Source organism: Cydia amplana, chromosome 8, assembly GCF_948474715.1.
Source record: "Cydia amplana chromosome 8, ilCydAmpl1.1, whole genome shotgun sequence".
Lineage (NCBI taxonomy): Eukaryota > Metazoa > Arthropoda > Insecta > Lepidoptera > Tortricidae > Cydia > Cydia amplana.
In genome coordinates, this window is record NC_086076.1 from 1,302,050 (window position 1) to 1,374,138 (window position 72,089).

A 72,089-nucleotide genomic window follows, 5' to 3' on the forward strand; every position below is an offset into this window, starting at 1 on the left:
CGTCCTTTGTATGCTTTAAGCTCTGATCCTTCCGAACCGCTCGCGCTTACTCCTTCTCATTTTTTGACCACGTCTCCGTTGGAATTTTTACCCGCGGCTGATTTATCTGATGAACGCCCCGATTTGCTGTCACGGTTTTCATTAATGGACTCACTAGTGCAGTCGTATTGGAAGCGATTCAAAACGGAGTATTTACATAATTTGCAACAACGTGAAAAGTGGAATACTCCTTCAAATCCAATTAAAATTGGTACCGTAGTAATATTAAGCGTTGATAACGCTCCGCCTTTACAATGGCCAATAGGAATTATAACCAACGTCTATCCTAATAGCCAAGACGGAGTCATACGCGTGGCGGAAGTAAAGACGAAGACTGGAACGTATAAACGTCCAGTCATACGGTTATGTCCGTTACCGACTCAATAGGAGTCTTATTTTAGTTAAGAATCTTAGGTTTAGCTCGCGTCTAATATAGACCAATTAAATATAATACTTAATTTAGCTTAGCTTATATGTACGTTGTACTTCTTAGTTTATTGGCACGATTGTTGTGCATTATTATTTTTTAACCTTTTTTTTTTCTTTGGTTGAGGTGTTAGGTTAATTTATTGTTTTGTACTTTTACTACGAACTTAGCAAGTAACTTGGCACAATGACCATATGCCGCGATTATATTTTTTATAGTTTGAGCACTTTGGCTCTTTACATCCTTTTCTTTGAAGGGTTCCTTCAAGGCCGGGGGGATGTTGAGTTTCAAATTTGATATTTTTATTTAAGGTAGTTTTTTCCTATTATTTTAAATGTAGGTACTTGTGAAACGTTCTATACCCTTCCAAGCTACCTATCCTTTGCCAACGCGCACAAAGCCGTATTACCGTCTCGCTTCACGGCAGTCCTATGAGACGCCATCTTGTCGAATCAGTTCCTGAATCGATGCGGACCTAAACGCATCTTCTAATTGAAATAAATCAAAATGTAATGTGAAATTAGCAAAAACTGTTACAAACGGAGTGAAAGTGGCACAGGTGTACTGACGCTGAAGTTTGGGAAAGGTTTTATAAAGTGCTGGCCAGCTGAAGAATCCTACAACGAGATCACCAGGTATGTGCGCAGGCATTTCTCCTAATCCTTAAATCTGGGCGTCAAACAAGTACTTTCTTATTTTAATTTCCTAACATACAGTCCACTTAAAATCCCTTCTGGTGTCTTGAGGGCTCCCATACATATTTCCCCGTGTATTTTTATTTCCGCATAAATATTGGTTTAAAGGCACTACCAGTAGGTAATGTAGGTAGGAGTTACAATCTCTTCTGATGTTACAATCCTGGCAACTCTCTCATACTGTTGAATCTGTTTAGTAACGTCGCACATGACCACAAGCGTAGCGAGTGGTTAAAAAAGTGGAATCTTGAGTGTTGCGAGGGTTTCAAGGTACGAGAGGAGAACAAACTTTTCTGCCCTGATGAAACTTTTCTGCACAAACGAGACGTTTTCATCACACTATACTACACCAGGCATTATACTAGCTGTAAAACATTACAAATCTAAATTAATGCTTTTAAAAATTGTCCGTTATAAACCATCATCCATCCATCCTTCCGGTTAATATGAGCAAACAACTAGAAATTTGCACTTTAGATAGAGGACTGTTTTCAAAGAATGAAGAGAGTCTTTTCAATTCGGATATTCTGAGTAATACTTTTTAATTCAGACTAGGTATTCACTATTCAGAGTACCTTTTATCGCAAAGTATTTGTATTTTTAAAAAGTATTTTGAAAATACCTATTTTGTATTTTGTATTTGAAATACAAATTCAAAAACTATTTTGTATTTTGCATTTGAAATAGTATATCAAGGAAGTATTTGTATTTTGTATTTAAATACTTTTTATAAAGTATTTTTCACATCTCTGGTCACGCGGCATTGTATTTCTATCGGAGCATCGTTAATAATAGCGTAAGCGCCATCGACAATAAGGTCCCTTTTCATAGATAACGTCACATATGACCTCCACAATATTACTAGCTGTGGTGTACCTATCTACTATCTAAAGCCACGCATACATCAGCGCAACATATGCGTTGCTGGCGTTAGTTGGGGACGCTGGGTTGCTGCCTATAGCTGCCTTATTATGCTGTATGCATTCTAATGGTCAGTCTTACTTGATTCTCTTATTGGCACTGGTTCAAATCATACAGTTAGCTTCAAATAGACAACACCTTTGAGAAGGTGTTAGGATATATTTTTTCAAGCCGTAGACGTCCACGACTATACTAATATAATAACAGTATCTCGAGGGCTATACCTACTCATATCATACTCCGGTATCTAATGGAGTGAATCGTACTTGTCATGAACTCTAAGCTCTATTTTACATGTCGACTTTTTATCTCCATAGTATACTTATACCCGTGTGCGTAACTCCATTTGTTCATTATTTCTACTTATACGATACAATACAAATACCTACTCTTTATTGCACTTCTCATTACATCAGGAAACAGTACAAAGAATACAGAAAAGAAGGGCCTACTTATACTTATTAAATATAAATAAATATAAATATTATAGGACATTCTAACACAGATTGACTAAGTCCCACAGTAAGCTCAAGAAGGCTTGTGTTGTGGGTACTCAGACAACGATATATATTATATACAAATACATAAATACATAGAAAACACCCAAGACTCGAGAACAAATATCTGTGCTCATCACACAAATAAATGCCCTTACTGGGATTCGAACCCAGGACCGCGGCTTCACAGGCAGGGTCACTACCAACTACGCTAGACCAGTCGTCAAACATCACGACACGACGACTTATTGACATAATTTATTTTGTTGCAGCCAAACAACGGGCCCGGTCAGCGCTGCTCCTATCTCGCGAACCGCCAGCCACCAGTAACATGTCCGCGCCGCCGACGTTGCTGTACGCTGAACCGCTCTACAGAACCTAAACTGTCAAGCCCTTTATGAGTTATCTGTGGTATAAATGAAGGTGGGATTTCAATGCCGTGCCTTTAACCTTTTGGACGCCAATGACCGATATATCCGCACCGTAGGTTCAACGCCAAAGACCGATTAATCGGTCACAGACCACAGAGCAACATGACCTACGTGCATATGCATAAAGTTTAATTTCAGTTTTGACACTTCGGTGACGTGGCGTCAGCGTGACAGCGTTTGTGTTTGACACGGCGTCGAAGAGTTTAATTAAGGACGCTAAGCCGATGAACTTCGTACATTGACCCGTCATTTCTTATCTCCATCGCGCTCCATGCCACTGTACTAGCGGGACAGCAATGTAATTATGCGCGTACAATAAGATAGGAAATGGCGTGTCAACAGTACCGTGTTTACCATAAGGGCACACGGGTCCCGTGCCCAAGGCCGCCATCCTCAGAGGACCCCGAAGGACAGACAGTAACAGTATATTTGATTACCCATAATAAATAGAAGATCATAGTAGAAAAATGTTAGTTAAATTAGCTTTCTAAAAGGGCCCCAAATTCTTATGTATGTGGCCAAACACAAAAGCTGTCACTCAGACGCCACATCATTGAAGTGTCAAAACTGAAGTTGAACTTTATGTAGGTATATGCACGTAGGTCGATGTTGCTCTGTAGTCTGTGACCGATTAATCGGTCTTTAGCGTTGAATCTACGGTGCGGATATATCGGTCATTGGCGTCCAAAAGGTTAAGACGACCCTGCGTGTCAATGCACGATATTCGTCGCGCTAAGCGTCCTTACTATACTTGCCATCAGAAACGTTAGTTCGCCCATATGAATTGGGTGGATTAACATTTTATTGTCATTGTCACGAATTGTGAAAGATTTCTTTGATATGTCACTCCACAGAACAAGTTAGAATGGCGATGCGAGCAGGGTACGTGTCGCCGCCGGTTTTGAGCAAACGCTCGCATGCTACTCGCCCGCGCTGACCCAAAAACGAAGTAAACATGCCTTTTGCGCCACAATAACCTTCAGATTAAGAAGCCAAACATCAAATCTGTCTAAAGGAGGCGTATCCATTCACCACGAACACAAGTCTTTACTACCGTTGCGCGAGTGTTAGTAAATGTGGAGAGGAACGAGCGGCGACACCGGTTCCGATACTAACTGCGCGCGATAGCCATTCTAACCTCTTTAATATGTTCTGTGTGTCACTTCTTAAACTCTCTTTTCTGTGCCTTAAACTTCTTTAATATGTTATTAAGCTTGCTATTGTTATTCTGCTGACGGGACAATAACAGGAGATAGTTGATTGACCCTAATACCTAATCGTCCTAAATGACGGATTATGATGACGAATCCAGTATCTAGAAATTTTCTTCAAATTAATTTTCTAGTTATAGCCCGAAAGTTTGCGCATAGATTCGATTGAATAAATTACAAAGTAAAGTAAAGTAAATTCTTTATTTGCATTAAATGTGGTTAACAGTAACCATTAACCATTGGAACGGATGTTTTGATATACCGTTACCGGTACCGTTACCGTTAACGGTAACGGTTACCGTTAACAGTAACGGTATATCAAAACATCGGGTATACCTATTCAATTTTACACGGGCATAATATCGTAGATATAAAGATATAAATTTTTAAGGTTGTGAGTTGGCTATAGGTACTATACAATTTTAACTCATGATCGCTTACATTTTTAATACTTATAGGTAGGTAAGTACCTATACCAATTAATACATTTTTGTATTCTGTCAGTTCCCGATAGACCCGATGTTTTGATGTACTTGTATATTATTTTGTAAAACAGATATTTACAAACAGAGATACTTATATTAGTAAAAACACCCCGTTTTATTACATTCATATATAAGAACACATCACTATTAAGAACACATCACTATAAATAAGTCTGAAAAATAACTTTATGGAACGTAAATATTTCTTTATCGGACGGTTGGTGGTAGTATAATACTTATTATCTGCGGGCTCAGCACGGTTCCATTTTTATCGACTATCACTATGCCCGTCACTTTCGCACTTACATACTTGTTAGAACGTGACAGGCATGGTGATAAACGATAAAAATGCGACCGTGCTACTAGGGCTGTTATGGTATTTTATCCATTCAGACAGGTTATTTTACAAATTGTAAATATTATTTAAGGATTTTATACATAAGCTCTATCATGTACAAACTTGTGTCATGAAACTTAAGATAAGTGTGATAGTAAATCATAAATAATATATAAATTATTAATATTTTTCTATGATTTTAAAGGTACCTAAATATTTAATAACCTGTATATAGAAAATAAATTATTTGTGTTTTTAAATGGTGTTTTATTATCAATTACAAATTGTCATTCATTTATTATGTCGGCTCTATAGCCCCTATGGGCTATTCATAAATTACGTCATTTCAAATTAGGGGGGGGGGTCTGGACATCGGATGATGGTAGCATGACGTAGGAGGAAACGGGGTCATTCGAAGCATGATTTTTGGATGATCTTAGGGGGGGGGGGGGGGGGGGTTTAAAATCGTCAAAATAGATGACGTAATTTATGAACAGCCCCATACACACTTGTCGAGAGCCCCTCGCCGAGTCTCGGCACCGCTCCGATCCAATTGAAGAAGCGCGAGACGAGAAGGGAGCAGCATGTACACACTCGTTCTCGGCCTGTCTCGTCTCGGGGACGACGAGTGTGTATTTTTGCTCGGAAAACATATAAAAACTCAAAAATGCGCGTTTTCCCAGAGATAAGACTTAGCTAGATCGATTTTTCGCCCCCAAAAACCCCCATATAGCAAATTTCATCGAAATCGTTAGAGCCGTTTCCGAGATTCCAAATATATACTTATATATAAAGAAATAAATAAATAAACAAGAATTGCTCGTTTAAAGGTGCAAAAAATAAATAAATAAATAAACAAGAATTGCTCGTTTAAAGGTATTAGATTATTGTATATTGCCACACACATACAAGAATACAAAGACGATAAAATCAAAACAAACAAAAAGACATGTTGAACTAGAACAGCAACTATTAAATTAACATAATTCCTTAAGTCTATCTATGTGATAAACAAACAATAGTGTGACAATAGGGATGGACTCAGCAATATTAAGTACTTAGTTATTTTTTATGCAAGGTAAGCCAACCTCGCAGTACAGTGTGTCCCAGAACTCCACGCTCTGCTTCTCAGCGAAGCTTCCCGCCGTCGACTGTACGTTGATGTCTAGGTATTCCTTGTTCTGACCCGTGTATACCGGCCATTCTGGACTTGGGTTGCTGGAAAATACAAACAGAGTGGAAGCATGATTTTAGGGCACTAAAATCATCCAAAAATCATGCTAAACCTGAGATAAAGAAACAGTGTGTTTTACGGTTTCTAATATTTTCTAAAATACTGTTTTAAACCTACACAGTACGTCGGTACACATACACACTACGCGCCTATCGAATTTGTAATAGCAAAAATAAATTTTAATTTCAAAATAAACTACCTATGATGAATACTAATAAATCTAATAATCAACGGTGGGACTATTTTGGCAATAGAAGTATAGTTTTATAATCCTTAACTAGCATTTAGAATCTTAGATGAGAGAACACTAACCTCGTTTTAGCAAAATCCGTCCACAATTTAGTCATCTTCGATACGTAATCCTTCAATTTTTCTTGCGATTCGTAAGCATCTTTAGTATAATTATTAGAAAACATATAAAATACGTCGTCTCCATGGCAGGCTCCTTTCAAATCCAAATCTAAATTACTTACTAGTAATATCTTTTCATAATTAAGTTCAGTGTCGAAACTGAACCTGTACATATAAATGGGACTGTTGTGTTTAGAATACAAGTAGGTAAATCTGTGCGTGTTATACACTAAATACAAGTCAGACAACATAGTGACAATCACCTTATAATCATCTTTTGTGTACTCTCTGTCACCAATATAGAATTTTCTAATCCTTTTACCCATATCATTCATTTTTTCTTGGGTTAGTTTCTCAGCGATTTCACTAGGCACGTCGTAGGAGGGATTGTTATTGTAAATGTCTAACTTTCCTAATCTATCTTGAATCACCAAAATGGCTTCAGCTGAGTTATATCCTAATATCAATGGAACTTTACGAATTCTTTTCGACTGAAGTATATCCAAAGGATATTCGCTTAGAAACGCTTCGACATTATCAAATTTCTTTTCGACAACTGGCAAAAATCGCGCAGGGAGTCCTCTATACAGCTCATCGTCCGTACTCGTAGCAATTGTCAAGTTAGTTAGGTTCGCTGCTGGTAGAGATCTTAAAAACTCGAGCAGCTCGGTGGTATTATTCGTGTCTCTTCCTAAATATTTTCCAACTCTGAATGCCCTGCTCTTGCTGCCTTCACCTATCGCCCCATCTTGGACACTAGTACCACTTTGCGCGATAACTTTATGAAATAGTCCTATAGTCATCGGCGACAAAATATGATGAGACACAGAGCAAGCCCCGGCACTCTCCCCAAAAATTGTAATATTATCGGGATCTCCTCCAAACTTTGCAATATTCTCCTTTATCCACTCCAAAGCAGCGACTTGGTCCTTCATACCCGCATTGCCAGGAACCTCAGGGGTTTCCACACATATGAATCCAAGCACTTCAAGTCTGTAGTTCAAAGTGACCAGGACAACATCCTGTTTAACGAGAAACTTTGGTCCGTACAGGACATCGTTTCCAGATCCAGTTATGTAGGATCCTCCGTGGATATAGACCATGACAGGTGTGCGACCATGGAGGGATTTCGTGAAGACGTTGAGGAACAAGCAGTCTTCGCTGCCTTGGAAGACGGAGTCAAATTGCGCGCATATGGAACCATATTCGGTCGCTTGGCGTATGCCTTCCCAGGATTGAGGCGGCAGGGGAGCCTGGAAAAATAACAAAACTAAATACAGTTCAGTTCTACAGCAACTCAATACTCAGGTCGACAAAAAATCATGTCGTGTCTCCCTACGATTTCTTAAAGGTCTATATTACAAGTTAATGCTTACATGAATATGGTGAACCTTATCAATGGCATATAGGTAGCCTTTTTTGTTTAGAATATATTAAGGAATATTTCTTGACACTTTTCAATATTCGAAAAACTTTCAACCGGGACATATTTCTTTGGTTACGTCCCCTCTTGGTTACGTCAGGGGCAGGGGAGGGAACGCTAGTGTGCGTAAAGCACCATACCCAAAGGTATCATACTAGGTACATTAGTTTCAAACCGGAATTAAATAGTTTGTCTTTCCCATACATTAGAACATAACTTGACCGAATCGCATACCCTGAACCGCAGCTGCCCCAGTGGTGGCTGGGCATACGGGATGCCCCTGAAACTGGAGTAAGTTGATCCATCATACAGCGTGTCTGTAGCACCCTGTAGATGCCCTTGCTTCACTGTCACTATCAGCTCATTCTGTAAATTAATATAATTAGGATTAGGTAGATTTTTAATGCCTTTCATCCCTTCGTATGTAGGATTGTTATCTACTATTTAATTTACTAATTAGGTAGGTATAATTAAGTAGGTATAAAAGCCGAAACACATTATTAAAACGTGACGTGACGCAACCCCACGCGACGCGTGTTGAGTCGAATAAAATTGTATTATCTACTTATTTTGTATGACCATTGAATACCCGACGCGACGTCACGTGGAGTATTCATAGTGTGACTGAGTTAATAACCCGCGTGTTTCGGCCTCCAGACACGGCAAATATCCAACTTCGTTTTAGTGTCGAAAAATGTGCGAGACATGCGATTAACACACCTAATCAAATAAGGATCCAAGTTCCGCTCTGTTAATCCAGCGTCCAGCTGTGTAAACTGCCTGGCTATAGAAAAGGATTTTGGCAAGCGTTGGAATACCGAGCACTAGTTAGGCTAGACCAAGAAAATTCTGCAGAGATTTTGACAGCACATGCACGTGCCAGTGTCATTTATAAGTACGTCATAAATTCATAGAAGTTTGACGTTTAAAATAACACCTGCACTGCATGTGCTGTCAAAATCTCTGCAGACTTTTCTTGGTTCAAGTTTAGGTACTTTATTAATAAATATCAGGGAGATCGAGCTTTGCTCGGAAAACTTATAAAAACTAAAAAATGCGCGTTTTCGCAGAGATAATACCTAGCTAGATGGATTTTTCGCCCCCGAAAACCTTACCTTTAGTATTAGATACACAATTTTTTTACAATGTGGGTCACTCTGTTCTCCATACATTTTTTATTCACCACAAGCGATCAAACTTGTTGAAAGTTTTAAGAAAACTTTGAAAAAATCGGTATAAAGCTCTAACACACGTCCATAAAAATTAATATTGAGCATAAACATGACGAGAAATCACTTAATTTGTGGCAATCACTTAATATTAAGTATATGTAATATTTTCCAATGCATCTTTTTTGTAATGACTGTTTGTGCCAAAATAAAGAGAAAAAAGAGAAAAAAAAATGTAGTCGGTCATTGAAGTGAAAGAAAGTACCAAGAAAAGTTCACTTTTCTTTTATCGCTTGTGGTGAATAAAAAAATTACGGAGGCCAGTGTGACCAATTTTCTAAAAATGTGATTAGAGTCTGTACGAAAAGAGAAGAGTCGTGAAATGTGTGGGATCCAATACATACTACGACTCTTCTCTTTCCGCGCAGACTCTACATAATAATAATGATTCTGACACATGCTATTTAAATCTTTACAAATAATGAAAAAAAAAAGAATGAAAACTTCGATTATCTCGAAAACCACAAAACTTTTACTAGACCTACATTAATTAAGTCAATTTTCTGGAGCAGCCTAATAACTAATAAGGTTAGAAGGTTTATCGGTGGTTAGAAGGTAGCCCATTAACTACCGACCCGGTATATGAAAATCGATTTTACAAAGGAATGCTTATTAATTGTAAATTGATTTACACTGACAAATAAATCAAGTCATAAAAATATAAATCTAAGTAAACCTGACCACTTTACCTCAGTTGTTCTCAGCCAGTGGTAAAAGGGGAGAAAAAATGTGGTAGGGTGCATTGGGGTAAATGCGAAGGCGGGGTAATTTCGAAACTGGCAAATATCTACTAAACTAGAAACACTTTCTACTGTAGCAAACAGTACGCAAAATGCCATGTAAGCGTTGCAGCGGCGTAAATGTTGCTAAAGTATGAAGTGTTTCTAGTTTAGTAGATATTTGCCAGTTTCGAAATAACCCCGCCTTCGCATTTATCCCAATGCACTATATTTAACAATTGGCGGAAACAGATGGGCATACACGTGAATACTATATTAGTCTAAATCAAATTTGCAAATAAATTGAAACATGTTCATCTTATAATTTCCAATATTATTTGAAATAAAGAAAGGATACCCATAGCTTACCTCTGCACAAACTGTGCATCTTAAATAAATCAAGTGAATACAGAAGAAAACTAGCAAATTACTATACATTTTCACAGGGCGAGAGCTCAACGCTCAACTACTAATGAGTTTGAAACACGTGCGATCAGACCTTTAAATACAGGTATTTTCGCGTAACGTTATGATTAACACTATAAAATAACGTTATTTTATCCGGTATTTTACCGGTATTATTTAAACGGTTAATGAACGAAAAAATAATGTTATATACTTAGCACCTTATACCTTTAAACGAGCAATTCTTTTATAAGTATATAGGGGAGATGTGTGCAAAATGATCCCCTTAAGGGACAAACTTTACTGTGTTCAAAGTTGACGAGAAAAACACTAGATTTATATATTTATGAATATCTATAGACTTATCTAAGCAACTGCATACTCAATTCTCATATTTGCATGTAGTTAATTAGTTATGTTTTCTAAAAGTCTAATAAAGTTAAAGGATCATTTTATACCGTTGTATGGATAATACGATCGCTAGGGTTAAAATGGTCAAGATGATTCCTTTGTGATATCATAATTTCTTCGTCTAAATCATTTAAGCCAGTCGATTCTAGTGTTTCTTTATTTCCAGAAGATGTATGCGGTCTTTTTTCTCGTTTGGCCTTCTTTTTAACGCCACCACAGGTAGGTACAGATTCTGCTTGCTATTTTAAAAGGCGATCGCGACGCACCTGCGTCGGTGTAAGATTGAAAGGGTTTTTCATGAGAGGTAAGATGAAAAGTGAAGCGTGTAACGAAGCATTACGTTACGGAAGGCTTTTTATCTTACCCCTTATGATAAACCCTTTCAAACTTACCCTAACGCACCTTACGTACACTTTCATACTTACTTCATTTGTAACATCATGTTACTAACATGAAAGATGACGGCCGACGACCAGTGAGTGACTAAAGACCAATAAAGACCCAATAATAGACATTGGCTACTGCCACAACACATTGCGACTATAATATATTATATTGGAACACTATTATAAAACTATATATTGTAATCTTTTAGTTATGACACTTAGAGACATTTACACCTCTAAATAATTTTAAATTATAGTTTTTGTATCTTTGTGTTTTTTTTTCAATACTATTATCATAGTTTTTTTTGTTGTTCGACATTTAGAGACTTTAAATACAGATCTATGTAATACTTTAGTTTGATTTGATATTTGCGGCTTAGTTGTATTTTATAAAGAAAAAAAGAAAAAAAGGCAGACAATACAAGAGATAGTCAGATGATTTAAAGAAAACTGCTGGTCCACTATGGAACCGACTAGCCAGAGACAGAGAAGCATGGAAGGCAATGGAGGAGGCCTTTGTGTCAAAAGGACACGTCGAGCCGACGGTTGTTGCAAACACATAAATAAATAAATAAATATTGTATAAAATATTATTAACTGTATGTTCGATAATAAAAGGCTTTGAAATTGAAATTGAAATTGTATTTTATAATTGTTGATGTGTTTTTTTATCGCTGTATGTAAATTCCATGTTGACATGTAAAAGTGCCCTTGTGGCCTATTTGCTGAATAAATGTTGATGTTTGATTGTACTACAGTCTTAATATAATATGTATTCATGACTTAGTTATTTTTTATGCAAGGCAAGCCAGTCTCGCAGTACAGTGTGTCCCAGAACTCTACGCTCTGCTTCTCAGCGAAGCTTCCCGCTGTCGATTGTACGTTGATGTCTAGGTATCCCTTGTTCTTCGTCGTGTATACCGGCCATCTTGGTGCAGCGCAGTAGTCTGGAGTTGGGTTGCTGAAAAATACAAACATAGAGTAGTTGAAACTATCAGGTAGACAAATACAATTAGTACCCAATGGTCCTACATAAACAGAAATACATAATAGGGTATATGGGGTAAAAGAATCCTCATACTGTTTCTTTTACCCCATCATCTGATCTTTATAAAAGGATTACCTAATTCTAGTTTGTAACGAATTCTTGAGCATTTATTTACATTTTTTTTGAAAAAGGCAAATTAATACCTATATCTCAGTTTTACCCAAATAGGTTTAATAAGTAGTTTTAATACATAATTAAGTGTATCAAATCTTTTACTACCACAACCTGTGAGCAAAGATTATTAAAATTAAGTGTCAATCCAAGTTCAAAAGAAGAGAACTGGCGACGCAGCGGCCGTGTATAATAAAACATGAAATTTGGTTAATTTATTAAGAGTCTTAAGGCTAACTAGAACCCCAATTTTCATGAATCTAGCTAAACCGGTTATTAAGATACAAACATCTAAAAATCAGGATTTTTCTCGCTGGCTGACTCACCTATCATCAAAAACCTAACCCACTTCCAGATGACCGAGAAAGTTGAAATTTGTCATCCAGAAACAGTTTTTATTTACCCAATAATGCGCCTATCGAATTTGTAATAGCAAAAAAAAAATTAGTTTCTAAATAAACTATGATGAATACTAATAATAACGGTGGGCCAAATTTTGGTAATAGAAGTAGTTTTATAATTTATCCTTAACTAGTAGAATTTAGAATCTTAGATGAGAGAACACTAACCTCGTTTTAGCAAAATCCGTCCATAATTTAGTCACCTTCGATACGTAATCCTTCAATTTTTGTTGCGATTCGTAAGCATCTTTAGTATAATTACTAGAAAACATATAAAATACGTCGTCTCCATGGCAGGCTCCTTTCAAATCCAAATCCAAATTACCTAGTATTAATTTCTTTACAAAATTAAGGTCAGTGTCGAAACTGAACCTGTACATATAAATGGGACTGTTGTGTTTAGAATACAAGTAGGTAAATCTGTGCGTGTTATACACTAAATGCAAGTCAGACAACATAGTGACAATCACCTTATAATCATCTTTTGTGTACTCTCTGTCACCAATATAGAACTTTCTAATCCTTTTACCCATATCATTCATTTTTTCTTGGGTTAGTTTCTCAGCGATTTCTCTAGGCACATCGTAGGAGGGATTGTTATTGTAAATGTCTAACTTTCCTAATCTATCTTTGATCGCCGTAATGGCTTCAGCGGAGTTATATCCTAACACCAATGGAAATTTACGAATTCTTTTCGACTGAAGTGTATTTAAAGGATAGTCACTTAGAAACGCTTCGACATTATCAAATTTCTTTTCGACAACTGGCAAAAATCGCCCAGGCAATCCTCTATACATCTCATCGTCCGTACTCGTAGCAATTGTCAAGTTAGTTAGGTTCGCTGCTGGTAGAGATCTTAAAAACTCAAGCAGCTCAGTGGTATTTTTCGTGTCTCTTCCTAAATATTTTCCAACTCTGAATGCCCTGCTCTTGCTGCCTTCACCTAACGCCCAATCATGGATACTAGTACCACTTTGTGCGATAACTTTATGAAATAGTCCTCTAGTCATCGGCGACGAAATATGATGTGTCACTGAGCAAGCCCCGACACTCTCCCCAAAAATCGTAATATTATCGGGATCTCCTCCAAACTTTGCAATATTTTCCTTTATCCACTTCAACGCAGCGACTTGGTCCTTCATACCCGCATTGCCAGGAACCTCAGGGGTTTCCACACTTAAGAATCCAAGCACTTCAAGTCTGTAGTTCAAAGTGACCAGGACAACATGTTGAACGAGAAACTTTGGTCCATATAGGTCATCGTTTCCAGATCCGGTTATGTAGGATCCTCCGTGGATGTAGATCATGACAGGTGTGCGACCATGGAGGGATTTCGTGAAGACGTTGAGGAACAAGCAGTTTTCGCTGCCTTTGAAGACGGAGTCTGTTTGCGCGCAAATGGAACCATATTCGGTCGCTTGGCGTGTGCCTTTCCAGGATTTTGGTGGCAGGGGAGCCTGGGGAAATAACAAAACTAAATACAGTTCAGTTCTACAGCAACTCAGTAATGTTAGGTCGACATAAGTCATGTCGTGTCTCCCTACGATTTCTTTAAGGTCTATATTACAAGTTAATACATGAATATGGTGAACCTTATCAATGGCATATAACCTGTTTTGATTAGAATATATTAAGGATTATTTCTTACATTGACACTTTTGAATACCTACTCAAAAAACTTTCAACCGGGACATATTTCGTTAAAGGGGGTTTCGTCAGGGGCAGGGGAGGGAACGCTAATTTGACCGAATCACACCCTTATAGCCAGGGTAGACACTAAGTTGTATAAAGAATGCATACCCTGAACCTCAGCTGCCCCAGTGGTGCCTGGGCATACGGGATAGCCTTGAAACTGTAGTAAGTTGATCCATCATACAGCGTGTCTGTAGCACCCTGTAGCTTCCCTTGCTTCACTGTTACTATCAGCTCATTCTGTAAATTAATATAATTAGGATTAGATTTTTTTTGTGCCCTTCGTTAACAATCTACTACCCTTAATTTACTACTTACGTATAAAGGCCGAATCACATTATTAAAACTTGACGCGACGCAAACCCACGCCACGAGTCGAATCAAATTGCATTACTTACTTTGTATGACCAGAATCACACTAGGGCTTATGAATAATAGAATACACATAGACATATGCGATTTACACCAAATCAAATAAGGACCCAACCGCTCTGTATTCCAGCGTCAAGCTGTGTACATAAATTGTCGGCCGGGCTATTAGTTATATTTAGAGCCGGATTGGCAAGCGTTGAAATGCCGAGCACTTACCTAATTTAGTTAACACTGGTAATATATAAGAAAAATAATTCCAGGTTACGAGAAAGGTATGAATGAATGTGGAGGGATGTACGAGGCAAGGAAAACCGAGGCAAAGGTGGATGGACTGTGTGAGCGAGAGGGACGAATGCAAGTGAATGATGATATTGATGGTTGATGAGCTGACGGGCGACAGAGATATGGAGGAAAAGCTGCAGGACATGCTGCGCCGACCCCAAGTGAATGGGACAAGGGCAATCGAATGATGAAGTTAGGTACCACAAACATATTTGAAATGTTAATACCAATTAGGGGGCATATTTTTAACCCTTTAACCATTTGACATTTTTTTCTAGTTCTTCGATTTCGAACCGTTACACTTATAGTAGAGATGGGTTTTTGTTTTAAAGAATTTGAGCGCTCTAAATTATCCCTTTAATGCGTAGCGGCAACATAAATACTTGCCATACTTTAAATTCTCGCCATAAAACTAAAATTGGTGAATAAATTGGAATGACTCCAATTTCTTCTCAGATCAAATCGGTCGATTTGATCAACCGCATCCTGTCTGGATTCCACTTATTGAATACTATAGTCATAGTCTATGATCTATGATTGAAACATTGTTCATCTTATAATGTCCGTATATAGATTTCCCAGTATTATTTGTAATAAAGAAAGAATAAGCATACCTTTGTACAAACTGTGCATCTTAAATAAAGCAAGTGTACACAGAAAAAAACTAACAAATTACAATACGTATACATTCTCACAGGGCGAGAGCTCAACTACTGAGTTTGAAACACGTACATCAGACCTTTAAGTAAATATTTTCGCGTAACGTTATGATTAACACTAGGTGTTGCCCTCGACTTCGTACGCGTGGATTTGTATATTAGTGGTTATATATTCTACATTAGCTTAGAACATTATGCAGCAAAAGATTGCAGTAGGACGGTTAATCATTTGTTAATTATTAATATTATACAACGCATGAGACTTGTCTTTCACAACCTACGAAGTTTCAAGCCCCTAACTGAATTAAAATTGCTCTCGATATAACACTTAGAAAAAACACTTATTGTAAATTCTTAAACACACTGTTATAATTCCCAAAGTCTTTTTAAGAGCCTATGTTGTGCCGTTATAAAATTTTACTCCCTTAACTCTGACGATAACAACACGTGTATAAGGGCTATTGTCCTTATTAATGCTTTTAATATGATTCTTATAAGTATATTAGCTTTTTAAGAGCACTTCCCTTTGCCATTATAAGTTTAACTTCCTTGTTGCGTGTCATAATAAAGAACGTACAAGATAAGAAAGCTCACAATAAAGCAACTACAAGGAGTATATAAGAAAATATTTTCCTTATAATTTGTGCCCAAATGCACCCTTATTAGCGATAATATGGATCATATACGAATATTATTTTTGGCAATATAAACCACAACAAGAGGATTTTTTTTTGGGTCGGTGGGCGAGTCCGACTTGCACACTTGTCCGGTTTTTTACCATAGGTTATTTACGCCACCCGTATAACGACGCATTACGTTACGGGAGGCTTTTTATCTTACCCCTCATGAAAAAAGTATCAACTTCCATACTCACTTCATTTGTAACATGAAAGATGACGGCCGACAACCAGTGAGTGACTAAAGACCAATAAAGACCCAATAATAGACATTGGCTACTGCCACAATACATTGCAACTATAATATATTATATTGGAACGCTATGGAATACAGTCTTAGTATAATATTGCTTAGTTATTTTTTATGCAAGGCAAGCCAGCCTCGCAGTACAGTGTGTCCCAGAACTCCACGCGCTTTTTCTCAGCGAAGCTTCCCGCCGTCGACTGTACGTTGATGTCTAGGTATCCCTTGTTCTTCGTCGTGTATACCGGCCATTTAGGTCCAGCGCAGGTGTCTGGAGTTGGGTTGCTGAAAACAAATAGAATAGACACTCAGTCGGACACATACAAATGGTCACACTCACACAGAAAAATAAATGCGTAGTAATAATAATTCTCGTTGTACCGTATTCTTGACTGAATTATAATTTTGACAAAGACAAATTAGAACTAGAATATTATGACTCAAATTGGTTTTGTACTGTACTTACATAAGTGTAGGTATCTAATCTTCTACTAAGTTACCACAACCCGTGAGAACAGATTATAATTACAATTTCCGTGAGTCATTAAAATCTCATTCAAATTTTAGAAGTAGGTACTTACCTACGACTTAGCGTTTGCAATTGGCATTTTCTATGGAAAGGAACACCAAAACAATAATCAAAATATCAAATATACCTACCCAAAAGGTCTTAGCATTTAAGAACTGTAATTGCAAGCACACTAACCTGGTTTTAGCAAAATCTGTCCATAATTTCGTCACCTTCGACACGTAATTCTTCAATTTCTCTGGCGATTCGTACGCATCTTTATTAAAACTATTAGAGAACATATAAAATAGTTCATCTGCATGGCATGCTCCTTTCAAATCCAAACCCATACTTGTAAAATTCTTGAAAACATTGAGGTCAGTGTCGAAACTGAACCTATACATATAAATGGGACTGTTTTGTTTAGAATACAAGTAGGTAAATCTGTGTGTGTCATACACGAAATGCACGTCAGATAACATAGTGACTATCTCCTTATAATCGTTCTTTGTATACTCTCTATCACCAATATAGAATTTTCTAATTCTTTTACCCATATCATTCATTTTATCTTGGGTCAGTTTCTCAGCGATCTCTCTAGGTACATCGTAGGAAGGATTGTTATTGTAAATGTCCAACTTTCCTAATCTATCTTGAATCATAATAATGGCTTCAGCGGAGTTATATCCTAACATCAATGGAACTTTACGAATTCTTTTCGACTGAAGTATATCCAAAGGATATTCGCTTAGAAACGCTTCGACATTATCAAATTTCTTTTCGACAACTGGCAAAAATCGCGCAGGGAGTCCTTTATACAGCTCATCGTCCGTACTTGTAGCAATTGTCAAGTTAGTTAGGTTCGCTGCTGGTAGAGATCTTAAAAACTCAAGCAGCTCAGTGGTATTATTCGTGTCTCTTCCTAAATATTTTCCAACTCTGAATGCCCTGCTCTTGCTTCCTTCACCTATCACCCCATCTTGGACACTAGTACCACTTTGGGCGATAACTTTATGAAATAGTCCTATAGTCATCGGCGACAAAATATGATGAGTCACAGAGCAAGCCCCGGCACTCTCCCCAAAAATTGTAATATTATCGGGATCTCCTCCAAACTTTGCAATATTTTCCTTTATCCACTCCAACGCAGCGACTTGGTCCTTCATACCCGCATTGCCGGGAATCTCAGGGGTTTCCACACTTATGAATCCAAGCACTTCTAAGCGGTAGTTCAAAGTGACCAGGACAACATTTTGTTGAGCGATAAACTTCGGTCCGTATATGTCATCGTTTCCAGAGCCAGATAAGTAGGACCCTCCGTGTATGAAGACCATGACAGGCGTACGGCCACGGAGGGATTTGGTGAAGACGTTGAGGAACAAGCAGTCTTCGCTGCCTTGGAAGACGGAGTCTGTTTGCGCGCATATGGAACCATATTCGGTCGCTTGGCGTATGCCTTTCCAGGATTGAGGTGGCAGGGGAGCCTGGGGAAATAACAAAACTAAATACAGTTCAGTTCTACAGCAACTCAATAATGTTATTTAGGTCGACATAAGTCATGTCGTGTCTCCCTACGATTTCTTTAAGGTCTATATTACAAGTTAATACATGAATATGGTGAACCTTATCAATGGCATATAACCTGTTTTGATTAGAATATATAAAGAGCCCATCAACGTGCACACTTGCGCCACTGCTAAATAATCGTGATTATATTTAAATTTAACGAAAGATATTTTAAAAAGGGGGCCGCTACGTACTGTATCTTGTATTAAAGTACCTTATGAATACATCAAACTAGTTTCTATATTGCTGGATTCGTCAATCTATGCGTCCAAAGTTAAAGCGGCCGTTTTTGTTTTGAGTTTATAAATTGACGAATCCAGCAACATAGAAACTAGTTTGATGTATTCAAAAGGTACTTTAATACAAGATACAGTACGTAACGGCACAGATTCGTATATTTTATGTCCGCCCTTGCTTCGGCAAACATGCCAGATACACTGCAGTGCTTCGGCAGGCCCAACAGCATCCTGAGGATTGGATTGGATTTATATATTTCGGGGATCTCGGAAGCGACTCTAACGACTTCGATACAATTTGCTATATGGGTGTTTTCGGGGACGAAAAATCAAGCTAGCTAGGTCTTTTCTCTGGGAAAACGAGCATTTTTGAGTTTTTATATGTTTTCCGAGCATAGTTTCGGTCTCCCAGGTACTTAAACGTTATAAACGATATTCCCCGATTTTGCCGAACGATATTCCTTGATCCTCCGCTCATGGCTTTATCACTCGAAAGTGCTCGAAAATCGGTTGAAAACATTGAAATGCTAGTTTTGAAATACGATCGACAGAAACTGAGAATCTAGTAATATTAATGTCTAGGAAAATAGTATAACCAATAACGTCATTTTCCCAAACAAACTGCTCCTATCAATCAATATATATTTATTTCAGACTATAACTTGTCAAACTAAATTTCTGCATTCTTGCTCTTATCAAGATGAGAACCGATATCTCAGGATCCGAATTGGAAAAAACCGGACAAGTGGGGGTCGAACCCTCGGTGGGCGAGTCCGACTTGCACACTTGTCCGGTTTTTTACCATAGGTTTTTTACGCCACCCGTATAACGACGCATTACGTTACGGGAGGCTTTTTATCTTACCCCTCATGAAAAAAGTATCAACTTCCATACTCACTTCATTTGTAACATGAAAGATGACGGCCGACAACCAGTGAGTGACTAAAGACCAATAAAGACCCAATAATAGACATTGGCTACTGCCACAACACATTGCAACTATAATATATTATATTGGAACGCTATGGAATACAGTCTTAATATAATATTGCTTAGTTATTTTTTATGCAAGGCAAGCCAGTCTCGCAGTACAGTGTGTCCCAGAACTCCACGCGCTTTTTCTCAGCGAAGCTACCCGCCGTCGACTGTACGTTGATGTCTAGGTATCCCTTGTTCTTCGTCGTGTATACCGGCCATTTAGGTCCAGCGCAGGTGTCTGGAGTTGGGTTGCTGAAAACAAATAGACACTCAGTCGGACACATACAAATGGTCACACTCACACAGAAAAATAAATGCGTAGTAATAATAATTCTCGTTGTACCGTATTCTTGACTGAATTATAATTTTGACAAAGACAAATTAGAACTAGAATATTATGACTCAAATTGGTTTTGTACTGTACTTACATAAGTGTAGGTATCTAATCTTCTACTAAGTTACCACAACCCGTGAGAACAGATTATAATTACAATTTCCGTGAGTCATTAAAATCTCATTCAAATTTTAGAAGTAGGTACTTACCTACGACTTAGCGTTTGCAATTGGCATTTTCTATGGAAAGGAACACCAAAACAATAATCAAAATATCAAATATACCTACCCAAAAGGTCTTAGCATTTAAGAACTGTATTAGCAAGTACACTAACCTGGTTTTAGCAAAATCTGTCCATAATTTCGTCACCTTCGACACGTAATTCTTCAATTTCTCTTGCGATTCGTACGCATCTTTATTATAACTATTAGAGAACATATAAAATAGTTCATCTGCATGGCATGCTCCTTTCAAATCCAAACCCATACTTGTAAAATTCTTGAAAACATTGAGGTCAGTGTCGAAACTGAATCTATACATATAAATGGGACTGTTGTGTTTAGAATACAAGTATGTAAATCTGTGCGTGTCATACACGAAATGCTCGTCAGACAACATAGTGACGATCTCCTTATAATCGTTCTTTGTATACTCTCTGTCACCAATATAGAATTTTCTAATTCTTTTACCCATATCATTCATTTTCTCTTGGGTTAGTTTCTCAGCGATCTCTCTAGGTACATCGTAGGAAGGATTGTTATTGTAAATGTCCAACTTTCCTAATCTATCTTGAATCATAATAATGGCTTCAGCGGAGTTATATCCTAACATCAATGGAACTTTACGAATTCTTTTCGACTGAAGTGTATCCAAAGGATATTCGCTTAGAAACGCTTCGACATTATCAAATTTCTTTTCGACAACTGGTAAAAATCGCTCAGGCAATCCTCTATATTTCTCATCATACGTACTCGTAGCAATTGTCAAGTTAGTTAGGTTCGCTGCTGGTAGAGATCTTAAAAACTCAATCAGCTCAGTAGTATTTCTGGTGTCTCTTCCTAAATATTTTCCAACTCTGAATGCCCTGCTCTTGCTGCCTTCACCTATCGCCCAATCATGGACACTAGTACCACTTTGCGCGATAACTTTATGAAATAAACCTCTAGTCATCGGCGACAAGATATGATGCGTCACAGAGCAAGCCCCAGAACTCTCGCCAAAAATCGTAATATTATCGGGATCTCCTCCAAACTTTGCTATATTCTCCTTTATCCACTTCAACGCAGCTACTTGGTCCTTCATACCCGCATTGCCGGGAACCTCAGGGGTTTCCACACTTATGAATCCAAGCACTTCTAAGCGGTAGTTCAAAGTGACCAGGATAACATCTTGGTGAACGAGGAACTTCGGTCCGTACAGGTCATCATTACCAGATCCAGCTAGATAGGATCCTCCGTGTATGAAGACCATGACAGGTGTACGACCATGGAGGTATTTGGTGAAGACGTTGAGGAACAAGCAGTCTTCGCTTCCTTGGAAGACGGAGTCTGGTTCACCGTCATTTTGTGCGCAGATGGAGCCATATTCGGTCGCTTGTCGTACGCCTTTCCAGGATTGAGGTGGCAGGGGAGCCTGGGGAAATAATAAATCTAAATACGCATTCTACCTACTTTTTGAAGACTGGAGTGTCCATCACTGGTGCTTGTAAGCATAGTGTTCAACACTGGTGGTTACCTGCTGGTAGCGTTCTGAAGTAAGACAAATACCTACTTAATGAGAGTGTACCCGTTTTAGTAGAAGTCATGTATACTTACCTTATTTAGTAAGGTCAATAGACTTAAAGTTTAATTGTTGTTGTTAGTAGGTAACGGGTTGGCTTAAAGTAAATAAAAATCGAAGATGCGGGACCTTTTGCAATATTATAATATTAAATTAAAACATAAAATACGATTGAGTTTACCATATTAAAATCCTTAAACCTATAGCAATTGAGTTTTTTATTGATGTTTTTGAAAATAAAAATTCTCATTACTTTAAGCCAACCCGTTATGTAGGTACTATTCCTTTTTCTGTGATAAAATGTGTTATTTTAATTCTAATATCTGGGAGACCAAGCTTTGCGCGTGCAAAAATGCGCGTTTTACCTATGGCTAGATCGATTTATCGCCCCGAAAACCCCCATATGTGACGTTCCACGACAAAAGGTACCTTATGGCAGTTGGCGCTTACGTCGCATAGCGCCGCAATAATAATAGCGCGCGGCGGCGGAGCGGCGTTAATAATAGCGTAAGCGCCAACGGCCATAAGGTACCTTTACCCGTGGGACGTCACATCTAACAACGTCACATATAACAAGAACATGCATTCATCTGGTAAATACACTTCGACCTCTTCCAAGGTTTCGAAGAAAAGGTCCGCTTGTATGTGTCTAGGTAGCTTTAAAGTCAACAGTGCCAGTTTGTAATTATTTACCTGAAATGTAAAAGAACTTACTTTAGCCTTAATTAATAATAACTTGCAAACGGATACATTGTATTAAAAATTTGTATACCTACACACTAATCTTCAAACTGCACTGGTACTTCTATCTGTACATATAATGCCAGTGACTACTTATTGGAGAATCGTTTTTTTGACATGAAGCACGAACATTTGTGCAAATATTTTCATATGTGTATGTAGTGGGAATTAGTGGCTACTCATGCATATTTTTTTTGGAGGTGTACCTCCACGAAAAGTAAAAAAAAAATTGGAAGGAAAAAAATATTTTTATTTTTTGCAATGAAGTTTAAGGACAGGATGCTGGCAAAAAATATGCATTTTGTAGTTTTTTTTTATTGTTATCAAATATAATTTTGTTTGGTTCATGTAACTTGAATCGTTTATAAAATATGACACTTTCAATGATACCCTAATTATTTACGTTATCCTGAATAAATCGCAAACAAAAGAATTCTCTTTTGTCTGTCGAGGTCTGATGTTAAGCGGAGGGTCCTTAGGACCTAACAGTACACTACCAGAAATATCGTCAAAATCCGTCGTTGGGGGCACTTCTTGTTCGCTTAGCCTGCTAGACCCTTTTATTGTCAATGCGAGTGTTTTATATGAAGCAAATATTATTTCGTTAATGGCTTAACATTTGAATAAATAGGTACCTAGTAATGAAAAACATTTGTATTTTTTAACTACTTTACTTACCGTTTATTTTCGTTAAAAAAATCTCAACTTCACTCTTGAACTTTATGCATAATGCACCTAGGTCTATGTTGCTCTGTTGTCTATGACCGATTAATACGTATTTGGCGTTGGACCTGCGGTGCGTATATATCGGTCATTGGCGTCCAAAACGTTAAACAAAACTGTTACAGGTTACAGGGGCCCTGTATCTACCCTCGTCCCTTGCTTGACTGTCACTATTGGCTAGTGACCATGTCTATCTGAGTTATCTGACACCTCTACCAACTGAACCGATTTAGATGAAATTTATGTAGTTAGTCCCGGGGAGTCCCAAAAATAGCCCTAATGATAGCCAACTTCCGACAGGAGACGGCAACATAAGAAGGACTAGACAGGATATATTATTATAGTTTTTATCACGGAAATCATCATATTACGAGGACGAAGTGGAGGGCAACAGCTAGTCAGGAATATAGTCTGCCATCTTGTGTCTTGTCTGCAAACTGTAGGTAAGTATATTTCCGTACACGGCGGGAAGAAGTTGATAACTCGCGGGAAAAAATTGAAGAAATTTGAACCTTATGCAATTTAATTTTAAGTTCAAATTTCTTCAATAAAATATCTCGAGTTATCAACTTCTTCCCGCCGTGTACCGATTTACACTTCGCGCCATTAAAAAGGTAGCTCCTGTGCTGTTCACGCACGTTCCCTATATAAGGCAGAGTTTATAACTATATATAGGTAATAGTAAGTATACATACCCTGAATCGCAGCTGCCCCAATGGTGGCTTGGCATATGGGATGCCCCTGAAACTGTAGTATGTTGAACCATCATACAACGTGTCTGTAGCACCCTGTAGCTTCCCCTGTTTCACGCTCACTATCGGCTCGTCCTGTAAACCATAGGAAGATTGGAAATGTAAGCTAATTTGAAACATGAAATACTTAATTCCTTCTTTTATAATGAAAAACATCCCATAGACATTTTTTAGGTACCTATGTATGGTATGTTCCATCCTAGACTGCATCGGCACTTACCATCAGGCCCCAATTTCACCATGGTGACAGGTGTGACAATTGTATAACATCACTGTTGCTGACGTCACAGGCATCCATGGGGCTTTTAAATCTTGTGACAATTGTCAGAAACTTGGTAAGAGAAACGTCTGTTTTTTTCCCATATAATAAAGTTTTTTTTTAATAATACACTGATGGTGGCAAACAGGAATACGGCCCGCCCGATGGTAAGCGGTAACCGTAGCCCATGGATGCCTGTGACGTCAGCAACAGTGATGTTTTACAATTGTCGCACCTGTCACCGTGGTGAAATTGGGGCCGGTGACATTGTAGTCAAATGCTTACCATTATCCAATAAAATAAAATAAAAATTCTACAATGAAAGTTTTGAAGCGCTGGTGGCCTAGCGGTAAGAGCGTGCGACTTGCAATCTGGAGGTCGCGGGTTCAAACCCCGGCTCGTACCAATGAGTTTTTCGGAACTTATGTACGAAATATCATTTGATATTTACCAGTTGCTTTTCGGTGAAGGAAAACATCGTGAGGAAACCGGACTAATCCCAATACGGGCCTAGTTTACCCTCTGGGTTGGAAGGTCAGATGGCAGTCGCTTTCGTAAAAACTAGTGCCTACGCCAATTCCTGGGATTAGTTGCCAAGCGGACCCTAGGCTCCCATGAGCCGTGGCCAAAATGCCGGGACAACGCGAGGAAGAAGAAGAAGAAAGTTTTAGAAATTTCTCCCCAAGTGTATGCTGTAGCATAATTTCTAAAATCAAAAATCCTAACTACGAAATTCCTAAAAACAGAACATCGAAAAACAATTGTCTAATGTACGAAATTCCTAAAGATGAATGTCCTACGGTTAATTAACCTATGTTTTAAATGTCTAAAGTACAATACTGCTAGTGCACGAAAATACTAACGATCTTTTTTCCTACGTCCAGTTGACCTAAGTTTAAAATGTATAAATTGCGAAATTTCTAACGACATGTGTCCTACACACTTTTGACACTGACATATACTATCCATACAAGTGTAGTATATCCGATCCATATCGTTTCTATATCTAATATTTGACGTATCTTAAAGTTCGAATAAGGCTGTAAATCAATAGGTAGGTTAGGTTCGTTAGGTAGCTTCAGATGCCCGAAGGGCAAACCGCCCAGAAAAAGGAGCCCCGCGACTCAGGGTAAGAAAGATATGTTCTCGGAAATATTGAGTTTCAAAGTACTGCATTGATATAGTATAAAGAACTAGATACCCAATCAGCCGCCAAAAATGGCCCCACAAAAGTAATGTCAAAACAGATCACGCATCACTTTTTCGTTTAGTCTTGTTTGAAACGCTCAAATGTAAAGTTGTCAACAATTACGAAATGTGCCGTTAAAATATGTAAAAATAACAATGATAAAACAAGGAAAAGGGATGGAATGTATATCTTTCGGTTAGTTCTTTGGATAGCATTACATAATTTATGTAATCTGGTGGTAATTTTATGGTTTTGAATAAATTAATTTGTTAGTACCAAAGAAGGGATGTCAAAGAACAAAAATCTAATGAGTCGATGTGAGGTCAATATTTTTTTATATTTTTATATGGAATTCATAAGGAATAATTATTATGTTTAAATTCAAGATTTCCAAGAAAACCTATGCGACGTGCAAAGTGGACTGCTATTTAATTATAGCAAGAGATAGGGATGATGCAGTTTTAAACAAGGCGAAACGGCACTTGTGTGTTCGGCCCATTTCCCTGTTTCCGACATATACACCACCAATAAGGGCTTATATCGACTAACTGTAAATGCTAAACCTGTCTGAGCACAGTGACAACCACAGAATTTTTTTTATAAAGTATAGGTAGACTTTATAAAAAAAATCCAATCAATACCTAAATGTCCCCGTGCACCCGTGCTATGAGTAAATGTAGATCTTAAATACACAGTTATTTAATAAGTAGAATTTATTTCAAGGAAATTAGTATTTAAAGACGTATACGAATTAAAAATTTAATTTGTTTGAATTTGAACCACGAATTAATTTTATTTGAGCTCCCGATTAAATTAAATTTGTTTTGTTTATTACTTCAATTGGTTTTCCTGTACAGTAATACATATTAAAGCGTACCAAAGTGACTCCATTCGTTCATTATTCTCGTTTGACGTTGTTTGACGTAAATACGTTACGTTTAGTGCCATCGGACTAAATTTTTTAACAGTGTTGGTACTTATGTTTGCAAATTTGGCACTTAATGCTTACGACATTAAGCTCTTTTCTGTACGAAACATTTATCTTGACTCAAAATTTACGTAAGAGTTTTTATCATCAATGCAAATGGTGCGAAACGTCATTGGGATCCACATTTGTTGACGTTTTTGTTCTGCTTTGTGTGTCTATTTCTTTTATAGTGAAGTACTGTCATTAAGTTTTCTATACGTAGAGCTATTTTGAGCACTAGACATATTGACTTTCGAAGTATTGTCATTAGGCATCTTGTACAAAGGAATTTTGATTTACGAAAATGAGATCGTTCGATTAAAAATGTATTAGGGCATGCATCTTTAGGAATTTCGTACATTAGACAATTTGATTTTCGATGTTCTGTCTTTAGGAATTTCGTATTTAGGATATTTGGTTTTCGAAATTATGCTACATAACCGTTTAACTTGAGTTAAGTGGGAAACTTTAATAAATCTAGTAAAGACTATTTTATTAATCTAGGTATACCTATGCCTTTCAGAGGTGGAAAACCGAAAGATAATACCTAAATAATTTATATGAAGAATGTGTACTTAAAATTAAAAATGAGATTATTGAGACTTCATTTGTAGACAAAATTGTAGGTATTAAAAAGTATTAAAATTATTTCCTTTATTTATTTCTCTTCTTAGGTTGATTTTTAGGGTTCCGTAGCCAAATGGCAAAAAACGGAACCCTTATGGATTCGTCATGTCTGTCTGTCTGTCTGTCCGTCTGTCTGTCCGTCCGTATGTCACAGCCACTTTTTTCCGAAACTATAAGAACTATACTGTTGAAACTTGGTAAGTCGATGTATTCTCTAAACCGTGTGGGGTGTCTATGGATACGTCTTCAAAAATGATATTGAGGTTTCTAATATAATTTTTTCCTAAACTGAATAGTTTGCGCGAGAGACACTTCCAAAGTGGTAAAATGTGTGTCCCGCCCCCCTGTAACTTCTAAAATAAGAGAATGATAAAACTAAAAAATATATGATGTACATTACCATGCAAACTTCCACCGAAAATTGGTTTGAACGAGATCTAGTAGGTAGTTTTTTTTAATACGTCATAAATCCCCTAAATACGGAACCCTCCATGGGCGAGTCCGACTCGCACTTGACCGCTTTTTTTACAATATGGATATAAAATTAAAATATAAAAAAACTATAAAAAAAATTATTATCACGATATAAAAAACACCTAGGGTGCCGCCAGCCAATTATAATTATTATTTTTTATTTTTATTCTTTCCCTAAGCTGATTAAATGGGTAGGCCTACTATTCCGTCTCTGAATTTCTATCCGAAGTAAGTTAAAATAACTTCTTTAGATACCTATGTATAATTGTGTGTTGTGTCCCATAATGCAGATTTTTTATTATAGTTTAAATTATAATATTAGAATTTTCAATGTTTAAATACCTATATTGATAAAAATTAATTAATTTCACTATCTGTACATATTACTGTTAAGTTATCTGTTTGACAATGTATAATCAATACTGAATAAAGGAATATGAATATATTGAAATTATACCAATATAAAATTATATGCGGACGAAGGGACAACAACTAATGTTTAAAAAAATCTTACTAATCCTTATACTAAATGTGCAAACACGGGATATGTCTACATACCTATATAAATTAGATTTTGGCACGTAAATGTAGCTGATCTAAATTTTACCGAATCCCTGATTTACACAGAACTAGCTTTAGATTGAAGAATTAAGACAAAAACATAAGTAGCTTACCTTTGTACAAACTGTACATCCTAAATAAAGTAAATGTACACAAAACATAAACAACAAATTATAATACGTATACATTCTTGAAGGGCGAAAGTGCGACTGCTAATGAAACATATACGAGGTATTATGTAGGTATCATCGTCTAGATTTAAATGTCAATTCGTGAACCTTATTGCCAAGACATTAAGGTTCAAAGATGGTCAATACGTACCTATATTTTAGGTAGGTATAAACAATATTATCAGTCTAAGTTTTCCTCATTGAGTCATTTTGTGTTATTCGCTACAGCATACGCTGTGTAAACCTAGTAGTACATTAAAGGCTGGAAAAATAAGGGATTGCGGGCCGAGTGTGATTAGCGGACGAGCAGCGAGGTCTGTTAGTAACACTAGGCAGGGATCCCTGTTATGGTATAGTTAGATTCAGTGCATTTCTCAGAAAATGCATTTATGTAACTTTTAATGCGAAGGTATCTAATACTGTCAAATTTATAACAAATTTCAAATAATCACACTTTTACAATTGATATAAAATATATTTATTTAATCTATATTGCACATAAAAAAGTAGGCTCATATATGAGCCAGAACGCTTATGGTGACGTCATATCGTGGGATTCGACAGGTTAAAACAGTGGTATTTAAAATATGTTTATATAAGTATTTTATACCTACACTTATACTCGTAGGTACATCTGTGTACCTATATAAAAATATAATTGTTCGTTAATTGTACATTAACTGTATTTGTGTAATTTCAGTCTTATTAATTAGATATAAAATAAAATAGACATTTACTAATCCAATGAATAAATATATAGTAACGGCACCAGTCATGGGACATTTAAGAGGAAATTTGGAGTATTTGTGATATTTCCCTGATACATGTAAAAGTACTACCGCTTAGCTTGTTAATAGATGAATATCCTATCCTTCTTTCATGTTCAAGATGTGTTGTATCAAAGATACTGCAATTAGTTTCCACATAATTAAAAAAATAAAAGTATGTTTTTTTTCTCCAGTCATGGACAGCAAAGCTCCAGTAATGGAACCCCGGTAATGGACGTGGATCCAGTAATGGGCCCCCCATAATGGACATACCCTATCAGTATAAGATATTGGAATAGGGAATAAGTTTTTGGCAAAAAACTAATTATTAGTCATTTTTGGTATAAGCTTTTATGTAAGAATGTATTTTTCTTTCCACAGCCAACTAATACTCATCGAGACAATTCTAACAAACCCAAACACAATTAGGTTGCGTTTATCACAGAGTTCCCATGGCCACCTCCTGTCTCCATCATAAGTTCTGGTCCATGTTATCATATTATTGCATTGTCATCCGATTTACACACGTATCCAAAATTTCAACTCAATCGGAAATCCGAAAGTGGCTCAAATGCCATTTCCAAGATTTGAACCACACTAACTAACATACGAGTACAAACTAACAGAGCAAGTTAAATAAAATGTTGTAAAAACGATATTATATTTAACGAAGTCCGAGGAGACCTCCTGACATAGTTCGTAACTACATTATACTTCTGTATTGTTTAAACATGAAATTACGCCACGGCAAGCACCATTATGTAATTGTCCCATCATAGAAGGTATGCAGTTTTACAGCTCCTGTAATGAGATTGAGCAAAATACCACTATTTTGTATACATATCTAGAGTCACAACATAGTGTGTTGTATACCTTATCTACTGGTAAATGCAATTAACAAAACACATTCTAGTTTACACCAAGTAATAATTAATTACAATTTAATATATGAAGTCAACTCTCTTAGCGAAGTTGTTAAGAATTCTTACTGGCTATTTTTTCCAGTGGCACGACAATCTTTGGGTTGTCGCCAATTTCTTAAAAAGTAACCGAAATTAATAAAAAGTCAAACTTAAACAGCTCTAGAGTAAGACCAAAGAATGTCTGCAGCGCTAGATTAAAAGTAGTTTTTAAAAATCAGTATGCGACAACACACCACAGAAAATGGATTAAATAGTCTTGATACTTGTGAAATTTCTACCATATTTACCGTCTATGAAGAAATTTAGCTGTATGCACAGCTTAATTTTTATGGTAAAATAAATTTCATTCCAACAATAAAGTGTCATTCAATAGAACTTGCTATGTAAACAAAAGTTACTAGTAAATTGTTTACATAGTTAGCAAGTTCTATAGAATGACACTTTAGATGTAACTATTAATATGTAGACATATGCTAATATTGATAAATAATATTGGGAGAATGTGACATTTGGCTTCATCAAAATTAATAAGCTTTTGTAATATCCGCGACGGCGGTAAATAGTTACAGAGGGCCTACCGCGAACACCGAAGTTCTCAATATGCGAGCATCTTTCTCTTTTACTCCCATTAAGGCGTAATTAGATTGACAGAGAAATTGCCCGCAATTTGCGAACTAAAGTTTTCGGAAAAACGAAATAAACCATTAAAACAATACCTAAACATATATTAAAAATAAATTTTAGCTTTAACTAGTAGGTACCCATGCCGTGAGCATAAGCATGGAGGTTGTGGGTTCGAGCTCAAAACCCGGCTAGTACCAACGAGTTTCTCGAAATGTTAGAGGAAGTTCATAAGTATGCCTATACCTATTAGGTGTGTTCAATTTGCTGTGAAACCTTAGTCTAAACCAATATTATATTATCTAAGTAGGTACATATGGTGAAGTATTAAGATGTTTCATTCCACTTACCCGTCATCAACTCCAAATTTTGTAAACATTGTCGTTTTTCAGCTTGAATCGCCTCGTGCTGACTTTTTACAAGTGTAAAATTATTCGTCATGCGGCAAAGTAACTCCCGCACGCCGGTTTTGTAAGGTTTCACCATGTTTATTCCGTTCATCACAAAACACAACGAATATTTAAACGATTTTGACAAACACATACCATAGTGCATGACGTTTACTGACTGCTAAAAACATTGCCATATGTAGTTTTTTAATTCGATGTCAAATTATTGCGCTGCAGACTTTCTTTGGTTTGACTCTATAACTCTTATTTATGGTAAAATATAGCCAGTGTTTATAAACTACTTTTACATACTTTATTTTAGAGGATTTGTGGTTTTATGTCCCATTACTGGTTCAACGTCCATTATAGGGTCTATTACTATATACTTTTTAAATATACTATACAGGAAAATATTACCTAAGTACAAATAAAAATACAACCTTTAAAAAAACGACAACTATATGTACAAACAAATTTCTGAAGTATGTATCTAGACGTATTTTTCTTTTATTCATATTGTTACTTTACTTATACCTACTGGTGTTACTGTTATATTCACATCCTATAACTATTATTAACAAGTTTACTTTCGTCCAGAATCTCTTACTATGTCTTTTTAGGGTTCCGTAGGCAAATGCCAAAAAACGGAACCCTTATGGATTCGTCATGTCTGTCTGTCTGTCTGTACGTATGTCACAGCCACTTTTTTCCGAAAATATAAGAACTATACTGTTGACATGTATTGATTTGTCTTTTTATGTTTGTTATTTGATGTATATTATTTATTTCTTTTGACGATCATAAATCATAAGTATTCTTGTAAATTGACATACATACTTTAACAATTTATAATGTAATGCTATTATGAAAATAAATCTAATCTAATAATGTATGCTAAGGATTTTTTGATTAAAATTACCGTACAAAAACATTTCAGGTACAACTTCACAAGTTGCTCTTGCTAATGCAAGGCAAGCCTGCCTCGCAGTACAGCTTATTCCAGAACTCGACGCTCTCTCGGTCGGCAAACTTGCTCTCGGTGAATTTGTCGTCTATTTTAAGGTACTCCTTGTTGGCAAAGGTGTATTTCGGCCATTTTACTCCTAGAGCATTGTCTGGTGTTGGATTGCTGTAACAATAGTAAGTTACATATGTAGGGTAATTCGCCAGTAACTGGGCGCCCTAAACTAAAAAACCGGCAAAGTGCGAGTCGGACTCGCGCACGGAGGGTTCCGCACCATCAACAAAAAATAGAGCAAAACAAGCAAAAAAACGGTCACCCATCCAAGTACTGACCCCGCCCGACGTTGCTTAACTTCGGTCAAAAATCACGTTTGTTGTATGGGAGCCCCACTTAAATCTTTATTTTATTCTGTTTTTAGTATTTGTTGTTATAGCGGCAACAGAAATACATCATCTGTCAAAATTTCAACTGTCTAGCTATCACGGTTCGTGAGATACAGCCTGGTGACAGACGGACGGACGGACGGACGGACGGACGGACGGACAGCGGAGTCTTAGTAATAGGGTTCCGTTTTTACCCTTTGGGTACGGAACCCTAAAAATGAATTCTATTCACCTATAAACAGAATTCATTTTAGTATAAGGCGGCTAGTTATTGAACGCTGGCCAGTTATTGAAACTTTATACTAAAATTAATTATGTTTAATAGATGAATAGAATTCATTTGGTGCCCAATTACTAACAGTGGCCGGTTACTGGCGAATTACCCTATATCAGTTTGAAAATGTTGACATTTTTAAATTAAGTAGTTTTAAGTAATTAAGAAAGACGAACGAAGAGGTACGAGGGGTGTTCAAAATATTCTCGGTATGAGAATGAAAACAAACAAGTACGAAAAGTTTGATATTTTTATTTTTCAATATACTCCCCCCCTATGTTCATACACTTAAAAGATCGATCAATTATTTTTTTTAATCCCTCGTAAAAATATTTTTTATCTTTCGTGTAAAAATGCTCCTCCACTGCCGCCTTCAATGCTTCATCGTCAGAAAATTTATTTCCACGCAGATCCTTTTTAAGATTGGGGAGCAAAAAGAAGTCGCTGGGGGCTAAGTCCGGACTATACGGTGGGTGAGTAACAGTTTTAAACCCACATTCAACAATAGCTGCCTTGGCAATATGAGCAGTATGGACGGGGGCGTTGTCATGCAGAAGCAGAATACCTTTGGTTAACTTTCCTCGCCTCTTTTCTTTAATTACATCCTTTAATTGACGTAGAATGTTAGCGTAGTACTGTCCTGTGATATTTACACCTTTTTCTTTATAATCGATTAGTAATACTCCTTCACAATCCCAAAATATCGTGGCCATGACCTTGCCAGCTGAAGGGATGACCTTGAACTTCTTGGGATGAGCTGAACCCTTAATGTGCCACTGCATGGACTCTTGTTTACTCTCTGGGTCATAATGATGAACCCAGGTTTCATCTCCAGTAACTATTCTTTGCAGCACCTCATCAGGATTTTCACCGCACAGGTCAATAAAATCGGAACAACAAGCTACACGCATGTCTTTTTGAAGCCGAGTCAGCATTCGCGGAACCCATCTTGCACTTACTTTTGACATATTAAGATGGTCATGTGTAATATCATGTACGGTACCAATAGAGAGATTGGTTACTTGTGCTATAGATTTTACCTTCACTCGACCATCTTCCAATATAAGTTTTTCCACTTTATCAATATTTTCTTGTGAAGTAGCTACTACAGGCCGGCCAGGTTAGGGTCATCTTCAATACTCTCCCTTCCGCGTTTAAACTCGCTTGACCACTTTTGAATGGTAGATAAAGAAGGAGCAGACTCACGGTAAACACAATCCATTTCCTCTTTTATGGTTTTTTGATTTTTACCCTGTTTTGTCAAGAATTTTATCACGCATCGATGTTCTAATATAGTTAACATTGTCAATTCGCACATGATGTTCATGTTTGTTCAGCAATTGTAGAAAAACAAAAGACTATCTCGGTTCGAATTATACTTTTTTTTTAATGTCAATGAATAAACCTACCTAAAGCGGCCAGTAACGAAAGAAATTTTAGAAGAGGTCGTAAGATATCAATACCGAGAATATTTTGAACGCCCCTCGTACATGGCAGGAGAGAAGTGATGAAGGCCGACTGTCTTAGTATATGGTATACTAGCGACCCGCCCCGGCTTCGCACGGGTTAACAAATTATACATAAACCTTCCTCTTGAATCACTATATCTATTTAAAAAAGCGGCCAAGTGCGAGTCGGACTCGCCCATGAAGGGTTCCGTATTTAGGCGATTTATGACGTATTAAAAAAAAACTACTTACTAGATCTCGTTCAAACCAATTTTAGGTGGAAGTTTACATGGTAATGTACATCATATATTTTTTTTAGTTTTATCATTTTCTTATTTTAGAAGTTACAGGGGGGGGGACACACATTTTACCACTTTGGAAGTATCTCTCGCGCAAACTATTCAGTTTAGAAAAAAATGATATTAGAAACCTCAATATCATTTTTGAAGACCTATCCATAGATACCCCACACGGGTTTTATGAAAAAAAAATTTTTGAGTTTCAGTTCGAAGTATGGGGAACCCCAAAAATTTATTGTTTTTTTTCTATTTTTGTGTGAAAATCTTAATGCGGTTTACAGAATACATCTACTTACCAAGTTTCAACAGTATAGTTCTTATAGTTTCGGAGAAAAGTGGCTGTGACATACGGACGGACAGACAGACGGACAGACGGACAGACAGACAGACAGACAGACATGACGAATCTATAAGGGTTCCGTTTTTTGCCATTTGGCTACGGAACCCTAAAAACGCATCAAGATCCGTTGCGTAGTTTTAAAGATCTAAGCATACAGACAGACAGACAGGGAAGCGACTTTGTTTTATACTATGTAGTGATTATGTTACCTCTAGATATTCGTACAACGCCATCTAATTCAACTGTCAAAATTACGATTACAATAATTCTGCTGTCTGTCCCTACGATTAGGTACGAAAAAACTTATTTAGCATGTACTAATTTAATCTCCAAGAAACGTTATTGAGTTCAGAATAAGGCAGATAAGGTTTTTCAATGTCACCGCAACCGCAGAATTTCAGACTATGACTAACAATTGAGTCAACAGGAAAACTTATATCTGCGAAACTGAATAACGTCAAGTTCGTAGAAACCACACAATAACAAAACGGGATTTCATTAGGTAGTTCTATCTATGACTTATACCAAAGAGACTAGAGTTACTGTCATGGTAAATTATATAGTCATAGTACATTTACTGCCATCTTTCGACAAAAAATTAAAACTGTTAGAACGCCATTTCACTGATATGGTTTTATAATTTGTTAAATGTCACAAAGTAGCGCCATCTACTCGACAGTAGGCCAAAGGTATGGTGCCATCGCTCGAAAAGATTTCACCATACTTTTGGCCTAGTGTCGAGTAGATGGCGTTAATTTTTAACATTTAACAAATGACACATATCAGTGAAAGAATAAGGATAAAAGTCAAGTTGCCTGCAAGTACAATTTGTTATTCCTTCTAGCGATGTGACGAGTCCACTTTTTTTCAATTCGAATCTTTCGAATTGATTCGGCCGCTGATTCGAATTCAAAATCGAGTTGACTCGACTCGACGATTCGCGTGGTTCGCGACAAGGTCACAGGCACAGGCGCGGAGCGAGTTGAGACGGCGAGTTACGCGGCAGTTGTTGTAAAAAGAACCTTCAGGGCACGGAATTAAGGTTTATTTTTGAATGGCCATACTAGCAGTGAATTCGAGTTGGGATACTTAGAATGGCGAATCAAGCGGCAGTTGTTGTAAAATGAACCTTCGGGTCATGGAATTAAGGTTTATTTTTGAATGGTCATAGTACCAATTCGAGTTGAGACGGCGAATCGAGCGGCAGTTGTTGTAAAAAGAGCCTTCGGGCTACAGTATTAAGGTTTATTTTTGAATGGCCTTAGTAGCAGTGTGATAGCGTTGACTCGGCTCGGCGAGTTGTTCGCCGAGTTAGCTAGTGGTCGAGTTGATTCGAATTGCCCATAGTCTTGATTCGAATTAACTCATCTGTAGGCTGATTCGAATTATTCGAATCAGATAACTCGACTCGCCCATCGCTAATTCCTTCATCGAAAAATGGCGATACCTATCTAGTTACATACATAATTAATTAATGATGTATAAAGAAATAAAATGTGCGAATAAAATATATTTACCTGGTCTTAGCAAAGTCCGTCCACATTTTGGTAACTCTCCACGCATAGTCCCTTATTTTTTCCTGCGACTCATAATCTTCTTTAGTCATGTTCGTCGAAAATATATAAAACAGTTCGTCGGCATGACTGGCACCTTTTACGTCAACCCCACTCATGTTTTTAATGATATTCAAATCACTCTCTATACTAAATCTGTACATGTATATTGAACTGTTATGCATAGAGTATAGATAAGCGAATCTATGCGTGTTGTAAACGAAATGTAAATCTGATAATAGTTGAACTATTTCCTTCAAATCTTCACTGCTATAATCTCGATTGCCAACGTAGAATTTCTTTATTCTTTCTCCCATTTCGATCAGCTTTCCCTGACTTATTTTGTCTACTATCTCTCTAGGCACGTCATATGATGGTGTTTTATTGAAAATTGCCAGTTTTTTTAGTCTATCTTGAACCATTATTATGCTTTCTGCGGAATTATATCCAAGCAATAAAGGAATGCTGCAGATCTTATTTGATAGGATGAGATCTAATGGTTCTTCACTAAGGAACGCCTCGACATTCTCAAATTTCTTTTCCCGTACTGGCGCAAAATGTATAGGTAGTCCCCTGTATTTTTCATCAGGAGTTAAAGTTACATTAGTCAATTTAATTAACTTTGACGCTGGTAAACCTCTTAAAAACTCTAATAACTCCTTCGGGTCTTCGGTATCTTTACCTAAATGTTTGCCAATTTTAAATGCCCTCTCTTTTCCATTTATTCCTTGCGCCCAGTCGTTTATACTAGTACCACTTTGCGTGATAGCTTTATGGAATAACCCTTTAGACATCGGTGACAGCATGTGGTATATAACGGAGGATGCACCAGCGCTTTCTCCGAAGAGCGTTATATTATCCGGATCTCCTCCGAACTGAGCTATATTATCTTTAACCCATTTCATTGCAGCTACCTGGTCTTTCATGCCAGCATTGCCTGGGACTTCAGGGATATCTAAAGATAAGAAGCCTAGTACTTCGAGGCGATAATTCAAAGTGACTAGAACAACATTGTGCTGTAGTAGAAAGTTTGGTCCGTACATGTCATCGTTTCCTGAGCCGGATAGGTATGCTCCGCCATGGATGTAGACCATGACAGGTATCTTTGCTGAAGGTTGGAGTGACTTGGAGTAGACGTTGAGGAACAGGCAGTCTTCGCTGCCTTCAACAACGGTGGAGCGGGCTAGAAGGTTGACTTGAATGCAGACGTCTCGGTGTTCTGTTGCATTCAGGATGCCTTGCCATGGTTGTAGTGGCTGTGGTGCCTGTGAGAAAAATTTGTCTAAGTGACTGTGCATTAAAAAAAATAAACAATATTTTGTAGCTAAATATTGTTATGGTTAAATTAGTTTGCTTAAAAATGGTTGTATAATTAAAGTTATTAATTACTTCCTACTGTCCTTGTTCTTTTTTCCCTATTTACATAATAATATTTGCAACAAAAGCAGATTAAACTGTTCAAGTTGCCTGTAATAATTAGTAAATAAGGGCCTCATCGTGTTTTTTTTTGTTAGCCTGGTTTAGTGTCCCGCTGCTGGGCAAAGGCCTCCCCTGTTTTCCTCCACTTAACCCTGTCTTTGTATTTTCCTGCCTCTTGTTTTAAGAAACACGACAATTGTCACATAATTCCGACACAGAACTCATTTCCTGTCAAGAATTGCCGACAATTCTTTTAAATCTTGTGACAATTGTCAGAAACTTGGTAAGAGAAATGTCTGTTTTTTTCCATATAATAAAGTTTTTTTTAAATAATACACTGATGGTGGCAAACAGGAATACGGCCCGCCCGATGGTAAGCGGTAACCGTAGCCCATGGATGCCTGTGACGTCAGCAACAGTGATGTTTTACAATTGTCGCACCTGTCACCGTGGTGAAATTGGGGCCATATGGTCAGGTATTATCATAACATTTTCGCTACCTAACGCTGAAGAGCGTTTTAATGCTGCCACATTTTAATATAATTATTGTTAACATAAAAATTAAAATAAGCTTTTTTTTCTCGTTTAATAGAACTGTTTACATAGTTACGCCAATAATAGTGTCATTCTGTTCCATCACACATTAGATTCATTAAATCACCAAAAACAGCAAGATAATTTTAATTAAAGCTTTTTTATTTTATAAACTTATTATAATTTATTTATTAATTTCATGTTAATTTAGTTTTAACATTTTATATATAAATAAAATGCAAAACAAGGTAAATTAAATACAAACTTACAACACCAACACTATGATCTCAAAGACTTCCATAAGATGCTAGAACGCAATAATAACAACCGTCTGAGAGGTCATCAGTATAAGCTGGTGTCTCGCAGGTCCAACAATAATCCTCATAGACACTTCTTTAGCAACAGAGTGGTCAAAGGTTGGAACAAACTCCCAGAAGACGTAGTATCGGCCCAAAGTGTCAATGAGTTCAAGAACAAATTAGATAAGCACAACGCAAATTCTACTCAGCACGGAAAACTCTGTTGATGACTCTGGATACAGGCATTATCAGTTATTTCAACTGCCTGCCTGCTTTATAAATAATAATAATAATAATTGTTTCAGCGAACGGTCTAATAGCGAAGAGTCTCGACCAACATCTTGAGAGACTCTCGCTAGGTGGTTGGATCAAGGGCCAGATGCAGAAGGCGGTGATCTTGGACACGGCGCGGATAGTCCGCCGGTTCCTCTCTCTGCGGCCCTGACCACCGGCAGCTTGGGCCTTGCCCCGCTGCTGGCGGCACCCTAGGTTAGGTTTTTTATAATGTGTTTATATGTATTTTTTATTGTTTTGTAAGTGTTTTTATATTTTACTTTTATATTCATATTATAAATCACCTAGCCTAGAGAGTTCCAGTAAATAAAGAGAATAATAATAAACTTAAATAAATGTCATATTTTCTGAAAATAATTTAAGTTGTTCTAATACTTCTAAAGGTAAATACAATTTGCATGGCAGTATAAACAAATAGTATTTCAGCGCTTCTAACAGTTACTCACTCTAAACCGTAATGGTCCCACAGGAGGCTGGGCGTACGGGATACCCTTGAAGCTGTAATATGAGGAGCCATCGTGCAATGTGGCCACTGCCCCCTGGAGTCTTCCCTGCTTCACGGTCACTATCGGCTCATTCTGTTAAATAAAGAAAATATACATTTACAAAATAGTACATTAGGATACAAGTGTGAATTACGTTTTCGCACGTGTATTGTACAACATTAAGGTAGATATTGCTAGGCATGTATTGTGCTAGTTACCGCACAAGGGTGGTAAAGTAGCACCATATGTACTGCAATAGTTATTTTCGATACAAGTGCGAAAAAGAGGAAATTCGAAATGAGTGGCGATAAATCGACACGAGTTGCAATATTTTCTTACTTCTTCATTAGTATTCAGATCCTGTATTTATTTAAACTTTATTCCACAATACAAAAAAGTGTACAGCAGACTTGTTTAACACCTACACTGTAGTTTCAAAATTAATCATTGTTCAAATATCTAGTAAGTACTTTATTTTATAAAAAAAAAAATTCTACCAAATCTGACTTCAAATTGCTTGATTAAAGAAAATATAAAAATCACTAAAAATAAATTGAATTTGGTATAGGTACATATTTAAAGCCCCTAAGCCAAGAGCCTACAAGAGCCAAAATAGGTACGTGGTTTTAATTAGAGAATAAATAAAAAACTACGTAGGTAAATTCAATTAGAATAATTAAAATATAAATATAATAGGTAACAACTAATTATTTGTATGGCAAACTTTTTATACATAAAAGACGATAAAATAACTATATACAAAATAGAAAATAATTTGCATACCGGTATTTTGTCTTTCATGAGTTAAAAATAAACTTTTTTTTATTATTGAACTTTGTACATACTTTAAAACCAGTTGTATTCAGAATATGAACACACAACACAAAAAGCGCACACAACTTATTCACCATTGCTTCTGTAGCCAGAGACAAACTCCGAATAAGCCGCTTCGGGGGCCGGACCAGGAAACTTATGCTTGTTGATATTAATTTGAACATTTTCCTTATTTTAACTTTTCCTTGTTTTGAAACTCACATCACAAATCAGGCCAAATCACATACTAAACTACTTTTGATGTTTGACAACTGATATAGGCATGACATCTGTCATGTCATGTTAGAGTTGTTCGTTTCACGCAAATAATAAGAGTGGTATCGATATCGATAGTTAAATGTCTCTGGAGATTTATTTACAGGTATGTTTAAATGACTCCAATTATGTACTTTTCGTTTGTTTCTTTAGTCAGTAGTGCTACCAATTAGGCTAATTAGGGGCTTGTTTAATGTACGCGTGTTTTTCTTGATAAAATGAGTCAATCAAAGAAGTGGACCAAAACTGAGCGCCTGAAAAGAAATTTGTAAATGTTTAAATTTATATATTAGGTGTTGACAAGCTGTTTAGAAAGAGTTAGGTACTGGTAACAGTAACTAACGTTAAAAGGTGTTGCTATTGAAAATTGAATTATTCTCTCGCTGAAAATAGGTAATGAATGCAACCTACTATAGGTAACTACTAGTACAATTTTATATCTATTATAACTAGGTATTTCATTGTCAACATGAACTGAGATTACCTAAAACCTTAAATTATTTCCCATTGAAATGTAAATGTGATTGCTTTTAGTAGGCATTTTAATAATTTATTAGTTATATTATTTAAATAGTAACTTAATTAATTAAACAGGTAAGAAGCCTTTACAGCTGCACTTGCCACGATTTTAGCGTCCAGTGGATCGACAAAGTTATTGTTAATGCGGACAAAACTGGAACTAATCAACACGCATACTAATAATCCCTTGTATGATTGACAGTGGCGCCACCAGTGACTAAGTTGACGACGCAGTACCGCGCGCGTATGAAATTTCGCACACATATGTGCAAATACACACAAAATCGATACAAAAAATAATAAAATTACTTTTATAAAAACACATTTTGTTATTGTTACAGGTGTCTCACCTTTTGATAATAAATCGATGCCTCATCGTTTACATTTTGTATCGCAGATTTGTTTTCAACTTGGCGATATGAATTTAAAAATCCACCAATAGAAATCGATTATTTAGTCTACCTGTGACCTTATCTCACCACTTCACACACATTCAGTGTAAATAAGGATTAGTGGTTTTATCAATACTGTGGCTAGGAATTATTTTAATTCGCCCATTACCTTTGCAAAATCGAACAATTGTGCAAATATGAGCTTGTTTGACATTCGTTATTTATTTATGGTTTGTTTTATTTTTATAGTAAATATGATGAGGGTTTGCACGTGTTTTTGTGAGTTTTTAGAATGGCGTAGGCATTTCTACGAAACGCGTAGATACGCTACGCGCAAAGCAACGCGCACGCACACCGTATAATGCTTGCGTAGAATCATTTCAGGGCTATTACTGCGAAAATCCAAGTACGCAAATTGCGGGAATTTTTCTGTCACTCTAATTACGCCTTCATTTGAGTAAAAGAGAAAAATCCCCACAATTTGCGAATTTCGTTTTTCGCGGTAGCCCTTCAGGTCGTTCACTGCATCGATGAAAAATCTTTGCATTTTCGAATTGGCAAGGAAATTTTGTATACTTACCGGTAATATTTATTTTGCAATGCAATTCACAAAGGTTTTTAACAATATGTCAACAACCAGTTGCTACATGATAACTACTTAAAAATAATACCTCTGCTTAAAGATACAACCTATTTTAGCTCATCGTGAAAACCTATGATGACAAATGATGGGTAACATCTATTTTGACTTTATTTCATAAAACAACCGAATATCGTAAACGTAGTTATTATACAAATACATAATTATATGTATATACCTACCAACTACTACCTAGAAACATCAAAATTAGATTCCATTCTGGCTTAGAATTAAGAGAATTTCTGACCTAAATTAACATTCAAGTCCATTATACAAAACAGATACCCATTTTAAATGCTAAAATAATAATAAATGATATTCAACGAAATCGGGAGTGTTTTTCTAAATTTGAGTCATTTTCGGTTATAAAATTACAAACTATAAAAAATATGCTTTAGGTTTACGTATATCTACAGTTTGATATTTATTTGCAACACAGTTGCCAAGCATCTGGAATTGTTGAATAAAAACAAAAAAATTGATTTTTATCAATGGCTTTAATCTTGAAAACAATAGATAATTAATAAGTCCTTTATTAATATTTGCTTTGCAATACAACACGCGAAATCGCAGTCAACACCAATCAATCGTAGTCAAATCACTGCCCGGCAAAACGCATATGTCACTGTTTCAACAAAACCATATTGCAAAAATTAATGAAACCACTATCTACCACACACCTGTAGCTACCAGAATCTTCCCACGGTATTATCTCTATACAGTATTTTACCTAGATATTAATATTCTTAATTTGAGTGAAAAATGACGAGATAATGACAGCAAATGTCGCTTAAACATGTTTTACAAATGTTTTGGATGTAATAAAATTCATAAACTTGTCAGGTTTTGACAAGTTGATGTCAAGATAAGAATATATTAATGCAACGGAGTGCATTGGCGTTATCACGGGCGCATACAGAATTATGAAATGTAAGTAAATGAAGATAGCTAATAACTCGAAAAAAAATCCCTCAAATTTGTTACAAAGTGTATAATTTTTTTTACTAAAAAGTTTTTTCACTCGACCTAATGATATCATTAAACCCATACTTTGTTTATTTTTTAAATAAATGCATTATTGGATACGTATCTAAAAACTAATGCATGCTAGAAAGTAATATGTGCCCTGCAGGTATAATTAAATTGTTGTCTAGAAAACACCCGGTTTTACTTTGCTATTAAATAAGATCAATATTTTTTTTCTCTAAAAATGCGTCTGAACCACAATGCAGAATAACAATAAAAATTCTACCATCAAAAAACATTTTGCACTCACATTCACCCTTTCTTTAACCGTTTAGTGCACAGTGGGTCTGCATGGAGTTGCTGGGTCATTATTTACAACCCTTTGGATAAGCCCTTAACAACAAACCTTTTTAACATTTTAAAACGTCATCCAACAATGGATGATGTATGTTTTTTTCTAACCTGCCAGGATTAACTGTACTTTGTAAATGTTTTAATATTTAAAAGATTAGCGTCATGTACCGTAGTTGAGTACAAGTAAATATTGTTGTTGAAATATTTGTTTGAGAAAAAGATTTAAAATTTTAATAGTTTATTAAAATACTAAATATTTTATAATCATAACCATACATTTACAGTTAATAAAATACATTAGGTGCGTGTTTTATGCAAAATTAATTTAATGACATCAACGGAAAAATAAACATCGCTTTGTTGTAAACTAAAAATGCTATAGGCATCTAGATTTGTTGTACTTACATCCCTATTAATTATATTATAAATGCGAACGAAATTCTGTCTGTCTGTATGTTACCTCTTCACACTTATACCGCTGAACTGATGTAAATGAAATTTGGTATGGATGGAGATAGTTTAAAGCCCGAAGATGAACACAGGACAGTCAAGAAGTCATCATCGCCATCCCCTAAGTTTATGCCCAGTAGACGAAGTCGTGGGCAGGCACTAGTAGGTATACAAAACTGTTTTTATATAAACGTGTTACTTATTTGGTTATGTTTACTCTCATTTCCTATACTAGCAATATGTTTACATGTAATTATACCTACAACTGTCATTACACTCATTACGTTTGGAAACTTAGTTAAAAGTTATTAAAAAAAAGAGTAAAATACAAGGGCTTTAAAAAGACGGTTTTTAGGGTTCCGTACCCAAAGGGTAAAAAACGGGACCCTATACTAAGACTTCGCTGTCCGTCCGTCCGTCCGTCTGTCACCAGGCTGTATCTCATGAACTGCGATAGCTAGACAGTTGAAATTTTCACAAATGATGTATCTCTGTTGCCGCTATAACAACAAATACTAAAAATAAAATAAAATAAATATTTAAAGGGGGCTCCCATACAACAAACACGATTTTTTTGCTCTATTTTTGTTGATGGTGCGGAACCCTCCGTGCGCGAGTCCGACTCGCACTTGGCCGGTTTTTTCTAAGACCGTCCAAAGCAAAGCCCTTTAAAATCTTTAATTAAACAAGACTGAATAACTTGATAAGCTTGAAACAAGCAAATAATCGCTTGCGCCGCCGAGTCCGCAGAATTATGCTCGGTGGTGTCGGCCGAGGGGCGCGCGCGCACGCGGGGTTGTTATAGTGTTGAGACAACTTATCGATAACTTTGCTTAACTGTTGATTTTGACAAAGTAATTATTGAAAAAAAAAACTATTTTTAACAAATATTATAGAATAAACAATTATTTGAAACCGAAAATAAATTAAATATAGTTATTTTTAAACAAATAAATTTTTATACGTTAACTTAAGTAAAACCTGTAAAAAAAATATACTTAAGTGTGATTTAGAAAGAAATATTTGAAATTTAAAGACATTTTTGATTCTGTCAATCAATATCAATATGGTCTTTTCTAATATAGTGTATATTATATATTTATAATAGTAGATAAATACATTTTAGTAAACAGAGGGCCTACCGCGAACCAAGTTCGACGTGTTGCTTCTCTGTCGCACTTGTAACTTCGTACGCAAGTGTGACATAGGCAATACGTCGAACGTGGTTCGCGGTAGGCCCTCAGCATCGTACGTTAAGCTCAATAAAGGCAAAACATGTGTCCTTAGAGTCTGACCAAGCTAACTCTGCATGGCATTTGCAATGAAAACGTGTGGCGATGTCATCATTAAAGACAAATTTACCTATATGAAAATATGACGTTTATAATTACAGTCCCTCACTTTCTGTTCAACTCGGTGCAAAGTTATCTTAGACGGACTCTACAAATTAATCGTGAAGTAAAATAAGCTCAAATACCGATATATTTATCTTTTCCCAACCCTACTTGGCTGCTAACCCTTCAACTGCTACACATGTCGTAATGCATTCATGGGCTCTCGAGCGTGGCGGCGCAAAGTAACTAAACGGACACACCCCAAGCTTTCATTTATTATTTTAAACGGCAACTCATAATTTTCAGATTGGAGCAACGGCACCGGCAGGGTTGATTTAGAGTAGCAACATACGAAATATGTTGCAAATCTGAATAATAATAATAAAAATGAATTGGTTATTTTAAAAGTCACATTAAATATAAGAAGTGAAGTGACGATATGATAAGATGATATATTATACATATTTTACAATAAAAATACGTACCACATCATCCTAAACAAATATGTACCCCGAATATTCTTGATTAGGGCATATTGTGAAAATCAAACAGTAGGTACCTATTTCTAGTAGGTACTATAGGTAGGTACGTACAGTCAGCAACAGAAGTTGCTAAGCGGGCGAGGTGTTCAAATTGACCTTGACTCGCTCTTATTATTAGGTAATCATAATTATTTTTATTCCCTTTTTGATTTGAACATTAACAATGTAATAGGTAAATATAACACAACCGTAAATACGTCTTTTTATACTAGTAAAAATATCGATAGAGCATAATAGTTAATGTTTTAACCCTATCAGAAACAAACGCGACATGACGCGATTTGTCAAAATTTGGCGAAAAATTTGCGATGAACTGTGACGGTAACCTTTTTGCTACATTGTGTTGTGTTCGACCTCTCCGTGGTGAGGAATGTGTGACTGATTAATTATATGATTTATGCCCAATTGCCCACGCCCCATACTAAATAGTTAAATAGGGCAAAAAAAAACTAGTGGCTCTATGAGCTGTAGATCTGGGGCATGTTTCTCAAAAGCTTGTAAACTTGTAAGACAAGTGGAAGTCCCTTTCTAACAAAAGCTGTCATAAAATGACATACGCTTGTGTTACAAGTTACAAGCTTTTGAGAAACGGGCCCCTGGCGTTTCTCTATGGCTCCGCCAATAGATTGCTGTGAAGCTATATTTTGAAGTAAGTATGGAAAACAAGGAAACGGCGATTTTCTCGGTGAAATATTGCATTTACTTATTTAGGTAGGTTCACAATCTTCTTTTTTAAATAAAATGCAAGCATTATTACTTGCAATTCTATAATTGTATCCAATATTTTTTCCGTTTCGGAAGAAAAAAAAGTTTTAATACTTTGAGGACTTGTAATTTTTATCACTTCCATACTTATATTTTTAAGCGTCCAATTTATTGTGATAATTAGCTCATTTCCTATCTATTTAAACTAGATTTTGTTATAAAATTCAACATGTGACATCATATCCATTATAATTATCAAGGCTGCTGACCAAATTTCAAGAAAACCTGTAAAGGAGAATAGTTGGCCAGACTAACAGCATCGTTGCCCTTTTTAATGAAAAATTAAAAATACCTATAGGTACCTAAACAACAGCGTCCAACTATTTGTTGGCTTGACTTTTCTTTTAATGGTCACATTCAGAGCAAAACTCGTAACAGATGTGCCCACGTGTCAATAAAGATCAATAAAAAATGACCTGAATCCGTGTCTGATCAAATATTGATGTAATTTATTGCGTGTCGATAAAAGGGTTGCAATAAAAAAGTCACGTTTCACGGGCTATTAAACCATTAGAGAAATCATGAAATCATAGTGTGAAGGTGCAAGGTGGATGGCGAAGTGGGTCTGTGTTAAGGTATAGGTGGGTCTCTATTGTTTCCCATATAGTTTTTTTTATGTCATAATGTATTGTTTGCCCGCATTTTCATTTCATTCATTTGGTTCAGAAACGCGTCACTTTTCAGGATTGCCATAAGGCAAACCTAACCTAAACCTAACCTATCTATAGGATAGGATATCCTTACGAAAATCCTGAAAAGTTAAAGGTTTCAGTTTTATGGCGCTGTTTACAGTCAACCCGAGCAATAAGATCCTAAAGCACTGGACAGCCGTGCACCTGGACGAAAACGGCAAATAATATGTAGGTATAAAAATCTGACAAGGGACATTTATAACTTCTGCTTCATTGTATTTTAAATTTTATATTATTTTGTAGTGTTGTAATTTATTGTATTGTACTGTATGAGTTTAAAATTTGAAATAAACAATATATTATTATATTCATTTATTTATCTTTCCTCTTACGTTAGGTTATTTATAATATGAATATAAAAGTAAAATATAAAAACACTTACAAAACAATAAAAAATACATATAAACACATTATAAAAAACCTAACCTAGAATGCCGCCGGCAGCGGGGCAGGGCCCAAGCTACCGGTGGTCAGGGCCGCAGAGAGAGGAACCGGCGGACTATCCGCGCCGTGTCCAAGATCACCGCCTTCTGCATCTGGCCCTTGATCCAACCACCTAGCGAGAGTCTCTCAAGATGTTGGTCGAGACTCTTCGCTATTAGACCGTTCGCTGAAACAACTATCGGGACAATGATCGTCGAATCAACATCCCACATGGCGGTTATCTCGTGAGCCAAGTCTAGGTACTTACTGGACTTGTCCTTCTCGGCTTTCACGAGATTCTCATCATGGGGGATGGTGATGTCAACGAGCACGGCCCGGCGTTGCGCTCGATCTATTATCACAATATCAGGCTTATTGGCTACAATAGTCCTGTCAGTGATAATAGATCGATCCCAATAGAGCGTGGCACGACCATTCTCAAGAACTGGCACAGGTGAATACTTGTAGTACGGTACTTCGCGGTCCACAAGACCGTATAGAAGAGCAAGCTGTTGGTGAATAATCCTGGCTACGAGATTATGTCTGTGCAAGTACTCGCCGTTAGCAAGATGAGAACAACCGGAAATGATATGCCTGAGTGACTCTCCGGGACGGCGGCATGCCCGACAAATGTCGACCGTACCGTCCTTCAGGATATATTTCCGATAGTTGTTCGTCATCATTACTTCGTCCGCAATTGCACAGGCAAAACCCTCGGTTTCTCCGAAGAGGTCCCCGAATCGTAGCCAGTTCACCGACGCGAGCAGGTCCACATCGGGTCCCGTGAGGGCCTTGTAGAACCGCCCGTGTAGCACCTTACTCTCCCATGCCGCCTTGCGATCCGCAGTACTTAGTACCACAGGTTTGCGCCAGTTCTCGTTTGCCAAGGAGAGCGGCGTGAGGTTCCTGTCTACTGCCACCACATCACGATGCATCCCACACTCGTTGTTAAGGAAATAATTCCTGAGATTGTACACCTCGCGGTTGTGGAGATCCTTGGCGTTTAGGAAGCCTCGGCCTCCACATTTCCGTGGGATGTACAATCTCATAACTGACGAGCGTGGGTGTAGCATGCGATGTGCGGTAAGCAGTGATCGGACCCTCCGATCCAGGGCGTCCAGCTCGGTCTGAGTCCACCTTTTTATGCCAAAGGAGTATGTGAGTAGGGGCATTACCCAGGCGTTGAAGGCGCGCACTTTGTTGCCTCCTGACAAAAGACTGTTAAGGACTTTTGTGAGCCGACTGAAAAAGCGCTCCTTCACCGACCGTCTAATACCTTCGTCCTCAATACCCAACGACTGTGACATACCAAGGTATTTATAGGTTTCTGATTCAGAGATAGATCTGAAAGCCATTGTCTCAGAGAGTTGTAAATTTGTTGAATTTACAACCCTCCCCCGCTCTACATGTATAACCGCACATTTATCGACACCAAACTCCATGTTGATGGCACTACTGAAGACTTCGGTAGTTTTCAGTAGGTCCAACAAGTCTTGGTTATTTGGTGCAAATAATTTGAGGTCATCCATGTACAGAAGGTGAGAAATGACTTCACCCTCTCTCCGAAGCCGGCAACCTAGTCCCAAATCTTTCAGCAGGGTGCTGAGGGGATTCAGAGCTAGGCAGAACCACAGGGGACTCAGACTGTCACCCTGAAAGATTCCTCGCTCAATCCTTATAAAATCCTGCGGACCAGAGCGGTCATTCCCGCCTCCTGGTTGACGAAGGACGGTGGTCTACCGCCCCATACACGCGCTTAGGAAGGCTCTCAAAGTTGCATCAACTTTATACAGCTCTAAGACCCTCCCCAGCCATGAATGAGGCACCGAATCATAGGCCTTCTTGTAGTCAATCCAAGCGGCTGAGAGGGCCCCCTTGTTCCGCCGGATTTGTTGGCATATGGTCATGTCTATGAGGAGGAGCTCTTTAGTACCACGGGACCCAACCCTACATCCATTTTGAGCGGAAGCCAAAATATTATTTGCGACAATGTGCGCGTTGATTTTTGCTCTCAAAATGGATGTAAGGAGCTTGTAGAGTGTAGGCAAGCATGTGATGGGTCTGTAGTTTTTTGCTTCCGTGGTACTACCGGACTTGAAGAGCAGGAAGGTGACACCAGTTGTTAAGGAAGGTGGGAGAGAACCAAGCTCGAGGGCTTGTTGAAATTGTGCTTATTGTATTATTATATTATATTATTATTATGACTAATGATAATAATACATTATGACCATTAAAACTTTATGGGAAACAAAGGTGGTACTGATGTGTCGCCGGAAAGTTTCAATAAGTATTCGCGAAATTTCCAAATGGAAAAATTTAAGAAAACTCTCATATTTTTGTATGGGATCAAAATTTTCCATTTCCAAGATAAAAGTTTACTTTATTCCGTGTAAAATTTTCCTGAAATGTAAACATGAGGAAACAAATCAAAATTTGCACCTACTTACTTTGCCTCTCTTGTGGATAAATAGGTACAACTTTCTCACCAGTTTTTGAAGAATAAAGAGAGCTTTTTTGGGGGCCTAGTCAAGATGACAATCGTTGATAGAAAACGCAAATCGAAACTTGAATAGAAATCGCTAATCCAAAGTTGTCTAACCCATAAGTTTTTCATTTTAATATGACCACTCATATTTTTATTCAACCTGACCCTAAACATCCACTTACCAAAGGGGCGTGTCCTGCCCCTTATAACGGGGCGTCGCCCGCCTTTGCGCGCAGTGCGTCGCTCGCGCACCACTGTGTAGGCGACCATGGGCAAAACTAGTGATTCCGCGTGTGTGTGACTTTTGGTAACAACACAGTTGTGATCATATTTTTAATAGTCATTTTGTGCTTGTCAAAAATTGGATGTGAGCCGTGAGCTGAAATCGAGAAGTAAGTAAGTTTATTTTGTTTTATGTTTGTGTACAGTCAGCAGCAATAGTCGTTAAGCAGGCGAGGTTATCAAAGCCCCACGGTAAGCTCAAGAAGGCTTGTGTTGTGGGTACTCAGACAACGATAGATATTATATACAAATACTTAAATACATAGAAAACAACCATGACTTAGGAACAAATATCACACAAATAAATGCCCTTACTGGGATTCGAACCCAGGACCGCGACTTCACAGGCAGGGTCACTACCGCCACCGCCAGACCGGTCGTCGGTGTTAGGAGTATAAGAGCGTCAAGGTAATTTTGAACACCTCGCCCGCTTAGAAACTTCTGCTGCTCACTGTTTATTTTACTAAAAGAGATTCCGCATGACGACTTCATTAGTCTGTGATGGTGTATCTCATGTGGTGGTGTGACATCAAACAAGTCTGATGATGTAGTGCAATGGGTTCTAAGTTTTCAGGTTTGAGACATTTTGAGTAGGTACCTACATGTACCTTAATCAAATTTGAATTCACTATCAAGTCGCCCTTAAAACTCGCTAAGGGTCCCAGTCCCAATTCTCAACCCTAGGTCTCTAGAGAATATTGTAAATACCTACGAACTCGTGCGTGCGCTTCATTTCAAGAGCCATAAATATATTTTTTTTCTAATTTAATCCATAATCATTCCTGCTTCATAATCGGTCGAATTTTGTCGGATGGACGCTCCGACTGTGGAATGAACAGAATGGGATTCAAAAAAGGAGTGTACAAGTTCCTAAATGGTCGCGAACGCGCATGTAACACCCCTGAAGGCCTACCGCGAACCACGTTCGACGCGTTGCCTCTCTGTCGCACTTGTAAATTCGTACGTAAGTGTGACAGGGAGGCATCGAACGTGGTTCGCGGTCGGCCCTCTGGCGTTGCAGGCGTCCATAAGCACCGCTTTCCAATCCAATCTCGTAGCAACATACTTGGCAGGGTAGTTGAGATAGAAGACCCTGTTCAAATGTAGAGCTAGCCAACCTTTCTAAAAAAGCCTTGCAAGAAAACCTAGCAAATTTTCTAAGCAAAGTTCGTTGTCTACTATTATGAAGAAAAAAAAACCCCTACGCATTATGGCAAAACATCAATTTTATGCGTAAAATGCCTTACATCATTTTGGAAAAGTGCTGATACTCTTCGAACTGCTGGATCGATTTCTGTCAAATATAGCTAAGAATAAGAACCACCGCAAGGAAAATCGCTTTCACGTAAAAAAGGAACCAAAAAGGGTCCATCCGTTTGAGAGTTACGATGCCACAGACAGACAGACAAAGACATTTGCGTCAAACTTATAGGTAACACCCCTTTTGCGTCGGGGATTAAAACAAGGCAGCATCGAGACAAGAAGGCCATACCTATCTATAGTTGGTCAAACCAATTTGTCAGTCAGTAAGAACCAGGAAAACCATACTCATCCTTTTCTTTTGGGTGCTAGTACTATGGAAGACAAATATAGTATGATTCTCTCTGTCTATGTTTGAAATGTGACAGTCCTTTGACAAACTATAAATCACAAATACACAAAACAAAGTCACAAGCACACACGAAAGCTAAAAAAGCTAAAAATGATTATTCAATTGTCCCCCTTGTACTAATCGCATGATCATTAACTTCGTCACGCTCTGTTCGGGACACGTGCGAGTCGCGTGTCGGACGGACAGGTGTGCCATCAGATATCGGAGCTTGAAGGTGGTCAAAGATATCTGATCATTCGATTGACGTCTTGATAATTGAGACTTTAATATTTGTGAACACCTTGGCAGCTCCAATACCTATATCTCATTGTCCCTCTGTCCTAATCGCATGATCATTAACTTGGTCACGCTCTGGGACACTCGGGACACGTGCGAGTCGCGCGGACGGACAGGTGTGCCATCAGATATCGGAGCTTGAAGGTGGTCAAATATCTTTGACCACCTTCAAGCCTTTCACCACCTTTGAATTATCAAGACGTCAATCGAATGATCAGATATCTCTGATCATTCGATTGACGTCTTGATAATTGAGACTAATATTTGTGAACACCTTGGCTGCTCTGATACCTAGATATCTGATTGTCCCCCCGTACTAATCGCATGATCATTAACTTCGTCACGCTCTGGTCGGGACACGTGCGAGTCGCGTGTCGGACGGACAGGTGTGCCATCAGATATATCGGAGCGGGAAGGTGCTCAAAGATATCTGATCATTCGATTGACGTCTTGATAATTGAGACTAATATTTGTGAACACCTTGGCTGCTCCAACACCTTTATCTGATTGTCCCTCTGTCCTAATCGCATGATCATTAACTTGGTCACGCTCTGGGACACTCGGGACACGTGCGAGTCGCGTGTCGGACGGACAGGTGTGCCATCAGATATATTGGAGCGAGGAAGGCGGCAGAAATATCTGGACACAACTCTGTAGGTGCTGCAGTGCGGGTTTAACTAACTTATCACTCCGAATCCTCCGAGTAATCCTGAAAGTAAACACTGTATAAAAATTTAACAACACAAAAAACCATCCGTGCCTAAAAGGTATCATATTTTTTGTATTCATCTTGGTCTCAATTTTGGTTTGACACCAAGAAAGTTTAAAAATGCAGTAATAACGAGAAGAAGCGTTCCATCAAACCCGTATAGTATATAGCAAATAGGTACAGCCAACTACAAAGAGATGTATCCACTTTTTCACCTTACTCTTACTGCATTGTAATAAAGTGAAAAAGTGCATACATTTCCATGTAGTCGACTGTACAATATTGAAACATTTCATCAAACCAAAGATCTATTGAGTGTACAAGATAAAGACAAAATAACTTGCTTAATGGAATTCATTACTTAATCAATTCTAAGAGGAAATGAAACCCCACACGAGCAATTGTTTATTGAACTAGAGCGGAAATTATTACATTAAATTAGCGACATTTAAGAGTCAACCAAAACCGACCCCCCAGCCGGAAATCACACACCGGAAGTAGGAAGTGATAAAGTTCAACTGTTGCAACTTGGTCACGCACTGGTCACCTGTTGGGACAGGAAAATTACTTTCCAAACATAGGGGAGTAATGGCCACATTGTTGGCGTGTAGCATTTGTTTTAATTGCAATTAGTCAAAGTCAAGAAGGGTGTCTTGATGCTCTTATTTTTGGGGTGTTTTCTTTCGAAATAGGTAGGCTATCTTGTTATGGTCTCAATAGATCATATTTCGCGTGAGGATCAAATGTCTATATAAGTAGAACCAATTGCATTGAAGCAATACAAGAGTCAGAAGTTGGAGTCAAACTCTGACATCCGTATTTGACACGCAAAATGCTTCTGCCTAAATTATACGACTTAGGTATACTCGTACCGTACTACTATTGTATCATAATATCATATAGGATATCATACTTCCTATCGTCTTAACATTAACCATAGCTTGATATCTCTTTTTACTGATTCGTAAGTTTTGTGACTTTAAGATGATACACCAATGTTTCACCAAAGTATAAATATTAAAATTATGTTTTCTCTTCCAGGTACACTCCAAAATGTTCACCAACTTTGACGACTACTGCGATTTCAACGACAGCGTCTGCAGCAACGACTCAGGCTTCGAAAAGTCACACAATGACTCCTACGCTACTTCCACAACTTCCACACCCTTGAAACACAACACCTCAGACCCAGGCATTTGCGTCACTCCGATCAAATCAGAAGTACGAAGAAAACTATTCAGCGAATCCTACGAATTCCCTTTCCAAAACCAAATCGGAGATGTTAAGGTTTTTGAAGAGAACTTACACACTGCAGTGACATCAACGCCAATTAAGAAAGAAAGGAAACCAAAAGATCCAAACAAACCGAAAAGGAAATACGCGAATGGAAAAAACAGAATATCAAGATGTAAAAGTCCGACTCAGTTAATGAGAATAAAGAGGAATAGAAGAATGAAGGCCAACGATAGGGAAAGAAATCGAATGCATATGCTAAACGAAGCTCTGGATAGACTCAGATGTGTGCTACCAACTTTTCCTGAAGACACAAAGTTAACTAAGATAGAAACGTTAAGGTTCGCTCACAATTACATCTTCGCTTTAAGTCAGACTTTGGAATCTTTAGACAACATCAACTCCGGGCAAGCGACCATAGATAATTTCAGTTCAAATTGTGAAAAACTTCAAAACTATAATTCAGCTCATGAGAAAATCGCAAGAGATGCGTTCAGAGATATATTTTCTTTGAATAATAAGACTGATGAATTTAACAGTGATGGGAGTTACAGGAGCTTCCAGGGTTATAGTAAACCTTTTCCAAATGGTTGCAATTTTATGCAGACATCTGAAGGTGTTCTCATAAATGTTGGAAACGTGACGGTATCTGTCAATAACAAGGGAGGAAACTGTATAACTTCAACCACAGGCAGCGGCTTCTTCACTCACCCATCAAGCTATGCCGATGACGCTAACCAACAAAACTATTTCTACCAAAAACCTTATATACCTTGCATTACTAATGGTAATGGTGATAATATGCATGATGTTGGTAATACAGAAGAATATTTCAATCAAAAGAATTACGAAATATTCAAAAATGCTTTTGATACGGCGAAGAATAAACGATATCCAAAGACTGAAGATTATGCAGCGAATTATGGAGAATATACAAATATATATGGACATAATGAGTGGGATTATAGTAGGATAAGTGAATATAATTATCAGAATAATTATTATAACAATGACCAAAGAATGTACAGAAATTTTTATAATAGACCAAGTATTGTAAACGCTCAAATTTAAACGGTTGTGTTTTCTAGTCATCTGTGTACAAAATATATTTTTAATTAATTTTTTAATGTACCTAAGTATTAGGGACCTAAGAAGTAAATTTCGGCCATGAAAACCTTACTAATAGTGGTGATGAAAAAAAAAAGATTTTAACTATGTAGCTATAATATTTTAGAAAATTTTACGCGACGAAGCGGACTGCAAAACTAAATTTTAGAAAGGTTTTCAAGGATCATATATTTTGATAAATACCTAATGTTTAGAATAAAATTTATAGGGAACAATAATATTGTGATGTTTCTTTAGACAATAATAATGTATCATGCAACTTTTACCAAAGAGTATATTATAGTCTAGTCATGTTTTGCTAAATTTTTTGTAATAAATGAAATATTTTCTACAACATTTTTCATTTTACTTAAACCATAGTTAGCACAAAAGTTAAAAAGGACCCTTAGCAATAAGTGAAATATCGAGTGGCATAAATAGTTAGTCTTAGCTCAGAATTGTGTAAAAAAAACGAGGTTCATAGTTGATTTACCGTTTACGGTACAAGCGGGTATGAATATAAATCAAATGTGGAACAAAGCACGCTAAAGAGCGAAAACTTGTGAATGGGAGCGCACCCTAAATGCGCCAGCGCATTGTTAAAGATCTTTTGACAACCCTACCAGTATAAATACCGTCGAGTTAATCGAAAATCAACCTTGTGCGCTTGATTTACGAGAACCTTTAGAGAAAAAATCAAAGTGGTTCTTGTGACAGCCGACCCAAGTGACCCATGCTGTTGTGGCAGAGAAAAATAAACCTTAATTCTTTGAATTAAGAGGAAGTAAAACGTAAAATCATAGTTGTAGTAGGGGGTAATAGGGCACCCGTAGAATTGAGTTGCGAAAAGTAATGTTTGCTTTGGAAATTCGTTACGGCCTATCTTGTTGCTTGCTCCAATGATTTGGGTGTTATAGCATTACATTGGTAATAATAATATTGATTATGGAATCAAATGGTAACGGTAGATCTTTCAAACAAAGGTGACCAATATTTGAATAAGCAGTAGTAGGTAGTAGGTAGTAGTAAAACACTTTATTGCACAAAACGACACATAAAACATGAAAAAACACACATCATTGGTACAAAGGCGAACTTATCCCTTTCAGGGATCTCTTTCAGTTAACTACCTACCTACTTAGAAATGCGACTTTGGTGATGAATTTTCCACCAGAGTTGTTTTCTTATGCATCAGATGTTCAAGATCTTTATTACTTAGTTATTTTTAAAATTACTCCGTTTCCGTAGTTGCCACAATACCTACACGTTATACCCAATGCTGGCCGGAATAAAGCTAAGAAAATTTACGTTTTGACATAAACATTTTGCTTGATTGAATATAAGAAACATGCCGATATGGCAAACCGCGATAGGTGAATCGCTACAAGGAATTAATGATTTGGAGGTACAGTCACCATCAGATATATCGGAGCGGCCAAGGCACAAACATCTGAACACGCCAACGCGTTAGAGTTCGTGTTTAGATTTTGAGCACCTCAGCCGCTCCGATATATCTGATGGCGATTGGCGACTGTACATGACTAACAAATCCAAACATGGCCTTTAAATCAAAACTTATAAAATAATGAGTGCATTCGTCACGCTTTATCGGTTCCATTTCGTCACAGATTTATTTTCACATCTGCGAGTTAATAGCGAACGACATTTAATTTACCATTCGTCACAGGATATTGAGAACATTTCCATTTCCGGCACATTTTATTTGTTTGTAATTCCAGAGCTATCCCTACTAATGTTATAAAGCTGAATGTAAATCTGTCTGTCTGTCTGTTTACGTCTTAACGCTTAAACCGCTGAAACGATTTAGTGGTATGGAGATAGTGAGATGCCCCGAATAGTGAATTTGGCCGAATACCGAATACCGAATATTCGGCCCCTCTCTTGGCCGAATACCGAATATTCGGCGATCGAATATTCGGCATGACATGCGAACATTTTGAGTCACAATTACCTATTATGAAAAGTGTTCGCCAACAAAGCACAACGAATACCTAATATATTTTTATGTTGAATGAATGTAGTTAAGAGTCAATATTTCACGCCTGAAACACAAGGAATCCTAGTTCAGGCACATGATGTAAACTACCACTATCTTTAATTCTTTGTTTTATATGAATGTAACCATGAATTACGTGTTTTTAATTTTTTTTTTGTTTTTTAATCAAATCAGACCCATGATAACAAAAAAAAAATTTGTTGTCAACAAATACTCAAAAACGTGCCTTCGTATTTAACTATACTTGGTCAACCAGATCTTGACAGTAGAAAAAGGCGGCAAATTTGAAAACTGTAGGCGCGAAGGGATATTGTCCCATAGAAAATTTGAATTTCGCCTTTTTTTACTGACAAGCTTTGGTTGACCAGCTATACATACCTAGTTTTTGGTTATTTTTTGATGTAATTTTTCTTTTTAGGTACCTAGGTTTAACAGATATTCGGTATTCGGGAGAATAGTAGGCAACATTCGGCCGAATACCGAATATTCGGCAAAGTGGCCGAATAGGCCGAATACCGAATAGTTGCCGAATATTCGTGGCATCTCTAATAGTGAGACCCGAGCCGGACGCAATGGCCGCTTTGATATAGTTGGTCAAACCAAATTGTCAGTAAATAAGAACAAAAAACAATACTCATTATTTGACATTAATGATGACAGTGCCACAATTTGTCAGCGTTGTGACTTAACTTGGTCCAACCCTAGAGTTAGACCAAGATAAGTCTGCAACGATTTAGATACTTAGCACACAGTGCAAGTGTTATTTTAAACGTCAAACTTCTATGAAATTATGGCGTATAAAAAGCGCTTGTACCTGCTAATCCTGCTATCATAATCGTTGCCGACTTTTCTTGGTCGAACAGCCATATTCGAACTTTAAGATACGTCAAATATTAGATATAGAAACTATATGGATCGGATATGCCAGTGTCAAACAAGTGTCAAAAGTGACGTTTCATCAAACAAAAACTTCATTTTGACACTGACATATCCGATCCATATCGTTTAGATAGGTATCTAATATTTGACGTATCTTAAAGTTCGAATATGGCTGTAACTCAGGTATATTTGAAAACCTTTCTGTTTTGTATATCGCAATCGGTATTTTGTAAATCGCGTCGTCACGTCAACCTTACCAAATGTAATTAAGTGCCCCTCGCGGTTAGTGTCGGATTCGATGGTGGCTAATCCTCCGCATTTGGACCCCTCTGAAAATAATAATAATACTTGGAATAAGCAAATAGGTAGTTCGGTAGTTTCCACTGTTAGTTGGAACAAGTGAATTCTGATTATTTTTCTGTAGGTTACTACCTACTCGAGAGTGACAGCCATATTCGAACTTAACTTAGATAAGTCAAATTGTACAACGGGACTTAAGAGCCAACAGGAGCTAAGATTTAAATATTTTAGGTAAATATACCCGTCTCGCTAACGGAAGCGGCTCCTAAAACTAGTGCGATAAGGACAAGGCGAAAAATCCTGCGTAAAAATATCAAAAATCGAGGTTTCGTACTCGACTGTTTGCTCCTCCAAAACTTAACCAATCGTAACCAAAATCTAAATGATTATGACATTATCTGTGTCGGACCGTTTTGCTTTTTTGACTAATTGATGTCAGTTTTGAATAGCACGCCTCTCATTGCGGCATAGTCAATTAGGCCATTTTGGCCATTTTTGAAGGGCGCCTTAAAAAATAAAAATATCAAAAAAAGCAAAACGGTCCAACACAGATATTGACAATATTAATCTGTGTTGAAAAAATCATTGCTCTAGCTTCAAAACCCACGGAGGAAACAGTCGAGTACGTTTGTATGGAGAAATGACCACTCTCTTAATCGCGTATCTAAGTTTTAAGATTTTCCTCCGACGTTTCGAGGACGGCGTTGTCCCCGTGGCCCCTAAAGTCTATTTTTTTATTCGGTAGACTAAAATGACATTTCATAGTATGAACATCATGTGTCATTTCATACTATGAAATGTCATTTTAGTCTACCGAATAAAAAAATAGACTTTAGTGCGCAAAACGTTCAATCTGATAAACAAGACCAAGTGCGGGTTGTTCGAAAAACTCGCGCGGTTAGAAGATGCTGATGTCAACTTAAGCCAGTCTTCTCCGAGACCACGGGGACAACGCCGTCCTCGAAACGTCGGAGGTAAATCTTAAAACTTAGATACGCGATTAAGTCCCGTTGTACAATTTAATAATGTGTAAAAATCGTGAAAGTTTAAATCAGTGTTAAGTCAAATATTAGATATAGAAACGATATGGATCGGATATGTCAGTGCCAAACAAGCTTCTTCAAACAAAAAAGTCACTTTTGACACTTGTTTGGTTATAATAATTTTTAATAATATATAATATAGGTTCTCTGTCTAGCCGATAAAAACACTACAAATTGAGAAAAAGCAGCAGATTTCAATTTAAACTCGAAATTCAAGCTTACATCAATAAACTGGTAATAAAAATACCACCCTAATCAAACAATATTGACCGTACAATAAAAAGCTAACAAGGCTAAAACACATGCAAGTCCAGCCCGAGGCTAATTGAGTCATTGTCTGTCTGTTTGTCAGTCTTGTTTAATATTCATCCGCGTATTTACTGAGTCCGCTAAACCAATAGGACTTTACCAACTTTGCTACCCCTACAGGCAAAAAAGTTTACTAATATAGGCGTAAAACTAAAGTGGCGTAGGAATAAACAAATGCAAAGTGAATTCGACTTTGTTTCAAATGATTCAGGGTTTAGATTTTAATAAAATTTCGAATGGGATTGATGCTCTTTTGTTTTCAGGCGATGAATTCTACATCAAGGAATGTAGAACTAAATAAGACTTTATATGAAGGTGATATGGTTTACAATGGAGTGGCTTTAATTTTATGTATTGGTAGCGATATGGTCAGCAAATTATAAATTTGTAACGGAGGAAGTTTGTTGGTTTTAGTTTTTTAAAGTGATCCCATTTTGGGGTTTTTAATGGGGTCGGTTAATGATTTTATGTCGTTTTGATGGAGTTATTGTAGACCGGTGTTTCCCCGCAGGCTAATAACTAATAACTGACTATGTAATGTTCAGAGAATTACTACGTACAGTCGCCATCACCATCAGATATATCGGAGCGGCCGAGGTGCTTACATATAAGTATCTGAACACGTCTCTATTGTCAAGGCGTTAGAGTGCGTGTTCAGATATTTTTGAACACCTTGGCCGTTCCGATGTACCTGATGGTGACTGTACCTAGATTTGGATAGCTCTTAGAACCGATAACCATCGACCAGCAGTCGCTGGGGCAAAAAGGTTCTTAAGGGACAATGTCCCTAATAGGATGGATTGATCCGCAAATACGCTTATAGGTGTACTGACATATACCTACTTACAAGACGGATAGGTTCAGATAACAGGATAGTACTTGTTGTATATGGTTTCGAGCAGGTGATGGTAGTAGAAGTCAAACACCTTATGTGTGATAGTATAAGAACATTCTGAACCTTTATTCTCTAAATGCCTATTGTTTTATACACGTTAGGTTGCGCTGACACAAGCAATATGCGTTTATGTCGCAGTAAACCAAAGCGTTACTGCTAAACACTAAAAGTGGACATTTACCACATTACACCTCCCCCGAAAGTTCCTCTCACCGCCGGGGTGGCAGAAGAAAAAATTTAAACGCATGTCACTTGTTTACAATTTTTTCTGAAATCAATACAAAAAAATATTAACAAATTATATAGGTATAATGCAAACAATCTTTATTTAGCTAGGTTCTTATGTGTCGTAAGTGTCGTAGTCCTATTAAGGAAAAGAAAAAAAATCGTTGTGCTAATAAGAAAATATCATCACTTAAAATGTTGTCATCTCTCAAACGTTAAAATATTAATTTACTTCCTTTTCTCATAAAATATAAATCTCCTTCTTTAAAAACATTTACCTACTCTTCATCTTTAAAACATTTACTATTCAACTTTAAAACATTTAGAAACAATTGGTATTCAACTTTAAAATATTCACTCTCGCTGTTTATAGTTACGGTATCTCCCATAATTCTGACAATAAAATAAACTAATGCCGTATTAAATGTTAAGCCTTTCACGGACACCTATAAGGTCGACTATGATCAAGGGCATAACTGGGTTGCGCCTCTGTGCGCACCCTTCACCTATCAATGCTATCCATAGCAATTCTTCAATAAACACCTAGGGCATGGTCACCCTTTATCAACTCTATAAAATGGCATATCAGGCCAGGCTGTACGGCTCTGCCTGTACCTAGAGACACAAATACATTAAGACAATAAGTCTCCTACAACTTTCACGGAGGATACTGTATATCACACTATGATCAAGTACGAAGGACTAGTGCTCTAGCTATAAGGTCACATTTTATAAATAAATGTGCCTAAACTCCTTAAAATTTTCAAACTTGTACCGTACTGTAAGCTTTCTATAAAATAAACATTATTATTTAACTTCCAAAATTCAAAAAAAAAACGATGTAATAAATCAAACTTTCGCTGTATATCAGGTGATCAGTCCGACACGTAGCTAAAGTATCAATCATTACTAAGAAACAATAAAATAATTTTATTGAATTGAGTTGTTAATTATTTAATCGTTATGCGATGTATCAAATTTCATTCATCGCTTATTAAAATATTCTAACTCGCGGCAAAGTCTCGCGGCCTAGTTAAGTTTTCTGTCGACGTGCGCACAACGCGTGGCACGCGCTGCAAATTGCAACATACATGATTGAGGACACTATTCGACACTTTTATATTTAATATTATATTATGACTTCTTATGAAAAAATTTTATGCTCGAAACGAAATTGAGTTTAGCGACAACCTTTAATAATTATGAACGATTTAAATATGACTGCTACTGAATTGGAAAAAAAATGCTGGCTTTTAGAGAAAATTAATTAAAATCATAAATTACATGTAGGATTTACATCCTATTGCCGCGTGGCTGGCCGTCCTCGGCTTCGTCTTCGTCCGGTCCGGTGCGAGTTCGCGTACGGCATTCTTGCTGCTGCTGGCGTGGCCTGGCGAGCTGGCATTTCCATATGGCACTCGCTTGACGCTTCATATGGCTGGCTGGCTCTGCTTCCGATGATTATGATGGTGGGCCGGGATAACCCTGGACTCCTCTTGAAATGGGCCGGGATAACCCTGGACACCTCTTGATTTGCGAGCCGGGATAACCCTGGACAACGCTCTTCTTTCTTCCTTCTTCGTCTCTTCTTAATTTCTTTTCTTAACGCGGTTTCCGCTTTTTGATGTTGGTTGGTTCTTCTCAGGTTGTTTCTTGATTCTTGATAAGCTGGTTGGTTCTGACTGCGTGGATTGGTGTTGAAAAAGTGGTTCTTCTTTTTTTTTCTTTTCTTGCTTGATTTTTCCTTCTTTCTTGAGTGTTAGTTCCTTGTTGGTTCACTGGTCTGGGTTAGGGTTGCCAACTATTTTTTGGTGGAATATAGTATTTTCCAGAATAAGGCATCAAAAATATAGTACATTTCAAAAAAATATAGTACTTTTAGATAAAATACTATACATCAGTGTAATACAGGGGGTCTCTGACCATGGGGCTTTAAATCCAGGGCTTGATTCTACTCGCTAAACTGAGCTACTTTTATTATGGCACCAACCCCGAAATCTCTAAAAAAATTTTTTACTTTTTCATACAGTTTAGCTGATCAGATGTCGACGTTTTCTATGGAAAAGGCAAAAAATTTTCCCCGATTTTAGGGTTTGTCCCACAGTAAAAGTAGCTCAGTTTAGCGAGTAAAATCAAGCCCTGGATTTAAAGCCCTATGGTCAGAGACACCAAATACGTTTAATCGGAAATATAGTATTTTAGCGTACTATATATTTTTCCAAAAATATATAGTACAGAGAGCCAAAATATAGTACAATACTATATAATATAGTACGGTTGGCAACCCTAGTCTGGGTCGCCATCAAATATTATAGGTTTCTTCTGTGGTAGCTATATTGACGAGCAGAGTCGGGTGAGGAGTTAGTGGAAGTTAAACACCTGATGTGTGATAGTATAAGAACATTCTGAACCTTTATTCTCTAAATGCCTATTGTTTTATACACGTTAGGTTGCGCTGACACAAGCAATATGCGTTTATGTCGCAGTAAACCAAAGCGTTACTGCTAAACACTAAAAGTGGACATTTACCACATTACAAGGTAAGGTCAAGGAATATAATATGTAATTAATTACATTTATTAATTACGCCTTAGAAAAACATCAGGAATAAGGCCTAGGCGACAAGAGGTACAGTACAGCGTATAAGTAACACATACAGCGAGGAAATACGGCCAGCCTTCTTGGCACCTTGCCCGGCCCGTTGACGGCGATTTGGCCCAAATTTTTACTCATAGCTTAAGTACAAACAGCAGCTCTCCTAACTGTACATCGGTGGACCTTATTACAAAAGGCATAAGGTCCACCGATGTACAATTAACAGCTTGTGGGCTTAGAAAGGTCGTAGTACTTAGAAAGAAAGTTTTACTACTTGGAGGATATAATCAAACGGAGACGCCATGTCTGTAATTTTCTGTACAAAACAGTCTGCCGATTTTTGCGGGGGAGGGAAACGTCAAATGTATGCGTAACGTAAAAATAGCCATGTCAGATAAACGTCAGTCCATACATTGTGTATGACCGTTGGCCGCCTATTTTCGACAGAGGGGAAAGCCTGTTAATGGCTACTCCGTTTAGTTGTATCCTCCAAGTTTTACTATTGTGGCCTAGCCTATACAAATTTTACCTTTCCTAACACTACACAACCTAACAGCTTGTCAATAAATAATATTTTAAACAAGTATCGGCGTTTCACGCCGCGTCCGTTACATAAGCATCGCGTAGTATACTTATAGGTAGGTATGCATAGCGTGCCGCCATTGCCGCCGCGCGCGCCGATGAACGAAACGAAAGCCAAACCAGTCGATACTCGCCCTTCACGACGTAACTACGCGGCTCGCCTGCGCTCGCGCGGCCGTGTTTTGATTTACGTAAATCTGTAATTGTTATTAATTATACTAACGTTACTAATATGTTTGTGCTTGCGACTGTGCATATCAAGTAACTAATAAACTCACAAGTGTGTGATATAAACTAAACTATAGACCTAAGGCTTACTGACTAATCCGGTGGTTGTGTTTATAACCTTAAACCTACATAGACTTATCTATCCTGTGCAGCGCCTTCTTAATTTTTATTTGGGGTATTTCTACCGTTCAATAATAGTGACTTTTTACATATGTTTCTTCATGTGCCTGCCTGTTTAATTAAATAAAGACAATATAAATAAACAGTGTTATCAGTTACTACGGAACCTCATCATCACCCCCTATACTATGTTTGTTTTGTTTATTTTTCCGTTGTCAGTAGATATGAGCGCCGCGCCGGCGCGCCGCCGCCGCCGACGAAATTTTCGCGCCGCCGCCGCCGACGCTGCCCTATCGGCGTGGCATCGGCGTGACCTTGGTAGTTACTATCTACTTTCAGAGGTTTCAGAACCAGATAATATTATATTCAATCGAGTTTAGATGTTTAACGGCGCCACTTCGAATAGTTTATAGGCATTCAAAAGGTATTTTAGGCCCATATAATTCAAAAATATCGAAGGTTATGCAAATTTATCTGTCTAGTAACCGCGCTACTAGTCTTGGGGAAACGAAATTATTTAATATCAATTTAAACATTACTATACTCGTAATAAACATACTGATTTTCTTCCATTTTTATTGTGGAACGTTCTACATTACAATTTATAGATTGTATATACACTAGACATGTCAATCACAATGAAAAAATTACCTGTGATCAACTCTGGCTAACGTGAGACTCGAACCCACATCTTTGGATTATCGACCCAATGCATAACTAATTTTGCCAGCTATTAACCATCCGTAATTTACCGCGAATTTAACCATTGCAAGCATGATTAAACGTCTTTAAAAGGTTTAAAAAGGGGCTAATTTTGAGATATTAATGGTTTCCACGTCCAAATGTCCGGCCGTTGGCTTCGCACGGAAGGGCGTCGGAATCGGGTCTTATTTAAACTTGGCCACTGTCAAATTTCAAGCTTTGCTCTCTCGCAGCTCAGTCTTTGGCCTTGCATCGCTTGCATGGAAGTAAGCCGCTATATGAACCTGTAAGTTTTTTGCCCTGTTTGGAGCTCAACTTTCGGCCTCTTTTAAAACGCTTGAACATTGGTCCTTGTCTGATCTTAGCTCCATTGCAGCTCGGCCTTTGGCGTCGCACGAATGCGCCCGCAGGAAAGCTCCAGATCTTTAACACTATGGCTTCGGTCTTTATCGGCCTTCGCCCTCGCTCTGCTCTCTTGTAGCTCGACCTCGCACAGAAGCGCGCCGCAATCAGCGCTCCAGGCGTTTGGCCGACAGCCAAGCTCACACTTGGCGTTCGATTCTTAGCTGTATGCTTACCTGCAGCTCATCCTCTGGCCTCGCATTGGAAGGCGTCGAAATCAAGTCTTCGGTGTTACATGGAGCTCGGCCTTGCCTCGCTAAGATCTTCCGGCCAGAACCTCGCCAAGATTAAGACCGCCTATCCACAGTTTATACGATATAAAACTTTTTTCGTACCATTATTCAATAAATTATCCTTGAAAAAAGAAAAAAGCATTTATTTTATAACTTTCTTACAGCAAAAACATGTTTTTCGGTAACATTTTCGTTTGAATCGTTTTTTTCATTAATCGAAGGTGTTTCAAGGCCACGCCGCCGATTCGCCGCCGCCGCCGACCAATTTTGACCGGCGCGCCGCCGCCGGCTTAATGCCTATCGGCGCTCATATCTAGTTGTCAGTAATAAAATTAGGCCCAATATTTTTAAACTTCGTAACATAACCATTAGAATATCAGGGCGGAAAATTAAAACATACCCACATTAGCCATCGATTTTACCGATATTGTAAATAGTCATAATTCCAGCCATAACGGCCACAATATTCATAGCTATTAGCTCCCCCTGCCACTAATCCCAAGATGAATCGACAGCACACAAATTGGTAGAGATTTACTGTGCAGTTTACCGAATTTATTTGTGCTTGTCAGATGAACGCATGGTGGCATTGCTGGCATAAGTATAATATGTATTGTAGTGGTTAAAAGTAATAAGTTTTTGGCAAAATTTCATTTTTGGTACAAGCTTTTATCGCTGACTGTACTTTTTTTTTCAACAGGCAACACAGACAAGACATCCTCTAGACAGCATAGTAACGCTACCCCCTCTGCCACTTATACGGTAGTTTTACTCCATCTTCGAGTCAATCCCGTGCCGTGATTGGTCCGTGTCTTTGAACGGACCAATCACGGCACGGGATTTGCTCACCTCGTCCCCCCCGCACCCCCGTATTTTTGGCAGCATCGGTTTCATGAAATAATTGCTCTAAACTCCATCTAGAGGATTCCTAGTCTATGATAGGCAAGTAGGTAATACTCATCGATACATTTCTACCAAACCCAAACACAATAGATTGCGTTGTTTTATCACAGAGTTCTTATGGCAACCTCGTGTGTCATTCTGATCAGCTCAACCTGAGTTGACCTGACCTACTAAAAAACGGAGGTTTTTATATTTATACTTAAGGTACAGTCAGCATTGTCAGCAGCAGAAGCTGGGATTCCTGGGATTAGTTGCCAAGCGGACCCCAGGCTCCCATGAGCCGTGGCAAAATGCCGGGACAACGTGAGGAAGATGATGAGTGATGACTTAATTCCTAATAAAGTAAATTTTTAAATTAGTTTCGAAAGCCAAATGTGCAATGTGTATTGTATCAAACTTGCATGTGCCTAGTGGCTCCTTTACCTATTTTGTTTGTCTTCATGCCAAGCGTAAACACTTGAAAACTTTACGAAGCACGCTACATTACCACCTCAAAGCAATTTCAACCGTCATCCAAAAGAACAAGGTCTGTATTACAACGGTGTCGTTTACAAGCGTTACCAATTTAACTCGAAGCTGACTCACGCAAAATTCACTCGTATTATTATGAGCTTTAAAGGTAACAGTGGCTATATATAACAATTAGGGTTGCCACCAAACGTTGTAACATTTGGTACTTTGTATTCGTGTACTCGAGATTGATTGAAAGCTAACTGTAGCGTTGTTAGGTTTGTTTGTGGAGATAACAGTGACGTCACTCGAGAGCACATCTGCACTTTAATTAATACAATATATAATTTAGTGAAATTGCATTATGATTTTTTATAAAGGCCTTGGTTAGCAATTAAAAAAGCAGGATTGTTAAAATGCCCAATCAATGCTTTGTACTGTTGTTTTTTTATTATATGGCAAGCAAACGAGCAGACGTATCGCCTGATGGTAAGCAATATACCATCGCCTAGGGGCACCTGCAACACCAGAGGGGTTGCAAGTGCGTTGTCGGCTTTAAAGTTTAAGTTAAATGGGGTCCCTTTGTTGCCCATAAAGTTATGTCATAATACTACCTTCCCATGTATATAATGTATTGTTTGTCATATTATCATTAAGTAGTTCTAAAACTGAAACCGTTAACTTTTCAGGATTTTCGTAAGGTTATCCTATACATAGGTCAGGTTAGGTTTGTTTTATGGCAATCCTGAAAAGTGACGCGTTCCTGAACCAAACAAATTATAATTTGTATATGACTAACGAAAAATGCGGACAAACGATACATTATGGCTTAAAACATTTTGGGAAACAATATAGAGACCCGACTCGACTTAAATAACTTACCAGACGTCCCACTTGCAAAACTCACCGTATGTCACTTTGGCACGCACTAATTTTATTTGTTTAAAAAACATGGCTGGCGGCGCGTGCGAGACGCGTGCGTGACGCGTGCGATTCGTAGTAACGCTTCTCGATTGAGTTAAAGTAAAGTGATATGATATGATACTAATGAGTGGTTAAATGGGTGGTAGGCACGTGTTGGTATTTATACGAGTATATTATGGCATGTGTGATGTTTAAGGACATAATTAGTTTATTGCTGATCCGGTGATCTTCAATTATTAGAGCGTTGAGTTCTATAGGTTAAATATAGTAGAGAAGGTTAATAATTAAGTAACAGTCGCCATCAGATATATCGGAGCGGCCAAGGTGTTAACAATATCTGAACACGCACTATAGTCTATAACTCCCTGATTATAGAGGATATGTGTTCAGATATTTGTGAGCGCCTTGGCCGCTCCGATATATCGGATGGCGACTGTAGTTATGTAATAAATTTTGGTGCCCTTCTAAAGACTAAGCTCTAATTTCCTGAGCATGCATGTATTTAAAAGGCAGCTACGAAGTATGTAAGTAGGTCGTATAATAAAAATAAAAGTCTAGCAAAGTGCATAAAATTGCATGTTTTTTGGCTCTACAAATAATATTGTGTTGTATTGGTTTATAAAATTGTATAAGTACATGTTTTCTTTACTCAGTAAAATGAATTCTTTCAATCGCAATCAGAGAGAGAAGTTCAAAGAACGGTACACATTTTTTTTCTAATCGATTTTTTGTTGTGCGTATTGACACGTAATATATTTCGGGACTATTCTCCCCACAACACAAAGCATATTGACCATACTGTGGGGCTTAGTCAATTTTTGAAATAATGTCAAGAATCATTTATTCATCAAACTACATTTCATACAAGCGTATTGTGTTAGAAATAAAAATGTAATAAGGCCGATACCGTCACGGTGACTGCTATCAATTCCGTTGCTGTCGCTGCTGTTTAGATTTAGACGAGGTATATAGTTTACCACGAAATGTCCTATAATATTTATTTATTTGTTCATTCATAAAAACAGTTCCCACGGACATAGGTCGCAAAAACCACTAGCCCACTTAAAAAGTCCTAAATAAACTTTCACACGACCAAATTAACCCTATAATGCTTGTGGCTTTTTAAACGCCATGTAATTGTGACATTATCCCACTTGAAACGTCCCGTGTCACTACTGGGAGCTACAAAAGTGACAAAGTGACAAAGGTGATGCGGAAACTCGAGTGTGGATTTAGGTTATTTGCAAATATAAGTAGTTTGGGAAAAAAGTTGGCCGCAATTTTTCTCATGATACTCGTAGTTTAAGTAGGTCTGTTTGGCCTGGGAGAGTGTTAAGATTAGGTAAATAAAAATGGTTAAAAATAAAAATATAAGTACAGTCACCTACCTAATATGTTACACAATAAAGGCCGCAAAAATATCTGACACGATCTAATAAACTTGACAGACAAACATGCATGGTCCAAACCAGAAACTAACTAATAAAAAGTAGTAGCAATTAAAAACATTGTATTATGTATAGAGTTATAGGTGACACAGCTCAGGTAAGCAGGAAAGCACATCAAATATTATATGTTGGTAATTAATAATAATCAATCAGATTTATATAATATGTTTTCCCATTTCTTTTAATAACTTTATTTTCTTTTCCTTTTGTAAGAATTTGATATGTTTTCTGAAAGAGCTACGATTTTGTATGATTCCATGTACATATGTATATTTTCTAAATCAAATTTCTATTACACCTTATGTGTATAATTGCATGAATTCTATAGTAATTTAAATTGTATTTTTTCCCTTATTTTCTCGTAATGCATGTTAATTGTAAGATGTAATTATTTTTGAAAAGATGTGTCCCGCCGAGTTTGTTGCCGGTCCCATATTGGGATACCCTCCTCCAATTGAGGGGGGATTTAAATCTTCTCGGGGCAGAGGTGTAGGGTTGGAGCCGGTCTACCTAGCTTTATTTGACGTTCATAAGCGCATTGTAATTATGCCTACTTGAATAAACTATCTTTTATCTTATCTTATCTTTAATTTGTAGAGCCATAAGAGCGTGTCACATATTTTTGCGGCCTTCGAAGAGTAACATATATATTATTGCAGGTGACTGAATATAGTACAGTAGTAGTATAGTATAGTAGTACTCTCCCCTGCTACTTCCTACTCATAGAAGCGGTAGAAGTATAAAAAAAATCCCGACTATATTCCAAAAAAAAAAAATGTTGCGTAGAGTTTTTAGTATTCTTTAAATATATATATGTTTTGTCGAATTTATCATTCATTATTAGTATTATTACATCATTTAAATGTAAGTGGAACTTGAAAGTGCATGCGAGTACAAGGCTCTTACTGAGACACAATAATTGTCTGCGAATATTTATATATATCAATCAACACTTTTTAAATTCACAGATGCATCTAGTCGCCAAAAAATCAAAAATTACCAAGACCAATTATGTATTTTGATTTGTCGATAAATATGCGAAATGCGAAACCTTTTAAAGGCCCCTTGGCAGCAGGAGGGTTAGTTAAGTTACGTTTGGTTAGTTTCTTATTCAACTTACAGTCGCCATCAGATATATTGGAGCGGCCAAGGTGTTCACAACATCTGAACACGCACTCTAACGCCCTGACAATAGAGGCGTGTTCAGATATTTGTGAGCACCTTAGCCGCTCTAATATATATGATGGCGACTGTACTTAAATCTTGTTAACCGACACCTCAACGGATTTACTTACACCCAGCCCTAATCAATCAAAAAACTCACCCCACTTACCACACAATTTCCCCGATAAAAAGCCCTTTCACCGAAAATGCACTTTTTCGATAAAAACGCGGCATGAATGCATTCCATTGTGCAAGTGGCAGATGGCGATAAGGGCAAACGGTTTGACACCGGACAGAAATTGCTATTATTATTATTAAAATACCGTTTTGGATTATAATAAACTTTTAAGGAATATTCTAATAATACGTAGGTACCTAAATCATAGAAAATCTCAAAATGTGATCACAACATCATCATCACAGTCACAGTCATGTCATGAACATCACAGGAATAACATAAATTATAAAACGCTCACGCCCCGCCCGGAAAACGCGCCTGTGTGACGAAGCCTTTAAACCGCTGAACCTAAGTATTTATAGATTAAGTAGATGAAATTTGGTATACCTATAGACAGTTTGAAGCCTGAGGAATAACATAGGATAATTTTAATTAGGTAATCATCATCATCATCCGCAGACAAAGTCGCGGACATAAGCTAGTCGTAATTAAAAGATGCGTAATCCAATCACTCTTTCCTCTTTCCCTCACCGACCCTAAGCTACCATGCAAGCTTATAAACACACAAACAAACCGCCGCAGTCGCATCGAATGCAATCATTGGCAATTTCACGCCCGTCCAGTGTTAATTGGTTAAATATTACCTCATTTTTACGGGTATTTACTGTCACTTCAATACCGTGGTGATTAGAAACATTTGACCAAAAGTTCATTCAATAATTATTAACTCGCGCGACATGTTTAGGAGAGCCTAGGTCTCCTTTCTCAAGCACTAACAGTGCGAGTAACTGAGTCTAAACCGTAAAATTATTCAATGTTAGTATATGAATAGTATCTTTCATAACATTTTAAATTAAATTTAGTCCATTTGGGTAACTTGGAAAGCGAGATAATTTTGAAAACGGCAAATAATCTACCAGAAGCACGTACTTCATACCTATGCAACAGCACTTACGCTACTGCAACTGCGCTCGCCATCAGATATAAAGGAGCTGCCGAGGTGCTCAGAAATATCTAAACAAGCACTCTAACGCTTTGACAATCAATAGAGGCGTGTTCAGATATTTGTGAGCACCTTG

General features: G+C 37.4%; 5 protein-coding genes across 7 annotated transcripts; 1 reads left to right on the forward strand and 4 right to left on the reverse strand.

Moving 5' to 3' along the window:
• Positions 1-6,561: 6,561 nt before the first annotated feature.
• Positions 6,562-8,413, reverse strand: LOC134650391 (esterase FE4-like). Its single transcript, XM_063505345.1, has 2 exons — positions 8,286-8,413; positions 6,562-7,881 (listed from the first exon to the last, which is right to left on the reverse strand). Exon 2 carries the CDS (start codon positions 7,729-7,731, stop codon positions 6,562-6,564), a length of 1,170 nt encoding a protein of 389 aa, XP_063361415.1. The 5' UTR covers positions 7,732-7,881; positions 8,286-8,413.
• Positions 8,414-11,984: 3,571 nt separating this feature from the next.
• LOC134649963 (esterase FE4-like) lies at positions 11,985-15,810 on the reverse strand. Its single transcript, XM_063504769.1, has 4 exons — positions 15,722-15,810; positions 14,562-14,693; positions 12,930-14,218; positions 11,985-12,162 (listed from the first exon to the last, which is right to left on the reverse strand). The coding sequence occupies exons 1-4, from the start codon at positions 15,794-15,796 to the stop codon at positions 11,985-11,987; spliced, it is 1,674 nt and encodes a 557-aa protein (XP_063360839.1). The 5' UTR covers positions 15,797-15,810.
• Positions 15,811-16,783: 973 nt separating this feature from the next.
• Positions 16,784-28,578, reverse strand: LOC134649961 (carboxylesterase 4A-like). Of its 2 annotated transcripts, none has more exons than XM_063504768.1 (4): positions 28,495-28,578; positions 24,248-24,379; positions 17,394-18,679; positions 16,784-16,972 (listed from the first exon to the last, which is right to left on the reverse strand). In XM_063504768.1, exons 1-4 carry the CDS (start codon positions 28,567-28,569, stop codon positions 16,795-16,797), a joined length of 1,671 nt encoding a protein of 556 aa, XP_063360838.1. In that variant the 5' UTR covers positions 28,570-28,578; the 3' UTR covers positions 16,784-16,794. The 2 variants fall into 2 exon arrangements, with proteins under 2 accessions (XP_063360838.1, XP_063360837.1); XM_063504767.1 differs by lacking the exons at positions 16,784-16,972; positions 17,394-18,679 and adding exons at positions 20,039-20,227; positions 20,644-21,941.
• Positions 28,579-32,194: 3,616 nt separating this feature from the next.
• On the reverse strand, positions 32,195-40,584 carry LOC134649960 (juvenile hormone esterase-like). Of its 2 annotated transcripts, none has more exons than XM_063504766.1 (4): positions 40,452-40,584; positions 39,505-39,636; positions 36,477-37,777; positions 32,195-32,380 (listed from the first exon to the last, which is right to left on the reverse strand). In XM_063504766.1, the coding sequence occupies exons 1-4, from the start codon at positions 40,539-40,541 to the stop codon at positions 32,197-32,199; spliced, it is 1,707 nt and encodes a 568-aa protein (XP_063360836.1). In that variant the 5' UTR covers positions 40,542-40,584; the 3' UTR covers positions 32,195-32,196. The 2 variants fall into 2 exon arrangements, with proteins under 2 accessions (XP_063360836.1, XP_063360835.1); XM_063504765.1 differs by having other exon boundaries at positions 40,389-40,580.
• Positions 40,585-54,091: 13,507 nt separating this feature from the next.
• On the forward strand, positions 54,092-55,439 carry LOC134649968 (basic helix-loop-helix neural transcription factor TAP). Its single transcript, XM_063504780.1, has one exon. The coding sequence runs from the start codon at positions 54,127-54,129 to the stop codon at positions 55,375-55,377; it is 1,251 nt and encodes a 416-aa protein (XP_063360850.1). The 5' UTR covers positions 54,092-54,126; the 3' UTR covers positions 55,378-55,439.
• The last annotated feature ends 16,650 nt before the right edge of the window (positions 55,440-72,089 follow it).

What these genes read in the sequence shown, in the direction of transcription:
- LOC134650391 (XM_063505345.1), bottom strand. Translation starts at nt 7,731, where the DNA reads ATGGTCTATATCCACGGAGGATCCTACATAACTGGATCTGGAAACGAT.
- LOC134649963 (XM_063504769.1), bottom strand. Translation starts at nt 15,796, where the DNA reads ATGTATACGTATTGTAATTTGTTAGTTTTTTTCTGTGTACACTTGCTT. An exon ending in GATGCACAGTTTGTACAAAG is followed by an intron (nt 14,694 to 15,721) that starts GTATGCTTATTC and finishes ATTAATTTACAG; the next exon opens with AATGAGCTGATAGTAACAGT. An exon ending in ACGGATTTTGCTAAAACGAG is followed by an intron (nt 12,163 to 12,929) that starts GTTAGTGTTCTC and finishes TGTATTTTTCAG; the next exon opens with CAACCCAACTCCAGACTACT.
- LOC134649961 (XM_063504767.1), bottom strand. Translation starts at nt 28,569, where the DNA reads ATGTATACGTATTATAATTTGTTGTTTATGTTTTGTGTACATTTACTT. An exon ending in TGGGGCAGCTGCGATTCAGG is followed by an intron (nt 21,942 to 24,247) that starts GTATGTATACTT and finishes TTATTTCCCCAG; the next exon opens with GCTCCCCTGCCACCTCAATC. An exon ending in ACAGATTTTGCTAAAACCAG is followed by an intron (nt 20,228 to 20,643) that starts GTTAGTGTACTT and finishes ATTTGTTTTCAG; the next exon opens with CAACCCAACTCCAGACACCT.
- LOC134649960 (XM_063504765.1), bottom strand. Translation starts at nt 40,541, where the DNA reads ATGTTCAAATTAATATCAACAAGCATAAGTTTCCTGGTCCGGCCCCCG. An exon ending in TGAATACAACTGGTTTTAAA is followed by an intron (nt 39,637 to 40,388) that starts GTATGTACAAAG and finishes TTTATTTAACAG; the next exon opens with AATGAGCCGATAGTGACCGT. An exon ending in ACGGACTTTGCTAAGACCAG is followed by an intron (nt 32,381 to 36,476) that starts GTAAATATATTT and finishes CTATTGTTACAG; the next exon opens with CAATCCAACACCAGACAATG.
- LOC134649968 (XM_063504780.1), top strand. Translation starts at nt 54,127, where the DNA reads ATGTTCACCAACTTTGACGACTACTGCGATTTCAACGACAGCGTCTGC.